The sequence below is a fragment of the Hordeum vulgare genome, chromosome 6H (assembly GCF_904849725.1).
Source record: "Hordeum vulgare subsp. vulgare chromosome 6H, MorexV3_pseudomolecules_assembly, whole genome shotgun sequence".
NCBI classification, from domain to species: Eukaryota; Viridiplantae; Streptophyta; class Magnoliopsida; order Poales; family Poaceae; genus Hordeum; species Hordeum vulgare.
This window is the reverse complement of record NC_058523.1, coordinates 401,481,796-401,553,884: the sequence shown is the minus strand read 5'-3', so window position 1 is coordinate 401,553,884 and position 72,089 is coordinate 401,481,796. Positions and strand designations below refer to the sequence as shown.

General features: G+C 45.2%; 1 protein-coding gene across 1 annotated transcript; it reads left to right on the top strand.

Annotated features, from left to right (window-relative positions):
* Window positions 1–44,144: 44,144 nt before the first annotated feature.
* On the top strand, window positions 44,145–50,112 carry LOC123406176 (embryogenesis-associated protein EMB8). The gene is made up of 9 exons (XM_045099652.1): window positions 44,145–44,652; window positions 45,885–46,013; window positions 47,161–47,292; window positions 47,584–47,726; window positions 47,817–47,914; window positions 47,999–48,093; window positions 49,178–49,231; window positions 49,324–49,654; window positions 49,782–50,112. The coding sequence occupies exons 1-8, from the start codon at window positions 44,227–44,229 to the stop codon at window positions 49,543–49,545; spliced, it is 1,299 nt and encodes a 432-aa protein (XP_044955587.1). The 5' UTR covers window positions 44,145–44,226; the 3' UTR covers window positions 49,546–49,654; window positions 49,782–50,112.
* The last annotated feature ends 21,977 nt before the right edge of the window (window positions 50,113–72,089 follow it).

The following is a 72,089-nucleotide window of genomic DNA, read 5'->3' as shown; positions in this document are numbered from 1 at the left end:
TAAATAATAGCAACGGTGCAACACAAAGCATGACATGGCAAGATGCAGGCTAGACATGAGATAACGCAGGAACATCCGTCATAGACGGGTCGGAAGAATATCTGACGATATTTTCCGGGTCTTGGGCTACTACCGGTCATACTGGAAACGATGGAAATGTTCCATGTTTGCTATGCTAGGGACGCGTGACAGACGAATGGACCGTGTATCCGGGTTCGTCTCGTTCTGCTGATCAACTTTCATGTTGAAAATATTTTGATCTGACTTACGGATTATTTTATATTAATTTTCAAACTTTTATTAATTATTTAAGAATTAAAAACAGATTTAATTATTTTAATAAAATCCTATTATGACATCATCGCGATGTCATGCTGACATCAGCAGTTGACTGGTCAACTGACCATCGGGTCCCGAACGTCATAGGCACAAGTTTTAATTAAGATTAAATATTAATTAATCAGATTAATTTAGTGGGGGACCCACGTGTCATACTCTAATTATTCTAATTAATTAATTTAACTATTATATCTATTTATTTATTTAATAAAAACATTATTTTATTTTTATATTTAAATTTTCACTTTTCTTTTAAAGAGGTTGTGGGGCCTCCCTGTCATAGACAGCGGGGTGCGTTGGCCCCACCGACAAGTGGCTTTAGGCCAAATACGCATTTTTACTCACACATACATAACCAAACATTTAACGTATACCGCCATATACCGAAATACATACATACATACGTCCATCTAATACATACAAAATACATATGCAATACATTAAATATTTTTATTTCTCTCAAAAACTTTCATCTCCCTCTCTGTGTTAACTTAACAAAGAGCCTTCTCCTCTGCTTCTCCTCTTCTCAACAGAGAAGAAAACTAACTTCAATCTCTCCTATGCGAACATCACGGCGTCGGAACGGGGCACCGTTTGTCGGAACGGAACCGGGACGGCGAGGGGAACGAGATGGTGAGAGGAGCCCGAGGAGGGGCTCACCGACGTTGATGAAACGACCCGGTGAAGCCGGAGTTCGCGGGAAGGCGGAGGTGACGACGAGGAGGAAGACGAGGCGGTGACGGTGGTGGCACGGCGGTGACGCGGTTCCGGTGAAGACGGTCGTGCCGGCGAGGAGGAGCCGGCCGGAGGTTCGTCGAGAGGGGCCCCGGTGAGGAGGGCCCCCGGGATGGAGCCGCCGACGGGGGCTCCGGCCGGCGCGGGGGTCGCGGTGGATCGGAGGAGAACCGGCGGGGAGGGGCCCGATGACGGGGCCGCCGTGGTCGGTGGGGACCCCGGCCGATGCGCCGGCGGGGAGGGGCGGCCACCGGAGAGGTGAGGGCCGCCGGAGATGCCCCCCCGGGGATGGGAAGGTCGGCCGACGGGGATGGTGTGGCTGCCGGAGTGGGGTGGCCAGGGGGGCTTCGGGTTGGAGAGGGGCCGGTGGGGGAGAGGCTGCAGGGGAGGGCCGGTGGAGGGAGAGGCTGGCGGTGGGGTGAGGAAGGAGCTCGCCGGCCGGGGTGGGGGCGAGGTGGATAGGAGGGCCTGGCGCAGGGGAGGCCCATGGGGGGAGAGGGAGATCGTGGGGAGGGAGAGAGCCGAGAGAGAGAGGGGGCTCTCGTGGGGAAGGTGGGGGCTGTCGGTGTGTGGGGGTTGGTGGGGTGTGGGCTGCGGTAGGTGGGAAGGAGAGCCGAAGGGGGGCTCTCGTGGGTGGGGTGGGGCTCGATGGGGAGGGTGGCGGCGGCCAGGGAACTGGGAGGCGACGGGGGGGACGCAGGGGAGTGCTAGGGTTCGGTGGTGGGGGAGCGGTTGGGGCCTGGCGAGTTGGGCCTCTTGGCGTAGCTCGGCCAGGGGTGGGGGTGTTTTGCTTTTTTTTTGTTTCTGTGTTGTTGTTTCTTTTTCTTTTATTATTTATCTTTTTTTCCTATTATTATTATTATTCTCTTACCATTTATTTTATTCTTTTAATACTTTCTTTTATTCTATTTTTTATTCTTTTATTATTTCTGCAATCGAAAACTTCCATCCATACACTTTAATTTAAACATGATAATTACTTTGATTTTTATTAAGTGACAATCTAGCTTAGTTAAATATGATGACATAGCATCATTAGGGTGCGGTTACTGTAGCTTAACTATCGGGGTGTCACAGTTTAACTGCTATTTAACTAATGCACCTATACACTTGGTAAATAACGGAAGGCCTAGCCTTTTGCCGGGTGATTTGTTCCGTTGTTTCCGCCTTAGTTTCGGCTACCGGTGTTTTATTCCATAACTGAGAGCTCCTAACACGTTCGGGGTTGTTATGGGGACCCCCTTGATAAATCGTGTAGTGTTAAGGCCTGTCTGGCAGGACCCAACTTTGGTTTTAATTGCTAATAACTTAATAATAAAAATACATAGGGAATAGCTACCCCGAGGATTTAATCAACCACCCGGGCGAGTGCTCCCCATGAGTGTTGGTCCAACCCAGAGCAGCTTATTAACGCTCCCCGGGGCAACTCGGTGTTTTGGCGTGGTAACCATCGATCATCCGTCGTGTCGTGAGAACGAGATACGCGGCTCCTATCGGGTTCGTCGACACGTCGGGAGGTCTTACCAGATTTCTCTCACCTTAGCGATATATCTTGCGCATTGGAATTCTGGTGAAACTTTGGGTCTCCTCAAAGTTGAGATCTTCCTCTTAGGAATCCGACGAGATCACGAGTTTTGTGATAGCGGATTACTATGCGGCTTGTGGTAATTTGTAATGGAATAGTTGGAGCACCCCTGCAGGGTTTAATCTTTCGGAAAGCCGTGCCCGCGGTTATGTGGCAAATATGGATATTTTGTTGACATCCGGTTCTAGACAACTTAAAGTAATTCTAATAAAACTGCCTACTATGTCCGTAACCGTGATTGTCTCGTCCGGAGATCCTTCTCTGATCGAGAACACGGTGAGTTTTGTCTGACGTAAGTAGGTGTTAAAGATCACTTAGTGATCAATCTAGTATTCGATCGACTTGCGTAGACCACCATATGTTTACTCTGATCATCGTAAGGTAACCACCATATATGCTTAGGTTGCTGTAAACCCATACACTTAACCTTCCTCACCCATTAACTCGGCTAGATTCGATACCAAGGTCATTCGATTGTTGAGTCCTCGTGGCTCACGGTTTAGTACAAACACCCACATGTACAGGTACGCCCGATGGAGGAGATCCTGATAACAGTCAGTTGAAGTGGGAGTTCGATGAGGACTGTGGCAGGTTGTACGTGACTTATCCGGAGGACTAGAGGCCGTGGTCGTGATCGTGGGGCCAGCATGCCGGATTTCATAGCTTTATTTGTTTTCATGTTGTCCGTAGCTGGACTAAACCATGCTTTGAATAATGTGTGCCTGTAAGCTATATGCTATATTCTTATCAAATGGAAATCGTATGCCCTACTTGTCACTCTTTCAGTTATGTAATGTTATGATTATCTCGCTTGCGAAACGTTTAGATGCGCCCCTTTCCCTTTTGAGGCCTCACCCCCAAATAAGGAAAGGGCCGCATCTTAGTCGTTACAGCTAGGTATGATGTTAATCATAGAATTGCATCTCCTTATCATCCTAAGTCTAGTGGGCAGGTAGAATTGAGCAACAAAGATATTAAATTGATCTTGCAAAAGACCGTTAATATATTTAGAAAGAATTGGTCTAAGAAACTTGATGATGCATTATGGGCTTATAGAACCGCTTACAAAAACCCTATGGGTATGTCTCCTTATAAAATGGTTTATGGTAAAGCATGTCACTTACCTCTAGAGCTATAACATAAAGCTTATTGGGCAATTAAAGAGCTTAACTATGATTTCAAACTTGTTGGTGAAAAGAGGTTATATGAGATTAGCTCACTTGATGAATGGAGAACCCAAGCCTATGAGCATGCTAAGTTGTTTGAAGAAAAGGTTAAGAGATGGCATGATAGAAGGATACAAAAGCGTGAATTCAATATACGTGAACATGTCTTGCTATACAACTCTCGTTTAAGATTTTTTGCAGGAAAGATTTTCTCCAAATGGGAAGGACCTTACATTATCGAGGAAGTATATCGTTATGGTGCCATCAAGATCAACAACACCGAAGGCAGAGATCCGAAAGTGGTGAATGGACAAACAATCAAACATTATATCTTAGGTACTCCCATAAATGTTGAAACTAATATTATCAATACCATAACTTCGGAAGAGTACATTAGGGAGACCTATCATAACGTTTGAGACTCCGAAAAGGAATATGTATGTGTTACGGTAAGCAAACCGACTCCAATACTTTCCCAATGGCATTTTTTATCGGTTTTGGAATATTTTAAAAATTAGGAAATTTTAAAGCAATCCGAAGAGTGCACGAGGAGGTGACGAGCCAGAAGGGCGCGTCCTACCCCCTGTGGGAAATATGCCCTAGAGGCAATTATAAAATAGTTATTATTACATTTCTTGTTTCAAGATGATCATTTATTATCCGTGCTACAACTCTATTGAATGGAAACATAAATACATGTGCGGATACATAGACAAAATACTGTCCCTAGTAAGCCTCCAGTTGACTAGTTCGTTGATCAAAGATGGTTAAGGTTTCCTAGCCACAGACAAGTGTTTTCGCTTGATAACGGGATCACATCATTAGGAGAATGATGTGACGGACAAGACCCAAACAATAAACATAGCATGTGATCGTGTTATTTTGTTGCTATTGTTTTCTGCATGTCAAGTATACATTCCTATGACCATGAGATCATGTAACTCACTGACACCGGAGGAGCACCTTGTGTGTATAAAACATAGAAATGTTATTGGGTGACTATAAAGGTTCTATACAGGTATCTCCGAGGGTGTCTGTTGAGTTGGCATGGACCAAGACTCGGATTTGTCACTCCGTGTGACGGAGAGGTATCTCAGGGCCCACCCAGTAGTACAACATCACAACAAGCTTCAAGCTTGCAAGCAATGTGACTAAAGCGTTAGTCAAGAGATCTTGTATTATGAAACAAGTAAAGAGACTTGCCGATAATGAGGTTGAACTAGGTATGCAGATACCGATGATCGAATCTCGGGCAAGTAACATACCGATGGACAAAGGGAACAATATAGGGGTTTATCTGAATCCTTGACATAGAGGTTCAACCGATGAAGATCTTCGTAGAGTATGTAGGAGCCAATATGGGAATCCAGGTCCCTCTATTGGTTATTGACCGGAGAATGTCTCGGCCATGTCTGCATAGTTCTCGAACCCGCAGGGTCTGCACACTTAAGGTTCGATGATGGTTAGGTATAGTTGAGTTATGTATGTTGGTGACGAAAGGTTGTTCGGAGTCCCCGGTGAGACCCTGTACGTCACGAGGAGTTCCGGAATGGTCCAAAAACGAAGATTGATATTTAGGAAAGAGGTAAACGGGTTCGAGAAAGGTTTTGGGCATTTTCAGTAAAGTACCGGGAGTGACGAATGGGTTCTGGGGGTTCACTGGGAGAGGCCACCCACCCCGGGGGGGCACATAGGCCTAAGAGGTGGCGTGCTACTGCAACAAAAGTCCTTCCAACGGCGCCAAAAATAGGAGTGCTGACGGGAGACTGTTCTTGTCTTGATACTCCTCAGCAACGGCACCAGGAATCCTTCTGCTAGGGCTACGCCTTAAGGGACTTCCTAGGAAAATATGCAAAGGATTTCCCCCGTGGCCTTGGAGCCTTGCGTTGGTGTTCCCTCAAAGCGGAAAGGGTGATGTAGCGCAGCGGTGGTAAGTATTTCCCTCAGTTTGAGAACCAAGGTATCGATCCAGTGAAGAAGTATCCCAAGTGCCTCCACAAACACAAAAAGCTTGCTCCCAACGCTATGAAGGGGTTGCCAATCCCTTATTGGTTGTTCGCCAAGTGAGAACTGAAAGCAACAAAGTAACAAAGCAAAGTAAAAGCGAAAGTGGAAACGATAGGTGTGAATAGACCCGGGGGCCATAGTGTTTACTAGTGGCTTCTCTCATGAAAGCAAGTAGACAGAGGGTGAACAAATTATGTTCGAGCAATTGATAGAACCGCACAAAGTCGTGACGTCATCTATGGAAATGATTATATCTATAGGCATCACGTCCAAAACAAGGAGACCGATACTTTCTGCATCTACTACTATTACTCCACACGTCGACCGCTATCCAGCATGCATCTAGTGTATTAAGTCCAAAAGAATAGAGTAACGCCTTAAGCAAGATGACATGATGTAGATGGACAATCTCATATCTACGACAAGCCCACCTTGTTACCTGACACGTCTCCATCGTATCTACTTTTCCAAACTCTTTTGCCCTTGTTTTGGACTCTAATTTGCATGATTTGAATGGAACTAACCTGGACTGACGCTGTTTTCAGCAGAATTGCCTTGGTGTTATTTTTGTGCAGAAATCAAAGTTCTCCAAACGTCCTGAAAATTTACGGGGAGCAGTTTTGTAAAATAAGAAAAATATCTGCGCCAAGTTCCACCTCAGGGGGTGGGCCGGTGGGCCACAAGCCCTCGCTCAGCCACCACCCCCTGGTGGCGGTGGGCAGGCTTATGGGGCCCACACGGCTCTGCCGCCCCCAACTACAGCTCTATAAGATCCCTTTTGTCCTAGAAAAAATAAAAAGAGAAGTTTTCGTCGCGTTTTCGATACGGAGGCGCCGCAACCACCTGTTCTTCATCTGGAGGGCAGATCTGGAGTCCGTCTTGGGTGGTTGAATCTGACAAATCCAGCTGCTAATACTCGAGAGTATTCTCTCACCTCCTGTCTGGTAAACCAACAAATTTGGGTTGAATACTCTACCCTCGAAAACTGCTGCGAACCCACGCGCTGGTGGGCCATCAACAACATTCTTCTAGTTTCATTGCCGGGGAGAGCTAGCAGCATTCTTCTGGTGCCGTTGCAGGGGAAGGATTGTTGTCATCTGCATTCGTCTAGCCATCGCCAGAGATTGCAATCAGCATTTTTCTGGCGCCGTTGCCGGGGAGGTATTGCTATATTCTCTGAGTCACTTGGGATTTATATCTGCTGATCACTATGAAGAATCTAAAGGATCCGAAGACCAAAGTCTTGCCCTCAACTACGAGGGGAGGTAAGGAATTGCCATCTAGCTCTGCACTTGATTCACCTTCAGTTATGAGTAAGTTTGCGACATCACCTCCTGCAAGAAATCTTGTTATGTCACATGTGCTTGATGATGCTTGTGATACTAATGCTAGAGATGCTATGATTGATACTATGCCTGATACTGCTATGCCTGATGCTATGCCTGATACTTCTAGAGATGCTATGTTTGATACTATGCGTGATGATGCTAGAGATACTATTTTGCATGATGATGCTATGCTTGATACTGCTTTGCCTGATGATGCTAGAGATGCTATTTTGCCTGATGATGCTATGCTTGATACTGCTAGAGATCCTATTTTTCCTGATGTTCCACTAGGAGTGTTCCTTGATGCTCATATTGCTAGAGTTACTGCCAATGCTCGTGATGCTTCTGAAACTGCCGATACTATTGAGACAGAACCTGCTTTTGCTCCTGCTAGATCTAGCTCTCCTAGATATGAATTGCCTGATATACCTGAGGGTTACGTTATAGAGGGAGAGATAGCTGAGGATTTTCTTGCGTGTAAGGATGCCTATGACGCTGAGAAATTACTTCTCAAGTGGAAAGAAAAATCTTGGGAAGCTAGGATGAAAAATGACCCGAAGTTTGCCACTTCGCCTATCTTTGTCACCGATAAGGATTATGAATTCTCTGTCGACCCTGAGATAATCTGTCTAGTCGAATCTGATCCTTTTCACGGTTATGAGTCTGAGACGGTCATAGCCCATCTTGCCAAACTATCCAAAATAGCCAACCTTTTCACTAATGAGGAGAAGATCCGCCACTACTATATCCTTAAGTTGTTTCCTTTCTCTCTAAAGGATGACGCTAAAGCCTGGTTCACCTCTCTTGCTCCTGGATGTGTGCGCAGTCCCCAGGAGATGGTCTATTACTTCTGTGAGAAATATTTCCCTACCCATAAGAAGCAAGTTGCCTTGCAGGAAATATACAACTTTGCTCAACTCCAAGAAGAGAGTCTTCCACAAGCTTGGGGGAGGCTCGTCCAGCTACAGAATGCTTTGCCTGATCACCCTCTTAAGAAGAACGAGATACTTGATATCCTCTATAACGGACTTACCGATGCCTCTAGAGACCACCTAGATAGTTGTGTCGATTGTGTTTTTAGGGAACGAACTGTAGAACAAGCTGAGACCCTACTGAATAACATCTTGATCAACGATAATGCTTGGGCTATTCCCGAAGCACCTCCTAAGCCAACTCCTAAGAAAATAGGTATTCTATTCCTCAGTCCTGAAGATATGCAAGAAGCCAAGAAATCTATGCAAGAGAAAGGCATTAGATCTGAAGATGTCAAAAATCTACCACCTATTGAAGAGATCCATGGTCTCGATAACCCGATACAGGTAGTAGAAGTGAATTCTCTGCGTAGGTTTGATGAGAGTGATATTCCTTTTGATAAACCTGCTAGCCTATGCTTTGATGAGTTTGACAACTTTGTTGCCAAACAACAGAGTTTCAATGATTATGTTAGCAGACATTTTGAACAAAGTACTCGTATGCTTAGCCATTTAAGTGATTGTGTCGACAGAAATGTCAATGATCTGAAGCTTGTGAGTAAACATGCCTCTATGATTACTACTCAGGTAGAACAAGTACTTAAAGCTCAGAATGACCTGCTCAATGAATTAAATGACAACTCTGTCAGAGTCATTACTAGAGGAGGCAAAATGACTCAGGAACCTTTGTATCCTGAAGGTCATCCTAAGAGAATTGATAAAGATTCTCAAGGAATCAATGATGATACACCCAGTCATCCTAAGGAGAAGAAGAAGGATGATAGAAACCTGCACGCCCAGTCATTGCACAACGAATTTAAATCATGCACAACCCCGGTATTGGCCAAGTAATTGTTTCACACCTTTACTTTTTCAAACCTTTTCAACTCTCGCGTAATACATGAGCGTGCGGCATGGTTTTAGCACTATAAGTGGTGTGGAGTATGGTGGAGGTTGCAAGACAAACAAGGAAAAGATGGTCACATTAACTAGGCATATCAATAGGCTGTGGAGATGCTCATCAATAGATATCAATGTGAATGAGTAGGGATTGCCATACAAATGATGCACTAGAGCTAAGAGTATGTGAAAGCTCTTAAAGAAAACTAGTGGGTGTGCATCCAACTTGCTTGCTCACGAAGACCTAAGGAAATTTTGAGGAAGCCTATCATTGGAATATACAAGCCAAGTTATATAATGAAGATTTCCCACTAGCTATATGGTGGTGACAAAACGAAAGAATCTCAATCATGAAGACCATGGTGCTTAATATGCACAAGTGTGGAAAAGTGGTAGCATTGTCCCTTCTCTCTTTTTCTCTCATTTTTTTTATTTTTTTTATTTTTTTGGTGGGCTCTTTGACCTCTTTTTTTATTTTTATTTTTTATTTTGGTGGGCATCTTTGGCCTCTTTTATTTCCTCACATGGGACAATGCTCCATCAATGATGATCATCGCACTTTCAACTCAAAACTTAGAGCAACGATGACTCTATATGGAATGCCTTCGGTAGTGTACCGTGACAATGATCTAGCATGGCATAGACATTTAACGGAAACATCATGCTAGCTATCTTACGATCATGCAATAGCAATGTAGACATGGTGGCACATGTCATGGTGGTAGTTGCATGGCAATATATCTCGGAATGACTTTGAAAAAGCCATAGTAGGTAGGTACGGTGGCTGTTTTGAGGGAGGCTAATGGTGGGTTTTGTGCACCGGCGAAAGTTGCACGGCACTAAGAAGATAGTGATGGTGGAAGGTGAAAGTGCATCTAAACCATGGACTCAACATTAGTCATGAATAACTCATATACTTGTTGCAAAAGTTTTATTAGTAATCGAAACAAAGCATTCAACGCATAGTCCTAGCGGAAGGGTTGGTAGGTATAAACCATCGCGCGATCCCGACCGCCACGCAAAGGATGACAATCAATAGACTAATCATGCTCAGATTTCATCACATAGCGGTTCACCATACGTGCATGCTACGGGAATCACTAACTTCAACACAAGTATTTCTAGATCCACAACACCTTACTAGCATGACTTCAATATTACCAAAACCACAACTCAAAACTAATTGAGATGAATCAAACTTCTCTAACTATTCAATGCACATGAAGGTGGAAGTTTTTGTTTACCTTTGGATAACTACCCCTTTTGAGACTACTTTCAAAGCATAGATCAACGACCAAGCCACGCACCTCTGTGCTCTAAAAGATATAAGTGAAGCACATAGAGCAAAAGTATCTAGCTCAAAAGATATAAGTGAAGCACATGTGAGCTGAATTGTCTACCAAAGGATATAAGTGAAGCTCGACAAAATCACGGTGAGTGCATGTCTCTCTCTCTAGGTGTGCAGCAAGGATGATTGTGACACAACAAAAATAAAAGACTTCTACGATACAATACGCTCCAAGCAAAAACACATAACATGTGGTGAATAAAAATATAGCCCCAAGTAACGTTACCGATGGATTGAAGACGAGAGAGGGGATGCCTTCCCGGAGCATCCCCAAGCTTAGGCTTTTACGGCATCCTTGAATCTCTTGGGGTGCCTTGGGAATCCCCAAGCTTGAGCTCTTGCCGCTCTTTATCTCTTTGTCCATAAGAACTTCACCCAAAACTTGAAAACTTCACAACACGAAACTTAAACAGAAACTCGTGATAACATTAGTATGAGAAAGCAAACCACCACTTCCTTAGGTACTGTAGCAAACTTAAATTTTACTTATGTTGATGTTGGGTTACTGTATTTTCAATCTTCCATGGCTAATACCCCCGATACTATCCATAGTTTCATCAAAATAAGCAACCAACACAACAAAAACAGAATCTGTTAACAGCAGACCTGTCTGTAGAAATCTGTCTATTTCGTATACTTATGGTACTTCACAAATTCTGAAAACTTACGACAGTCTGAAGAATTTGCGTAGGAATCAGCATAAAAAAGAATCAACTCAAAAGCTCTTACAGAAAAAAAAATGAAAATTCTTTTCGTGAGCAGAAAGTTTCTGTCTTTTCCAGCATGACCAAACGATCATCCCCAAGACTAATCATAACGGTTTTGCTTGGCACAAACCCAAAAATAAACACAAAAAACACAATCATAACAGAATTATGAAATTGTGGAAAACAAAAAACAGAAAGAAAAAAGGATAGATTCGTTGGGTTGCCTCCCAACAAGCGCTTTTGTTTAACGCCCTTAGCCAGGCATTCAATGATGCTCTCACAAAATACAAGAATTGAAGCACAATGAGAGCATCCTAAAGCATGTGAAAATCACATCTAAGTCTAACATACTTCCTATGCATAGGCATTTTATAGGAAAACAAATTGTCAAGACAACCAATAGTTGCCATATGCAAGGAAGAAGAAAGAGACAATAGCAATCTCCACATAACGAGAGGTAATTTGGTAACATGAAAGTTTCTACCACAATATTTTCCTCTCTCATAATAATTACACGTGGGATCATATTTGAATTCAACAATGTAACTATCACAAAGGATATTCTTTTCATGATCCACATGCATGCAAAGTTGACGTTCATCAAAAATAGTGGGATTGTCATCAACTAAAGTCATGACTTCTCCAATCCCACTTTCAATAATATTGCAAATATCATATTCATCATGAGGTTTGAACAAATTTTCAAGATCATAAGAAAGATCATCACCCCAATCGTGATTATTGCAACAAGTAGTGGACAAAGCAAAACTAGCATCCCCAAGCTTAGGGTTTTGCATAATTTTAGCATGATTATCACTAATAGAATTTATAGTGAAACCATTGCAATCATGCTTTTCATCCAAGGAGACCTCGGGAATCACTTCATAAATTTGTTCCTCACAATTGTGAGATTCACGCATCTCAAGCAAAACTCCATAAAGATAGTCAAGTGCCCTCAACTTACCGATGGACAAAGGGAATAACATACGGGATTATCTGAATCCTTGACATAGAGGTTCAACCAATGAAGATCTTCGTAGAGTATGTAGGAGCCAATATGGGCATCCAGGTCCCTCTATTGGTTATTGACCGAAGAGTGTCTCGGCCATGTCTGCATAGTTCTCGAACCCGCAGGGTCTGCACACTTAAGGTTCGATGATGGTTAGGTATAGTTGAGTTATGTATGTTGGTGACAGAAGGTTGTTCGTAGTCCCTGGTGAGACCCCGGACGTCATGAGGAATTCCGTAATGGTCCAAAAACGAAGATTGATATATAGGAAAGTGGTAAACGGGTTCGAGAAAGGTTTTGGGCATTTTCAGTAAAGTACCGGGAGTGACGAATGGGTCCTGGGGGTTCACTGGGAGAGGCCACCCACCCCGGGGGGCACATAGGCCTAAGAGGTGGCGTGCTACTGCAACAAAAGACCTTCCAACGGTGCCAGAAATAGGAGTGTTGACGGGAGACTGTTCTTGTCTTGATATTCCTCAGCAACGGCACCAGGAATCCTTCTGCTACAGCTATGCCTTAAGGGACTTCCTAGGAAAATATGCAAAGGATTTCCCCCGTGGCCTTGGAGCCTTGCATTGGTGTTCCCTCAAAGCGGAAAGGGTGATGTAGCGCAGCGGTGGTAAGTATTTCCCTCAGTTTGAGAACCAAGGTATCGATCAAGTGAAGGAGTATCTCAAGTGCCTGCACAAACACAAAAAGCTTGCTCCCAACGCTATGAAGGGGTTGTCAATCCCTTATAGATTGTTCGCCAAGTGAGAACTGAAAGCAACAAAGTAACAAAGCAAAGTAAAAGCGAAAGTGGAAACGATAGGTGTGAATAGACCCCGGGGTCGTAGTGTTTACTAGTGGCTTCTCACTTGAAAGCAAGTAGACGGTGGGTGAACAAATTACTCTCGAGCAATTGATAGAACCGCGCAAAGTCGTGGCGTCATCTATGGCAATGATTATATCTAAGGCATCACGTCCAAAACAAGTAGACCGATACTTTCTGCATCTACTACTATTACTCTACACGTCGACCCCTATCCAGCATGCATCTAGTGTATTAAGTCCAAAAGAACAGAGTAACGCCTTAAGCAAGATGACATGATGTAGATGGACAATCTCATATCTACGACAAAGCCCACCTTGTTATCCTTGATGGCAACTACACGATGTGTGGCTTGCTGCCCCTACTATCACTGGGAAAAGTCACCACACGGTAAGAACCCAAAACCAAGCACTTCTCCCATTGCAAGAATCATAGATCTAGTTGGCCAAACAAAACCCAAGACTCGGAGAAACTTACAAGGATATCAAATCATGCATATAAGAAATCAGCAAAGACTCAAATATATATCATAGATAATCTGATCACAAATCCACAATTCATCGGATCTCGACAAACACACCGCCAAACAGGATTACATCGATAGATCTCCATGAAGATCATGGAGAACTTTGTATTGAAGATCCAAGAAAGAGAAGAAACCATCTAGCTACTAACTACGGACCCGTAGGTCTGAAGTGAACTACTCACGAGTCATTGGAGGGGCGATGATGTTGATGTAGAAGCCCTCCAATTGCAAAGTCCCCTCCGGCACGGCATCGGGAAGGGTCTCCAGATGAGATCTCGCGGAGACGGAAGCTTGCGGCGGCGGAAAAGTATTTTTGTGGATCCCTTTTTTTCTGTATTTTAGGGAATATATAGGCGAAGGAGTTAGGTCAGGGGGGCGCCAGGGAGGCCACAAGCCTGCCATCCGCCACCCCCTGGTGGCGGATGGGGGGCTTGTGGGCCCCCTATAGCCCTCCTGGCTTGGACCTCAAGCCCCCTTATTTCGGGGATTTTATTCTGTTTGGACTTCGTTCCAAAATCAGATCTGAAAAAAGCCAAAAACACACAAAAAACAGGAACTGACACTTGGCACTGAATTAATAAGTTAGTCTGAAAAAAGATATAACAGGTACATAAAACATCCAAGGATGACAAGATAACAACATGAAACCATCAAAAATTATAGATACGTTTGAGACGTACCATGGTGCACCAGCCCCTGGTGGGCTGGGCGGCCAGCCCCTATGGGCCTATGCGCCCGAATTGAGGAGGTGGGGAGGAATGCCTTGTGTGTATCAAATGTCGCGACGTTACTGGGTGACTATAAAGGTGCTCTACAGGTATCTCCGAAGGTGTTCGTTCAGTTAGCATGGATCAAGACTCGGGTTTGTCACTCCGAGTGTTGGAGAGGTATCTCGGGGTCCACTCGGTAATACAACATCACAAACAAGCATTGCAAGCAATGTGACTAAAGATTTAGCCACGGGATCTTGTATTACGGAACGAGTAAAGAGACTTGCCGGTAACGAGATTGAAATAGGTATGGTGATACCGACGATCGAATCTCGGGAAAGTAACATACCAACGGACAAAGGGAATGATATACGAGATAGTGTGAGTCCTTGACATAGAGGTTCAACCGATAAGATCTTCATAGAATATGTAGGATCCAATATGAGCATCCAGGTCTCGCTATTTGATATTGAGCCGAGAGTGTCTCGGTCATGTCTACACAGTTCTCGAACCCGCAGGGTCTGCACACTTAAGGTTCGGTGACGTTTTCGGTATAGTTGAATTATTGATGTTGGTAATTGAATGTTGTTCGGAGTCTCGGATGAGATCTCGAACATCACGAGGGTTTTCGGAATGGTCTGGAGACGAAGATTGATATATAGGAAGTATTCATTTGGCTTCCGAAAGGTTTTCGGGCATTACCGATAAAGTACCGGGAATGACGAATGTGTTCTGGAGTTCTACCGGGAGGGGCCGCTCACCCAAGAGAAGACCAAAAGGGGCCCAAGGGTGGCACACCAGCCCCTAGTGGGCTGGTGGCCAGCCCAAGAAGGCCTAGGTCGGCCGAAGTGGAAGAAAAGGCGAGGAGAGGGGCCAATCCGAATTGGGGAACGAAGGACTCCTCCTTCCAAGTGGAATTGGAGGAGGACTCCTCCCTCCTCCCTCTTGCGCCGGCTGAAACCCTAGGGTTTCCCTAGGGCACCGCCCCCTCCCTCCCTCTTATATATAGTGGAGGGGAGAGAGGCTTTTGGCACTCAAGCCAAAGTGTAGCCCTCCTCCCCTCCACAACTTCGACACCCCGTAGCTAGATTCGTCCGGCACGGCGAAGCCCTGGCACAGTAAGCTCCACCACCATCACCGTCGCGCTGCCGAAGAATTTATCTGCCTCTTCGCCCCTCTTGCTGTATTAAGAAGGCGGAGATCTTCACCAAGTTGTATGTGTGTTGAACGCGGAGGTGTCGTCCGTTCAGTACTAGATCGGGATGGAGTTCATGGGATGGATCGTGATCGGATCGCAAAGACGTTCGACTACATCAACCTCGTTTCTTAACGCTTCCCGCTTAGTGATCTACAAGGGTATGTGGATCCAATCCCCCCTCTCGTAGATGATCATCACCATGATAGGTCTTTCGTGTGTGTAGGAAATTTTTTGTTTCCCATGCAACGTTCCTCAACACCACCCTGGGCGCGCCCTGTAGGCTTGTGGTCACCCCGTGCACCCTGCGGGCTCCGTTTTCTTGTGGAATGCTCCTTCGGGTCGACAAAAATTCATTATATAATCTCTCGAAGGTCTTGACCTTCGTATCTCGACAATATCTCATGTTTTCGTTTTGAGCTGTTTCTGCAGCATATTTAGACTAAGATGTCGTCCCAAGATTTCGATGGGGAGAGCTATGTATCACATTATCTTGCCAATCCTAAGATCTGCGGGGACTTAGATCCTTATGGATTGTTCTCGGAGGAGGAACTGGAGATATGCAAGTATGCGGAAGAAAGCTCAGACCAAGAGGAGATTCCCCTGCCTCGACCCGAAGATATGCATGTGCAGTTCAGGAAATCGAGTCTCCCAAATACAAGGATAAAACCCAAGGTTCTATTATCCTTTCTCGTTTTCTGTAGGAGAGCAAGGATGAATTATGTCAAAAGATATTGAGGCTCGAGCAGGAAGTAGACGATCTGAGGGAACAAAATTTCATGCTTAAGAGGAAACTTGATAAGCTCCCAACCTCACCAACAACTCCAACGTCACTACCTGCGAAGAAATATAACTAAACACATGGGTATAGTCACTCCCCTTGGCTTGTGCCACGCTCGGGGGATATCACTACTGGAAAACAGTTATTTGCCATCTGCTGCTTCTTTGTCGTCTGCTGGCTGATGGCAAAGACCCTCTTTGCCATCAGCTACCAGAAACCAGACGGCAAAGAGCAGGCTGATGCCAAAGGTACTATTTGCCATCAGCCAGCTCTTTGCCGTCTGCCAGCTCACGGCAAAGAGCATGCAGGCAGACGGCAAAGAGGGTGGGCGGCCCACCCCGCAGCCCCTCTCTCCCCCCTAACGGCCTCTTTCTTTGCCGTCCGCTTTTCTCCTCTATGTCGTCGGGAGGCGGACGGCAAAGAGGGTGCCCCCCTCATGGCCGTTAGCCCCACCCCCACGCGCCTCTCTCTCCCCCTAACGGCCACCCCGCAGCCCCTCTCTCTCACCCCCGACACCACCACCGACGCCGCGCCCTCCTCCGGCCTCCCTGCGCCGCCCTGCGCCCTCCTCCTCCCCAGCCGCCCTGCGCCCTCCTCCTCCTCGGCCGCCCTGCACCCTCCTCCACCGCCGCCCTGCGCCCCCTCCTCCACCCCGGCCGCCCTTCACCCTCCTCCACCGCTGCCCCGCGCCCCCTCCTCCTCCCCGGCCGCCCTGCACCCTCCTCCACCGCCGCCCTGTGCCCCCTCCTCCACCCCGACACCCCTCTCTCTCACCCCCGACACCACCACCGCCGCCGCGCCCTCCTCCAGCCTCCCTGCCCCACCGCCGCCGCCACCGACGCCACCCCCACCCCAGCGCCCCGCCCCACCGCCGCCGCCCTCCTCGCGCCCCTCACTGTGCCCCTCCTCCCCCTGCTTCCCTCCTCCCCCTGCGGCCTCTCCTCCCCCTGCGGCCCTCCTCCCCCTTTCGCTTAGTTTTTTTTCTTCTTTTTTTAATAGTTTTTGTTTAATTAGTTGTATGTTTTAGTGAGGTTTTGTCTTAGTTTTAGTTTAGTTTAGGTTCAGTTTTAGTTTAGGTTTAGTTAGATTAGTTTCCTGTTTAGTAAAGGAGAAAAGGAGAAGAAGAAGAAGGAGAAAGGAGAAGAAGAAGAAGGAGAAAGGAGAAGAAAAAATAAGAAGAAGAAGGAAAAGAAGAAGAAGGAAAAGGAAGGGAAGGAGAAGAAAGAAGAAGAAGAAGAAGAAGAAGAAGAAGAAGAAGAAGAAGAAGAAGAAGAAGAAGAAAAATAGGAGAGGAAGAGAAGAATAAGAGGAAAAAAGAAAATAAGAAGAAGAAGAAGAAGAAGAAGAAGAAGAAGAAGAGAAGAAGAAAACAAGAAGAAGGATAAGAAGAATAATAGGAAAAAAGAAAATAAGAAAATAAGAAGAAGAAGAAGAAGAATAAGAATAAGAAGAAGAAGAAGAAGAAGAAGAAGAAGAGAAGAAGAAAAGAAGAAGAGGGAGAAGAAGAATAAGAGGAAAAAAGAAAAAAGAAAATAAGAAGAAGAAGAAGAAGAAGAAGAGAAGAAAAGAAGAAGAAGGAGAAGAAGAATAAGAGGAAAAAAGAAAAAAGAAAATAAGAAGAAGAAGAAGAAGACGAATAAGAGGAAAAAAGAAAAAAGAAAATAAGAGTTAGGTCACATATTTTTTGATTATCTTATAAAACATCATATTTGTGTTGATCGGGTGAATTTCAATGTGTAGTTGTTCGACGACCTCCACGTGCGTTGGACGAGCTCCGCCCCTACGTTTGTTGGTGAGCACAAATGACTTCTCCTCGTACCCCCTTAATTTGCTCTGTCCCGGTCTTCGTGCCGATGAAACTTGCTAGCTATATATAGGTTTCTTCAATCATGAGTATGCGTGACCAGTATGCGCCTCCCGTTCGAAAGGGCGACATCTATAAATATGCATGTCTTTGCATAATTTATAACCGCCATCCTTTCGAATTGTCCAACATTATCCATGGACAGCCCGAGTATGTGTAGATTGGATTCGTTTTCCCGTATGCTGTGCTCTGGATCCGATGCGGAATTTCGTCAGTGCCTCCATGTTGTTCTCCGGATGCACATCCTCTCTGTTTATTGCGGAGACGTGTATCAGGAGAACATCGGGGAGGTGTTGCCGAAATTTTGCATTGGATCCAGAGCAGAGCATGGGAAAACGAACCCAATCTACACATACTCGGGTGGGATTAGGACCTATCTTTACCTATTAGCGTGTAGGTTGCCTGGACATAATAAAAATGGCGAACCTGATTAACCTATGAATATAAATGCTAAATTATATATAAATATATTTCTTCTGTCTTTAGTAGCTACGCAAGATGAGTGATCGTGCGTGGATGTATACCGGTCACCCTAGTCAGAAAGAGATGACGAAAGAATGGTTTGTAAAAACAAAGGAATTTGTGAAAGCCGCATTTGCAAATGGCCAGGAAAGAAACTATTGCCCCTGTCCTAGATGCGATAACTATAAAAGACGACAGAGGTTGTAATGATTAAACACCTACAGAGGAGGGGTTTTACGCCTAATTATACGGTGTGGACATTTCATGGTGAGTCTATACAACGCACAAGAGCTGAGGTGGTCCGTCGTCGCACGGACGAGCATGGTACCGGGATCGAAGACATGGTGCAAGACTTTGATGATGCTCGGGATTCGGAAGATGAGATGGAGGAATCTGCAAAGGCCTTTTATGAAATGTTGGAGTCTTCAAAACGTCCTCTCCATGAGCACACTGAGCTCTGTCAGCTGGATGCAATTTCACAAGCAATGGCTCTGAAGGCTCAGTTCAACTTGGGAAGAGAATGCTATGACGCGATGATGACACTATTTGGACGCTTCCTACTCAAAGGCCATGTCATGCCTACAAACCTGTACCAGTCAGACAAAATACTTCGTGTACTTAAGATGCCCTATGAGAAGATAGATGCATGTGAGAAAGGATGTGTCTTATTTAGAAAGGAGTATGCACACTTGAACTATTGTCCCAATTGCGAGTCTTGCAGGTATCTTGTGGTAGACAACGGTATGGGTGAGAAGAGGCAGACCAAAATCGTAGTTAGTGTTCTTCGGTATATGCCAATCGTACCAAGATTTCAACGTCTTTTCATGGTCGAAGAGATAGCTAGACAGATGACATGGCACAAATTGGGCAAAAGAACCGAACTAAGTGCGGATGGGAATAAGATGATGGTACACACATCGGATGGGGAAGCGTGGAAACATTTCGATGGATTGCATCAGGATAAAGCGGCAGATCCAAGGAATCCTCGAGTCTGCGCCGCCACGGATGGTTTTAATCACTTCGGCATGACGGCAACCCAATACAGTTGTTGGCCTGTATTTGTCCTTCCACTCAATCTTCCCCCCGGGCAGATTATGCAAAGAAAGAACATATTTCTGACGTTGATAATTCCAGGGCCCAATTATCCGGGGAAGAATATGAATGTGTACCTGCAACCGCGTAAGGATGAATTGAAAGAAGCTTGGGATAATGGGGTCAAGACATATGATGCCGCTAGAAAAGAAAACTTCAAAATACATGTGTGGTACATGTACTCTATGCATGACTTGCTAGCGTATGCGCTATTCTCTAGATGGTGTGTGCATGGAAGGTTCCCGTACCCCCAATGCAAGGCAGCTCTTCAGTTTCATTGGTTGTAGGAGGGTCGGAAGTATTCTTGCTTTGACTTGCATAGACAGTTCCTGGATCCTGACCATTAGTTCAGAAAAGACAAGAAGAACTTTACCAAAGGTAAAGTTGTCAAAAACTTGGCACCACCTGCGTTCACAGGCCAACAGATCCTAGATCAGTTAAACGCCCTCGAGCCTGATCCATAGCCTCCAGGGTATTTCAAGGGGTATAATTCAAAACACGCCTGGACTCACAACCCATGCTTCTGGGATCTGCCTTACTTCAAAGACCTCCTTCTTCCACACAATATCGACATGATGCACACTGAAAAGAATATCGGAGAGGATATTTTTGGTACATTGTTCAACATAGATGGGAAGACAAAAGATAATATTAAGGCTAGAGTTGATCAAGAGACACTATGTCATAGACCGTTACAAAACATGCGAGAAGGCAAAGGAAAGCAGAAGTGGTCGAAGCCAAAGGCCTGGTTCAATCTTGGAAGGCCAACTATGAGGGAAATTATCTCGTGGGTCAAAATGCACTTGATGTTCCCCGATGGGTATGCAGCAAATCTAAAGAGGGAGCGAGTCTTGAAAAATTAAAAATCTTTGGTCTCAAGAGTCATGATTGGCACATATGGCTAGAGCGGGTAATGCCGGTGATGTTACGTGGCTTTATTCCTGAGGATGAATGGATAGTACTGGTGGAGCTGAGCTATTTCTTCCATGTTCTTTGTGCGAAAGAATTGTCGCCTGGCGTGGTACAAGACATGGAGGAGTTTGCACCGGAGTTGTTGTGCAAGTTAGAGAAGATCTTTCCACCGGGCTTCTTTAATCCAATGCAGCATTTGATTTTACATCTACCGACCGAGGCAAGATTGGGTGGGCCCGTGCAAGATCGTTGGTGCTATGCAACTGAGAGGATGCAGAAGACCCTTCGAGCTAAATGTAAAAATAAGCGTAGAATTGAAGCATCGATGGCTGAGGCATTCATTACTGAGGAGGTGGCAAACTTTGTGACAGCACACTACGAAGCCAAAAATCATCATTTGCATAATACGAAGCCTCGGCACAATGATGCAGACCCTAAAAAAGGTGGGTCCAACCTCAGCCTATTCAAAGGGAAGCTCGCACCAGCCGGTGCTTCGAAACCGATAACGTTGGATGTCGTAGAATGGCGGAACATTTCGTTGTATATCTTCAACAACCTAACAGAAGTGCGGCCGTACATCGAGTGAGTTCTCGGCACATTTTCCCGTAACTTCTAATTCATTTGAACTGCTCTTATTCCCGAATATTTCAAACAGTCGTTACGTCGCCAAATTCTCGGATGGAGCGGTGATCGAAAATGATTCCGTCGAAGAGTATGAGCTTCTGTCAAAGACAAGAGGCGGCTATCCCGGTTTCATCTCTTGGTTCAAACAAACGGTAATTATCAATAATGGACCATTTCATTCTTGGTCTAACTTGCGGCTAATGCAACAATTGTTTCGTATTAAACTTGTAGGCTAATTCAGAGTCTATGGACGCCGAATTGAGACAAGTCGCTAATGGTTTTGACTATAAGGTCCGTTCATTTGAGAAATACAACATCAACGGGTATCTCTTTCGTACCTTTGGCAAAGAGCTATTTATGCCCGACCGGAAATCTACAAATTGTGGTGTCTCTGCTATCGGCGAAGGTGTTATCGAGTATTATGGAAGAGTTGAAGCAATTTACGAACTTCAATTCTATGGTGAAAACCCACCGAACATCGTAGTCTTAAAATGTTATTGGTTCCAGCCGAAGAAGACTAGAAGGACTCGTGAACATATAGGACTAGTCGAAATCAATCCAAACACCCATTTAGATGTTCCCGATGTCTATATTATGGCTCAACAGGCGACCCAAGTTTTCTATCTACCGTGGGCATGCCAAACGGATAAGAATTTGGAAGGTTGGTATGTTGTTTATGAAGTGCCGCCACATGTCAGACCACCTCTCCTAAATGAACAGGATTATGAACCTCACATTAACGCAGACACATATGATGGAGAATTCTTCCAAGAAACACGTCTTTCCATGAAACGTTTCAAGAACCGCCGTGCTTCACCCAAGAACATGGAAGTAGACAACGACGATGAATCCGACTCCAGCCCTGAGCCAGAACCAGAAGACCTGGAACTCGTAGAGGTTACTGATGCGGATGACCTGTCAATGCTTCAACGATTAAAGGAATGCCTTTCACAACTTCACGTCGTTGAACCCGACGAGCACATCATTCATGAAGACATGTGTGATAGTGACGATGATGATGCATTTGTTGATGATGATTATTAGTTTGTAAGATTCACAACTTAAATTATATATATTTTAGTCTTTATTATTCATTTACATATTATTATTCATGTCAGTTATTCAATTTTTTTATGTTGTACTAATTTCTTTTAATATTTATCATGGAAGGTCACCACGTGTGGAAAGATGGTGGGCGCTGGTCCAGATCGCTCGACGGGTTCTTCCCAGGCGCCCCGCACGAGGGGTGGTACTTCCCTTCCACCCCTATATCTCCGTAGAGCCTTGGCAGATAGTCTGTCGACACCACCCGTGGGTTCTTCTTCGTCGGCGGCATTGCCCACTGGGAGAGGTGTTGGTCGGGTAGGGAAGAAGGGGAAGGGTACACGGAGAGGTGGTGGACGCGGAAGATCTAGGAGGACTGTTGAGCCGTCCTCGCCACCACCACCAGCTCATTCACCCGAGCATAGGACTACTATGGTCGACCCGTTTGCGGAGGAGGCTACGGGGACTCCGTTCCAGGAGCCTTTTGTTGACGGGCATTCGTCCCATGAGACTCCAGTCCAGGAGCAGCCTCGGGTCGAGGTGCACTCGGCCCAGGAGCAGCCGGAGGAGACTACAGTTCCGGAGGCTTCACCCGACGTGGAGAGGCCCGGATGGGAGACCTGGCCGGATCGTACCGAGTTGCCGGATTGGACCGAGGGTCCGGGTAGCTGAGGGGGCGGGGATGGCGGGGATGAGCTTACGTATAGTGAGGGCGATGTGCAGGTGGACGGGGCCACCGTGTACAAGCGTGGTAGTACACGTCTCCTGGTCGCGCCGGCTACCCGCGAGCAGAGGCCGGTGATTAAACCTGAAGGAGATATGTAAGTACATTTACTCTTTTTTTAGCTTTTGCCTTCAAGTTTGTTCAAATATCTAATGCGTTGACCTTATCATACTGCAGGGGTTGGGTACATCCTCTTGGAGTCCGCAGGCCGAACTCCGTCCTTGGTGTGCTTTGCCGATTCAAATTTCCCGGGGTTTGTCACGTTGCCTGGTGAGGGTCAGGTTCCTACACTAGGATTTTCCTGGGAGCACTACCAGGCTGCGCAGGCCCCGCCGGAGGAGATTATAGATGGTGTCTTGTGCCACACGAGGGCCGAGATGGTGATCAAGAGCTTTTGGGTAAATTATCCTTTTACAGAATCTAAAATTAACAATATAGCTAATTATTGTACTAATCGGTGTTTTCACGTTTGATTGCAGACCTTCTATAAGTGTGAGGATGGATATGAGGAGGAGGCGGCCAGGGTTCTCGAGGCCGAGTGTAGGCGGTTACTACAGAACTTGCGCCACGAGGCTCGGCCGCAGGCTATTCGAGATTACTACGCCACGTGTGGTATTAAGAAACAGAAGAAGGATTGTCGCGGAAAGTTTCTGAAGAAGGAGAAATACATGAAGGTAATTACCTATTCTTAAGTCCTTCTACGTAGTTTTCTTGATTTCATTCATAGGCGTAGCGCTGAAAATTCTTTCTAATAACTTACATGTGCCCTCGAGATGGTGTGCGGATAAGATGGATTGTTGGGAGGTGTTGGTTGATGAGTGGTGCACAGGCAGCTGGCGAGCCGTCCACGAGAATGCGAAGGATCGGCGTAGCCAAATGGTTGGTGTGCCACACCATCAAGGCAGCGCCAACTTACTTCAGTTTGGACGAAACTGGGTATGTGATTTGCTTCATGATTCATGCAATTCATTCTTGATGCTAATATTTTGTTCCTCTCTTTTAGGTGCATCACAATAAGACGGAGATGCCACACTTGTATGACCTTTATGGCATGGCCCATACTGCCTCGTACAAGAAGGCAAAGGCATTCTCTGAGTCTGGCCTGGATGATCCCAATAACTTCACCAACATATCATCCCACCAGAAGCTCGTGGCATACAGGGACGCGGGGAAGGCTACGAAAGGGGATGAATTTAACCCTAGCCAGGAACCTTTGGATCCAGAGCTGGTGATGATATCTGGTGGCTGGAGGCCCCATGGCTCGATAGCCATTGGAGATGGGATAATACGTTGTCCACTCACTCTCCGAGAGATCAAGGTGCGCTAGTCGAGCAGCTGTCCTCAGATAATGCGTCGTCCACGGCCAGTCGAACTTGCCATCGAGGTTAGTTGTACGGACTAAGAACACTTTCATCCATTTCATTATGTGTGTCACCATAGATCATTACTGTGGTAACGAGGAATGGTGTTTCAGGCTGCTCTTCAGAAAGAGAGATTGGCAAACCAGGCTGCTCTTGAGAAAGAGAGATTGGCAAGCCAGGCTGCTCTTGAGGCTGCTCTTGAGAAAGAGAGATTGGCAAGTCAGGGCTGCTCTTGATGAGAGGGACCAGACCACGGCACGATTGATTGAGGAGGAGAGGTCCCAGAATGAGGCGGGTCAACAGGCCCTGTACGAGCTTTTTGTGGTAAGTTTTTTTTCACATTAGCCAAATCATGTGTGTAATGTCTGTTTCATTACTAACTAATACGACCCACTCTTCACGGTCTATGCAAGAAGAGCGGTCAAGTCCCTCCGCCGATGCCCGTCTTCTCTTCGATTGGCACGGTGGGTTTCATTAGAAACTAGTATTAATAATTGAGTGTCATCATGCTAACTGAGACATTGCAAAATATCTATTCTGCAGAATAACTCCCGAGCGGCATCGCACGACCCTTCTCCACGTGTTTCTCCTCCTTGATGACCACTACGGTAAGTTTATCTTCTCCTCTTTCATATTCTCCTTGCCTTAATTTCCCCAACAATGACATAGTTAGCCCATTTAGCTCCAAAAATACATAATTAGCCCATTTAGCTCCAAAATGCCATAATAACCTCAAAATGGCATAAGAACCTTAGTTTGCTCATTAATATTATATACTTAGCTTGTTTTCCTCTAAAATGAGATAATTAGCCCATTTAGCTCCAAAAAGACATAGTTAGCTAATTTAGCTCCAAGAAGAGGAGAAGAGGAGAAGAAATAGGAAAAATGAAAAGAAATAAGAAGAAGAAGAGAAGAAGGAGAAGGAGGAGGAGGAGGAGGAGGAGAAGGAGGAGAAGGCCAAGGACCTTCTAGTCCTTCTCCTCCTCCTCCTTCTCCTCCTTCTTCTTGATTTCTTCTTATTCTTCTCCTCCTACTCCTCTTTCTTCTCCTCTTTCATATTATCCTTGCTTTAATTTCCCCAACAATGACATAATTAGCCCATTTAGCTCCAAAATGCCATAATAAGCTCAAAATGGCATAAGAACCTTGGTTAGCTCATGAATATTATATACTTAGCTTGTTTTCCTCTAAAATGGGATAATTAGCCCATTTAGCTCCAAAAAGACATAATTAGGTAATTTAGCTCCAACAAGAGGAGAAGAAATAGGAAAAATGAAAAGAAAGAAGAAGAAGAAGAAGAAGAAGAAGAAGAAGAAGAAGAGAAGAAGGAGGAGGAGGAGGAGAAGGCCAAGGACCTTCTAGTCCTTCTCCTCCTCCTTCTCCTCCTTCTTCTTGATTTCTTCTCGTTCTCCTCCGCCTCCTCTTTATTCTCCTCTTTCATATTATCCTCGCTTTAATTTCCCCAACAATGACATAATTAGCCCATTTAGCTCCAAAATGCCATAATAAGCTCAAAATGGCATAAGAACCTTGGTTAGCTCATGAATATTATATACTTAGCTTGTTTTCCTCTAAAATGGTATAATTAGCCCATTTAGCTCCAAAAAGACATAATTAGGTAATTTAGCTCCAACAAGAGGAGAAGAGGAGAATAAATAGGAAAAATGAAAAGAAAGAAGAAGAAGAAGAAGAAGAAGAAGAAGAGAAGAAGGAGAAGGAGGAGGAGGAGGAGAAGGCCAAGGACCTTCTAGTCCTTCTCCTCCTCCTCCTTCTCCTCCGTCTCCTCCTTATTCTTGATTTCTTCTTCTTCTCCTCCTCCTCCTCTTTATTCTCCTATTTCATATTATCCTTGCTTTAATTTCCCCAACAATGACATAATTAGCCCATTTATCTCCAACATACCATAATAACCTCAAAATGGCATAAGAACCTTGGTTAGCTCATGAATATTATATACTTAGCTTGTTTTCCTCTAAAATGGGATAATTAGCCCATTTAGCTCCAAAAAGACATAATTAGGTAATTTATCTCCAACAAGAGGAGAACAGGAGAAGAAATAGGAAAAATGAAAAGAAAGAAGAAGAAGAAGAAGAAGAAGAAGAGAAGAAGGAGAAGGAGGAGGAGGAGGAGGAGAAGGCCAAGGACCTTCTAGTCCTTCTCCTCCTCCTCCTTCTCCTCCTTATTCTTGATTTCTTCTTCTTCTCCTCCCCCTCCTCTTTATTCTCCTCTTTCATATTATCCTTGCTTTAATTTCCCCAACAATGACATAATTAGCCCATTTAGCTCCAAAATACCATGATAAGCTCAAAATGGCATAAGAACCCTGGTTAGCTCATGAATATTATATACTTAGCTTGTTTTCCTCTAAAATGGGATAATTAGCCCATTTAGCTCCAAAAAGACATAATTAGGTAATTTAGCTCCAACAAGAGGAGAAGAGGAGAAGAAATAGGAAAAATGAAAAGAAAGAAGAAGAAGAAGAAGAAGAAGAAGAAGAAGAGAAGGAGAAGGAGGAGGAGGAGGAGGAGGAGAAGGAGAAGGCCAAGGACCTTCTAGTCCTTCTCCTCCTCCTTCTCCTCCTTTTTCTCGATTTCTTCTTCTTCTCCTCCTCCTCCTCTTTCTTCTCCTCTTTCATATTATCCTTGCTTTAATTTCCCCAACAATGACATAATTAGCCCATTTAGATCCAAAATACCATAATAACCTCAAAATGGCATAAGAACCTTGGTTAGCTCATGAATATTGTATACTTAGCTTGTTTTCCTCTAAAATGGGATAATTAACCCATTTAGCTCCAAAAAGACATAATTAGGTAATTTAGCTCCAACAAGAGGAGAAGAGGAGAAGAAATAGGTAAAATGAAAATAAAGAAGAAGAAGAAGAAGAAGAGAAGAAGGAGAAGGAGGAGGAGGAGGAGGAGAAGGCCAAGGACCTTCTAGTCCTTCTCCTCCTCCTCCTTCTCCTCCTTCTCCTCCTTCTTCTTGATTTCTTCTTGTTCTCTTCCTCCTCCTCTTTATTCTCCACTTTCATATTATCCTTGCTTTAGTTTCCCCAACAATGACATAATTAGCCCATTTAGCTCCAAAATGCCATAATAAGCTCAAAATGGCATAAGAACCTTGGTTAGCTCATGAATATTATATTCTTAGCTTGTTTTCCTCTAAAATGGGATAATTAGCCCATATAGCTCCAAAAAGACATAATTAGGTAATTTAGCTCCAACAAGAGGAGAAGAGGAGAAGAAATAGGAAAAATGAAAAGAAAGAAGAAGAAGAAGAAGAAGAAGAGAAGAAGGAGAAGGAGGAGGAGGAGAAGGCCAAGGACCTTCTAGTCCTTCTCCTCCTCCTCCTTCTCCTCCTTCTTCTTGATTTCTTCTTCTTCTCCTCCTCCTCCTCTTTCTTCTCCTCTTTCATATTATCCTTGCTTTAATTTCCCGAACAATGACATAATTAACCCATTTAGCTCCAAAATGCCATAATAAGCTAAAAATGGCATAAGAACCTTGGTTAGTTCATGAATATTATATTCTTAGCTTGTTTTCCACTAAAATGACATAGTTAGCTCAAAAACATCATATTTTGTTCTTCTTCTGACTTTCTTATTCACATTTTTGCAGATTGGATATACTACATGCATGGAAGCTGGCATTCATGGAGTTGAACAATGTCGATGGATGAACTTTATATGTATATCATCTAGTTTTCATTTGAGTTGATGAACAATGTCGAACTATATGTATATGTATATATGGATAAACAGTGCAATACTTTGTATGTTGGTTCTTTCGATATATGGGGATGTACATTGATTTATATGTATATCATATATGTGTGGTGAATTATATATATGTGTTGGCAAGTATATGTGTGGTGAACTGTATATCATATATGTGTGGTGAATTATATAAATGTGCTGTCAAATATATATATATATATATATATATATATATATATATATATATATATATATATATATATATATATATATGTCTGTGTGTGTGTGTGTGTGTGCTGTGAAATAATATAAAACAAAAAACAGGTACTATATGGGCTCTTTGCCGTCTGCCAGCTGATGGCAAAGACCTGTGCCATCAGCTGGCAGATGGCAAAGGTGCCACATGGCACCTAGCTGTGCATCGTGGGGTGTCTATATAGGCTCTTTGTCGTCTGCTTCCAGGGTGGGCAGACAACAAAGAAGAGGGCACAAAGGAGGGGGGAGGAGGAGGCAGACGGCAAAGAGTGGAGGGGGGAGGAGGAGGAGGCAGACGGCAAAGAGTGGAGGGGGGAGGAGGAGGAGGCAGACGGCAAAGTATAAGGGGGAGGGAGACGACAAAGAATAAAGGGGAGGCAGACGGCAAAGAATAAGGGGGAGGCAGACGACAAAGCCTCCGTTAACCCCTAACGAAGGCAACGCCTGTCGGCTTCCGTCTCGAGCACTTTGCCGACTGCTCCTATGGAAAGCTGACGGCAAAGAGCTTTGTCGTCCGCTTTGGGGGGACAGACGGCAAAGAAGGTACGATGCCGTCGTAGGCTGACGCAGAAATTTTGCCGGCCGTGAGATTCTTTGCCGTCTGTGGTATCCTCTTTGCCGTCCAGGATTTCCTCTTTGCCGTCTGCGATGGCAGACGGCAAAGAAGATGATTCCTGTAGTATCACCATCTCACCTTTTTTGCTTTCTTCGTTTTTTTCGTTCGATCTTTTTGGCTATGTATTGATCTAGTACAATGAAGTTTCAGTATGATCTAGTTTTCAGTTTTTCTTTATGTTCCTCCTATGTAAGCAAGTCCGAGAGTTATATAATAAAGAGTAGTTTTGAGTCGATGGCTTTGCTTGCTTGCTATGATCTTGAGAAAAAGAAATAGAAAGAAGTATAGAATAAAAGCAAAAGAGCATACATAATGATCTTATGGGGAGTGATGACTACACATATAAAAAGTATGCCAATTGAAATTTGTTGTGATTTGACAAACAAAGCTATTGGTCGTTGTTGCAATTATAAGGAAGTCATAAAGAAAGACAGGTTCACATATAAATATATTATCTTGCACATCTTTTACGATTGTGAGCACTCATTAGAATATTATATGCTAAGAAGTTGATGTTGGACAAGGAAGACAACATAATGAGTTATGTTTGCTTATTACTGAATATAAGTTATATGGTTGTAGATCCTTCAACATGTGTCGCTTGCTTCCACCTCATATTAGCCAGAAACTTCTGCACCAAGTAGAGATACTACTTGTGCATCCAAAAACCTTTAACCCAGTTTTTCCTTGAAAGTCCACCATACCTACCTATGTATTGAGTAAGATCCTTCTAGTAAGTTGTCATTGGTGCAAGCAATAAAAATTGCTCTTTGAATATGTGTAATTTATTAGTGCGAGGAAAATAAATTTTATACGAACTTGTGATATAGAAGAAATAAAAGCGACAAACTGCACAATAAATTTCTTTATCACAAGGGGCAATATAAAGTGACGTTCTTTTGCATTAAGGGATTGCGCATCCAACTACAAAAGCGCATGACAACCTGTGCTTCCTTCTGCAAAGGGCCTATCTGTTACCTCTACTTTCTAGTACTTACCTTTATGTAAGAGTCGTGGTGATCTTCACCATTTCCTTTATTTCGCCTTTATCTTATGGCAAGCGTCATGTGTTGGGGAATGATCTAGACAAATATATCCACTCGGATGTGGGTGATCATGAGTTATTATTGTTGACATTACCCTTGAGATAAAATAGTTGGGAGGCAAAATTATAAGCCCCTATCTTTCTCTGTGTCTGATTGAAGCTTTGACCTCATAGGTACCGCGTGAGTGTTAGCAATTATGAAAGACCATAAGACGATTGAGTATGTGGATTTGCTTTACAAGCTCTTATATTGACTCTTTCCTACGTTGCGATAAATTGGAATTTCTTCAATGACTGAAATCATAGTTTGTTAGTTCTCCATAGAGTTCTTGATTCATATTTTACCTTGTTAATGAATTGTTACTCTAGCATAAGATATTCTGTGTCAATATGTGTTGATGTTCTAAAGATAACCATGATGCCTTCATGTCCGTATTTTATTTTATCGACACCTCTATCTCTAAACATGTGGGCATATTTATCGATCTCGGCTTTCACTTGAGGACAAGCAAGGTCTAAGCTTGGGGGAGTTGATACGTCCATTTTGCATCATGCTTTTATATCAATATTTATTGCATTATGGACTGTTAATACACATTATGGTACAATACTTATGTCTTTTCTCTCTTATTTTACAAGGTTTATATAAAGAGCGAGAATGCCGACAGCTGGAATTCTGGACCGGAAAAGGAGCAAATCTGATAGACCTATTCTACACAGCTCCAAAAGTCATGAAAAGTTATGAATAATTGTTTTGGAATATATAAAAAATATTGGGCGAAAGAAATACCAGAGGGGACCCACCAGGAGGTCACATGCCATAAGGGCGCGACCTACCCCCTGGCCGCGCCCTACAGGCTTGTGGGCACCCTCGCGGGCCTCCGGTGCCCATCTTCTACTATATGAAGGCTTTTGACCTGGAAAAAATCATATCAGAGCTTTCGGCATGAAGCGCCGCCGTCTCGAGGCGGAACTTCGACATAACCAATCTAGAGCTCCGACGGAGCTATTCCGCGGGGAAACTTCCCTCTTGGAGGGGGAAATCAAAGCCATCGTCATCACCAACGATCCTCTCATCAAGAGGGGGTCAACATCCATCAACATCTTCATCAGCACCATCTCCTCTCCAAACCCTAGTTCATCTCTTGTATCTGATCTTTGTCTCAAAACCTCAGATTGGTACCCGTGGGTTGCTAGTAGTGTTGATTACTCCTTGTAGTTGATGCTAGTTGGTTTATCTGGTGGAAGATTATATGTTCAGATCCTTAACAATTATTAATACTCCTTTGATTATGAACATGAATATGGTTTGTGAGTAGTTACGTTTGTTCCTGAGGACATGGAATAAGTCTTGTTATAAGTAATCATGTGAATTTGGTATTCGTTCAATATTTTGATAAGATGTATGTTGTCTCTCCTCTAGTGGTGTCATATGAACGTCGACTACATGACACTTCACCATTATTTGGGCCTAGGGGGAGGCATTGGGAAGTAATAATTAGATGATGGGTTGCTAGAGTGACACAACCTTAAACCCTAGTTTATGTGTTGCTTCATAAGGGGCTGATTTGGATCCATATGTTTCATGCTATGGTTAGATTTATCATAATTCTTTTTTCGTAGTTACAGATGCTTGCGAGAGAGGTTAATCATAAGTGGGAGGTTTGTCCAAGTAAGGGAAACACCCAAGCACCGGTCCACCCACATACCAAATTATCAAAGTAACGAACGTGAATCATATGAGCATGATGAAAACTAGCTTGACATAAATTCCCATGTGTCCTCGGGAGCGCTTTTCTTTATATAAGAGTTTGTTCAGGCTTGTCCTTTGCTACAAAAAGGATTGGACCACTTTGCTGCACCATTGTTACGTTTGTTATTTGCTACCCGTTACGAATTTCCTTATCACAAAACTATCTGTTACCGATAATTTCAGTGCTTGCAGAGAATACCTTACTGAAAACCGCTTGTCATTTCCTTCTGCTTCTTGTTGGGTTTGACACTCTTACTTATCGAAAGGACTACGATAGATCCCCCACACTTGTGGGTCATCAACCTTATATTCGAGTACCTTGACAAGCTCTTCTTTGGTCTTAGCTTTGCTCTGACCGACCGCCCGCGCGACCTTCTCGTCAATGGTCAGATGAGTAAGCTGTCATCTCTTCTTTTTCTCCTCCAGCTTCTCATGGCAGCACTTCTTCCACGAGGCTCCATCTCCGATGTTGTGCACGTGTCCATACGACACATGTTTGTCCATCGAGACATTTTTTAGTATGTCCAGGGCCCGGTTGAACGGTTATCCCACTTGGGCCTCGTCGACGACTGAGACGACTCATCGCTTTCGGCTCGCTTTTGGTGCTGCTCTTTCTGCGAAAGGAATGTGGATGGTTTACAAATGTGACAAAACTTGTTGTCGAATTGATTGGAAGCTAATTAATATAAGGTGGTAATACAACAATTACAAGTATTCTCATGAACTCCCTCGTGTTCGGGTCCGTGTAAAAGACCTTATTGACGGGGTCCCATTTGTGTCGGGCCCTGATCCAGTCTTGCTCCCACGGGCCGGTGAACTCCGCCAAGGGGTCTGGGATTCCGTGACTTTCACATTCGGCGTCCTCCTTGGCCCATACATTCCTCTTCCTCTCGTAACCACGACTTCCGAGGCAGTGGACACGCGTGTTCCTGGCCTGGAGCTCCTTCATTTTCTCTGACTTTTTCTGGGCTTCTTCTGTAGCTGCGTCGAATACGTTTCACATTGAGCTTCTTCCCTTTCTTGTTTGTTGTCTTGATTCTTTTTTCCCGCACCATGGAGTACGATCTTTCTTAGGTAATGTAGTCTTGATTCTTCTTTTCACGTATGCTTCATCGTCAATGTCATCTTCCCTCATCGTATTGTCGTATTGGTCGTAGTCTTCCTCATTGGCGACTCCATCCATTACGACGATGTTCCTTTTGCCTCTCCTCACAACAACACGTCTGGGATTGTGCACCGTAGCACGCCTGGCCTGAGGTGTGCCCGTAACCGAGATAGTCGTGCACCACGTCATGCGCGCAACTCTCATATAGAAATAATTCTTGTGCTGGTGTCCCATGTCTTTACCGGCGATTTCCATAACATGTCTAGGTCCTCTTTCAGAAGCCCCATATACAGGTTAATATTATTTCCTGGTTGTTTTGGCCCTTGAATCAGCATGCTCATGTGTATGTACTTTGTCTTCATGCACTTCCATGGGGGAGGTTGTACATCCATACAAAGATGTGCCATGTACTATGGTTTGTGCGCTGGTTTCCAAACGGATTAATGCCATCGGTACTCACACCAAGCACGATGGTACTTGCATCTTCTCCAAAAAAATGATATTCGGTGTTGAATGCTCTCCACTGGCTAGCATCTGCGAGGTGTCTCAGGTTTGGATCATCTCCATCATCGGGCTTCTTCCTCTCCGCGTGCCAGCGCATGAGCTTTGTTTACTTAGGATCTACGAAATACTGCTGCAGACGGGAAGTGATCGGAAAGTACCATACAACTATCTGAGGAGCTTTCTTTCCTGCATTGTTGTATCGAGAAGCATTGCACACTAGGCACCTGGTTTTCTTCGCATGCCCCCCCGATAAATGATGCAATTGTTGATGCATGTGTGGTATCTAATGTGCGGCAGATCAAGAGGGCAAACGATTTTCTTGGCCTCATCGACACTAGTAGGACACAGGTTCCTCGCGAGAAGAACTTTATTATGTGGATACTTCAAATGCTCATCGAGGCTTTTGTTTGTCCATTTGTTTTGGACTTCGCCTTTAGAAGTTAGAGCGTGAAACTCAAGCGGGTAACCTCTGGATCGCGACTGTCATATAATGGACTCTTCGAGTCTACTTCAAGTTGCGCCAGCTTGGCCTCCTCTCTAGAAGCAACTCTGTCGCTAGTAGTACTCTTGGGAAGGAGGTCTCGAACATGAGGGTCCTGCACGACTGAAGTTAGTAGCGTCCAAGACTGCGGCGTGTCCGTCACCTCTTCTCCGCCATGTCCAGACTCCGCTTCTTCGTCATGTCCATAATCTTCTCTGCCTCCATGTCCGTACTCTTCCCCACTGCCGTGTGCGGACTGTTCTCCGTCGTCGTGTCCGGTGCCATCGCCTTCGTGTTGATCGGTCATCTCTTCCTCTAGTCCCATGTCGGTATCCCCTGCCCTTTGGACGTCCTCATCATCATCTTCACTTATCCATCGAGTATAGCCATCCATGAAACCATTGATCAGCAAGTGGGCCTTCAAACTGCCACCATCAAAAGGGTCCAAAAGTACTCCTTCTTTGCATCTTGTACACGAACATCTAATCCCAGTCCGTTTATTTGCATACATGTCCATCACCGCGGATTGCAAGTATCGCTCCACCTTCCTTCCACTCACCTTCATGACTGCATGGTATAACAAGCAAAAGGGTTATAAACAAAATGCATGCATGCATCAAAGTCATATAAAAATTTGGAATGACCTTGCCTAAAAATAGGACATATCGAGTTTGCTCGAAATTCGCCGAAACGAAAATAAATTGATATTTAGGCAAAACATAAGCAACTCACGGGGCATGTCACTCACACAAATCCCTTCATATCGCAAACACACATATTCCCATTATTGAAATGCACAAATTTTTACTCACCTATATCCCGAGAGAGATTGTGCACGGCTAAATAAATAGCTAGATCTAGTTGTTGTGAGGAGAGATGACTCTAGCTAACTAGTGGAGAGGGAGAGAGATGACCTAGCTAGCTAGATCTATATGTATGGAAGGAGGGAGAGCCAAATAAATGTGGAAGAGGTGGAGTTAGAAGAGGCAATTTATGGAGGAGAATTAGGGTGGAGGGGGCATTAATGGGGAGAGAAGAGAGGTAGAAGGAAGATAGAAGAAGGGCAATAATGATGGAGAAGTAACTTAGAGAGAGAAGAGAAGAAAGGAGGGGAGAGGGGAAAGGGGAGGAAGGGGGAGAGAAGGGGTGTGTGGGTGAAAAGTGTTGGAAATATGCCCTAGAGGCAATAATAAAATGGTTATTATCATATTTCCTTGTTCGTGATAATCGTCTATTGTTCATGCTATAATTGTATTAACAGGAAACAATAATACATGTGTGAATAAATAGATCACAATGTGTCCCTAGCAAGCCTCTAGTTGGCTAGCTCGTTGATCAATAGATGATCATGGTTTCCTGATCATGGGCATTAGATGTCATTGATAACGGGATCATATCATTGGGAGAATAATGTGATGGACAAGACCCAATCCTAAGCATAGCACTAGATCGTATTATTCGTATGCTAAAGCTTTTCTAATGTCAAGTGTCTTTTCCTTCGACCGTGAGATTGTGCAACTCCCGGATACCGTAGGAGTGCTTTGGGTCTATCAAACGTCACAACGTAATTGGGTGACTATAAAGGTGCACTACGGGTACCTCTGAAAGTGTCTGTTGGGTTGGTACGAATCGAGATCGGGATTTGTCACTCCGCGTGGCGGTGAGGTATCTCTCGGCCCACTCGGTAGAACATCATCATGAGCTCAATGTGACTAAGGAGTTAGTCACACGATGACGTGCTACGGAACGAGTAAAGAGACTTACCGGTAACGAGATTGAACAAGGTATAGGTATACCGACGATCGAATCTCGGGCAAGTTCTATACCGACAGACAAAGGGAATTGTATACGGGATTGATTGAATCCTTGACATCGTGGTTCATCCGATGAGATCATCATGGAGCAAGTGGGAGCCACCATGGGTATCCAGACCCCGTTGATGGTTATTGGTCGGAGAGGTGTCTCGGTCATGTCTGCATGTCTCCCGAACCCGTAGGGTCTACACACTTAAGGTTCGATGACGCTAGGGTTATAGGGAATTGTTATACGAGGCTATCGAAAGTTGTTCGAAGTCTCGGATGAGATACCGGATGTCACGAGGAGCTCCGGAATGGCCCGGAGGTAAAAATTGATATATAGGACGGATGGTTTTGGACACCGGAAGTGTTTCGGGCGTTACCAGTAACGTACCGAGACGACCGAAAGTGGCCCGTGGGTCCACCGGAAGGGGGACATCACCCTGGGAGGCTAGATGGGCCAAGTGCGGGAGGGAACCAGCCCCTAGGTGGGCTGGTGCGCCCCCCCACACTCAGCCCATGGCGCAAGAAGAGGGGAGAGGGGGGAAACCCTAGTGCAGATGGGCCTAAGGCCCACCAGAAGGGTGTGCCACCCCTCCTCCCCTCCTGGCCGCCGCACCTCCTCCCATCTAGGGCTACCACCCCTCCCATGAGAGGGAAACCCTCGGGAGGGCGCAACCCCTCCCTTCCCCTATATATAGTGGGCACTTTGGGCTGTTGGAGACACCAATCTTCCTCTCCCTCGGCGCAACCCTGCTCTTCCTTCTCCTCCTCTCTGTCGGTGCTTGGCGTAGCCTTGCCGGGAGACCTCGTCTCTCCATCGACACCATGTCGTCCGGCTGCCGGAGATCTTCCCCAACCTCTCCCTCCTCCTTGCTGGATCAAGGTGCGGGAGACGTCACCGGGCTGCACGTGTGTTGAATGCGGAGGTGCCGTGGTTCGACACTAGATCGGAATCACACCGCGATCTGAATCGCCGTGAGTACGACTCCATCAACAGCGTTCTAGCAACGCTTCCGCTTAGCGATCTTCAAAGGTATGAAGATGCACTCACCCCTCTCTCGTTGCTGGTCTCTCCATAGGAAGATCTGAATATGCGTAGGATTTTTTTTGAATTTATGCTACGTTACCCAACAAAAAGCTGCCACCACCCACGCGTAGAAGTAGCGCTGCTTTCCCCAAGAGCGCTACTGCTAAGTGGGGTCCAATAGCAGTAGCGCTGATTCCCCAAGAGCGCTAGTGCTATTCTACTTAGCAGTAGCACTTTTTACAAGCGCGCGTTTCTACTACTGCTAGCGTCGGTGGGCTCGTTGGGCCCCTTTAGCAGTAGCGCTTTTTACATATCTAGCACTACTGCTAAGTAGTAGTAGCGCGTGCTATATTCGAGCGCTACTAATAGGGTCCTACCTATAAGGTTTTTCCTAGTAGTGTTTGGATGAGTACTCACCGTTGCTTTGCTCCCCCTTTTCCTCTTGATACAATTGTCGCGACTAGATGATGGAGCCTAGGAGATGGCTGATCTCACCGCTGACTACTACCCCAGCGGAGCCTACTACTACGTGGAGGCCAATGACGACCAGGAGTAGTTAGGACGCTCCAAGACAGGAGGCCTCGCCTCTTCGATACATGTTATGTTTGTGTTAGCCTTCTTAAGGCAAAACTTGTTGACTTATGTTAGTACTCAGATATTATTTGCTTCCGCTGACTTATGTGTTTCTGAGCTTATGTATTCGAGCCCTCGAGACCCTTCGCTTGTAATGTGAAGCTTGCATGACTTTAATTGGTGTCTAAAATCGTGTCGTTATATCTCTCCGTAACTCCCTAATCTTGATCGTACGTATCTGCGTGTATGATTATCGGATGATTAAGTTGGGAGCGTCACACCTCACTACACCTGACCTAAATCATACTAGGAGGAAAAAATGCAGCAAGGAAAATTCACTAATTATTTTGATCTAGGGTTAATGTTAGCCAACAATATGAACTCGCATCCTTTCAATTATGAACTCAACAACCATATGCATATATGATTGCTTCATACAAAATTCAGTACATTTCATTAAAAAAAAGGAAACGTAGATTATATTCAAGAGTCATAATAGTAAAATTTTCAGTACAACATTCTATGTACAACAGTCGGTCCGACGGACGTGCGGCCAGCTAATAGTTCAGCAAAGATTGTGTATAAATAAGGGAAAACCTGGCCAATTTGCATCAAGACTTGGCTAGCTCAATTGGTTATGGTGGTTAGGGTATTTATGTGTGGTTGTGAGTTTAAATCCCACTTACGCCAAACATTCTTTTTGCTAATTATTAACGTGAGCGATCATGAGAATGTGACTTCTAGGCCGAGTCAAGTGTAGATGACGCGGTCCAAAACACAATTTATTAACAAGTGCACGTTGATTATAAAAAACACAAAGACTTTTTTATAAATATCAACGATGGACTAAGAATACCTAATTATTTTATTAATTGATATATATATATATAGAGAGAGAGAGAGATTTAGTTGCAAAATAAGCAAAAGACCAAACCAAATCACCTCACATCTTGGCTGAAATAGGGGCATGCGAGCGTCATCTTAGACTACATGTGTATTGTGTTTCTAGTCAATTTAAGGATCATGATACAATGGCCACTAGCATTTTCTCTGCGGAAGTATGCTCCCCGTCTAGAAGAATCATGTCGCCCAAGGTCTTACCTGATCTGTAGGGCCCATTTGCTATGGGAGCGGCATCGGTCGACAGGCTCGAGAACTCAGCCATTGCCCGAATGTGCATATGACACTACCAGTTCGCTTCGGCATCATCAAGACAACACAAACTGAAATTGAAATCAACTTCATAAAGGCCCACATGCACGCAGAACAGCCGCATGAATGCTATGCGACCATGGCAGCGCTAGTGACGGCCTCATCGATGGTGCCGCCCTTCTATTTTTTTTTGTCTCAAACCAAATTTTCTCCCGGGCCAGTTAATTCTATCTTAAGAAATCATCCCTGTTCCAAGCATGTAAACAATTTATTTAGCTTTGTTAGAACAACATGATGTGGGCGCTTTTGGAATCGTAGCCGGCGAGATGACTCTTTCCGTTCACCTTGTAAATCAGGGGTCGCCTAACCATGCCAGCTCAGAAGATGCAGACATACTCGACGCTTATTTTCTTCAGTTTTTATGTCATCGCCGGAGAGATAGACCGGTAGCTTGCGGAGAAGATGTCGGATGGGGTGCAGGGGTCGCACATGCAGTGAGGGGGCTCGAGCAAATAATTGTGTTAGAGCATATTTCTCCATGTATGGTTTTGGTAATTGATGATAATCCCTATGGACTAACGATTGTCTTGAATTATATTCGAAGGATTTGTTCATAGACACTTCTTGAAGTCCATGTGTTGGTTAAAGGAGTTTATGTGGTGACCAAGGTGGTATTCAAGGTTTTATTGAAAGATTGGTCATGTGAGAGTTGAGCTTATTGCAAGCATGTCTTGAAGAAGAAGATTGTGTTAGCATTCATGTTTACCTTCAAGACATCATATTTATGAAGAGAGAAGATAAGATACAAGGTTGATCAAGACTAAGTCAAAGAGTGAATCAAGTTGATCAACACACAAAGCGTATAATATGTACCAAGAGGGATCAAATGATCCCATGTCGTGGTAAGCATTGTCCATTACATTTTGTGTACTAACCCACGGTCTACGTGAGAGTTCTATGTGGGTTAGGTATGTTTTCTTGGGTTTACGTCAAGAGGAGGATCTCATACAACCCATGGAGGATGACATCAAGTGGTGATCGATCTCATACAACACATGAAGGATGACATCAAGTGGTGATCATCATCAAGATTGCGGTGTGCAAGTTCAAGTGAAGCATCACGAAGAGATCATGCTTGAAGCTTGTCGTCCATTGTGGTGACAATGGACGTGTGAAGATGTACCGAAGAGTGGCTCACCCATAGTGGAGTATGGGGGAGCAATCTACTAGTCTTCATCAAGCCAGCGCAATCAAGAAAGGTGGTCCATCTTGAGGAGAACAACATCATCGTCATCTATCTCAAGTGGACTATGCACAAGGGAAAGGTTTGCCCTTGATATGTTTTCTAGTTTACCGGTCACATGGTGTTAGTTGGGAGACCGGGTTATAGGATCGATTGGCGTACTATCAAGGGGGCTCTCAAGTGAATAGCTTGATCGTATCGTTCGTTGAGAGCTCACACCATTGCATTCTTGGCATCATCATCTTTCTTGGTTCTTGGTTGACTTTTCTCTATGTGGGTTCTTGATCTTATGGTCATCTTCATGACAAGCTCGAGTTGATCGAAACCAGAGTTCATGTGCATCTTCTATGGTGTTTTCAATGTTGGAGTTTTTCCCGGTTCCTCATTCATAGAGGTTTCACATCTCTATATCATTGGCATTTTCATACCGCCTCTTCTTAAGATAACCATAAGCTGCTGGATAGCTCTTGTCGTCCTGAACAAGATTGAATTTGCTTAATTCGGAGCTCGTATGCGAATGTTATGTCCATTTCATTTCTTAGGACATTTTTGAGTGCTCAGGCGGTAGTACCGTTTGGTACCATGGTAGTACCGCTTACGCGGTACTTCAACCTACACGATACCTTCGCTATGTACTAGCGCTCCTACTACCGCTAATTTTGTGGTTCTTTTGGTCTGCTCTTCACTCACGGCAGTAGCACGATAGTAGGGCTGTAGTACCGCCCCTGCGGTACTACCGCTCTCCAGTACCGCTGCTACTACCGTTTTATTTTGTGGCTCTGGTATCTTGTTCGTCTTAGCCGTAGTAGGGCGAGAGGAGGGAACGGTACTACCGTCCTGCTCCCACTCTACTAGTGTTGTTACCTTGGTACTGCATCCCCAAGGTAGTACCACTGGGTCGATCGGTAGTACCGCTCCGGAGGCACTACTGCCTCGAGGTTTCTGTCGTTTGCATGCTTTTTCATGGAACTACCGCACTAAGCGGTAGTACCGCTCAACCGAACGATAGTACCGCTTGTGCACGATCTGTGCACGTAACGGTTGAATTTGGGGAGGCACATAACCGCATATTGAGGTCTTAGCATGATTACTTCCCAACAGTCTACAATAAGATTTGTCAAGCTCCACTAAGGAAGAGACAATGACGGCAACAACGGTGTAGCATTTCTTCGACTCGTTCTAGTGTTTGTAGTCATTACTAGGTTGGAAATTGCTTTTGGAGCTCGGCCCCATGGAGGCCTCCAAATTTAAAATCCAAAATTTATCAGAAATCATATTTTTTTACAATTCAAAAAATTCTAAAAAATACAAACATACATCAATGCATAATGCACATGTGTGTAAATTTTCAAATCAAAATACGTTGAAATGATACCTATGGAAAAAACTGAAGCTTTTTAATACTACTAGTAACAGTGCCCATGCGTTGCAACGGGCGAACACCAAAAACTCATAAAAGTTATAATGTCCAATAGAAAACAATTCAAGTTCATCAAATTGCACCAAACTGATGTAAATGCTACAAATAATTTGGTTGATGCAAAAGTGGAGGATTAAGGTCTGGTTGATGCAGTGTTATATTTAACAATTGGACATAACAAGAAGGGCCACAAAATCTCTTGAACAGAAAAAAATACTGACATAAACTTCTTTGTTCCTCCAGTATGCTTGACATTAGCTAAGTGTATCTCCACATCTTAGTTCCTATGCCAACCATGTACCAGATTGGTAAAATTTAAGCTAGCCAAGGAATGAAAAGACAAATATGATCATTGTAGTCTACGACAATTTATTGTGTTTCAACAAAAGCCATGGAAAATATTGTAAATGAAAACGAGCAATGCCCACCCAACTGGAAATTGCTGCCAATTAAAGAAAAGATTGTTTGTTAGCACTGAAGTATCGAGTGAAAGGGAAACTGAGAATAGTTCAAGTCTAACAGAATAGCGAGATATTCGAACAAAATTTAGGAATAGTACAACTACTATTTTAAAAACTGAACTAAGTTTTCTCTCTACGCATAAATCATCAATCATATGTTCACTTATTAGTTGCCAATTAAAGGTTGAACTTAGAATTATAGACCTTACAATTACTCCCTAACAAGAAAATGGAAAGCTAAAAACGAATCCAACCAGGATCTTTGTATATTGGCATGACATGCGCGGAGCACAATGTTACTTTATTTTTGCCACATACCAAATCTTATGCCAATAACTTAGTAACAGCAAGATCATTCTGACAACCAGGTACAGAGCATACTGCATTTACCAGGTAAGAGTTATCAACTGGCAGCTGAACACCTGAAGTATTTTGAGCAGACAAGTTCTGTGAAGAGCGCTCTGTGGAATAATCAGTTGACGTACTTTCAGTATGATTTAGCTTCAATTCATCTCCAGAATTAGATATTGTTTCAAATCCAATAGGATATGATTCTACTATTTCTTCTCTTGGTGATACTTCAGACATGGTATCCAGAACCTCCATACCATCTTTCAAGAAGCTGCCCACCTTCCTGGAACATGCAGATTGGGATTCTATACCATCTTTCAAGAAGCTGCCCACCTTCCTGGAACATGCAGATTGGGATTCTGGGTCAGACTTAAGCAGAGAGCGCTTCTGCAGAGACGAAAAATACACATTGTAAAAAATACATATCAATTTGACAACTACTACTGTAAATATTAACAGTGTACCGTTGCATATATTGAAGAAATTGTGAAGCTCTATTTCATCAATAGAGATCTTTCTCATGCTGACTACGTGATATCAATTGTGCCATAACATTATTTAGTAACTAATCAAAAAGTATCAAAAGCTAGCTACCAAAGCATCAGTAAACCATTTCAGCCACATAGAATTATTCCAGTCGAGAAAGGAGTTTGTGGACACAAAGATGCACATATTAACTAATTCAGGATGAACGTGATTGAGATCTTTGCACGAAAGTTCTAACACTACCTCCAGTATCTACTTTTTTCACTAATCAATACGCTCAAACTGAGACCACAATGTCCACTAAATTAAGTTACCCATTATCTGAATCAGCGCTGCATATTACCATTTGCATAACGCTCGCTGATGAAGAGGGGGAAATCAAGCTACTTCTTCGGCCACGTCGAGGCGACGGGTTCCCCTTTGTCCGGCTCCTCCTCCCCGAACGGCAGCAGCGACGACGCGATCTGGGAGATTCACCTCACCCTACCCCCGATCTCAGCCAGATCGCTTCGGATCCCCGCGATCCCCATAGAGTCAAACTTGGTTTTGTCCGGAACAAATTAAGGCAAAACAAAAGACATAGCATTGTCGGTTATTGAAATCACTATCCCAAAAGACAGAGCTAGATTTGTCGGCACCTTATGAGCTTTGTTTTGATGCCAGTTTAGAATCGCTGAGATTGATGGTGTGGCTCGAGAGAAGCTGGATGATGGTGAAAGGACGGGCACCGACATGGACAAACCGCTTGTCCTCCTTGACGAAATCGATGGCATCAAACACCCTCTCGTCTTTCCCATCACTGATGCTGTGCTTCCAGATAGAAGCAAATTTACCAAAATCTAGAGTGTGGTAGACGCAGTCTGCCTGAACGGATGGGAACTTGGCGGCATCAACAACCAGGCACTTTTGATGACCGATGAAGATGGCATACCTGCCCATGGTCTCCACAGGCGCAAGGACTTGTTTCTCTGTTGGTTCGATGCCGAGAACCAGAACGCGTCGTTCTCCACCAAAGTTCAGTAGGAAACACCGGACGTCGCCGTGATCTGCAAGAGGGTCGACACAGAAAAACTTGACGGAATGCTCGCATCCGAGCTGCTCCTACGCACCAGAGGGCCCGCCGTTGTCGGATCTGTGCGGGGGCTTCGCCCGGAGCGGACGTCGCCGCGATCTGCAAGAGGGTCGACAGAGAAAAACTTGATGAAATGGTCGCATCTGAGCTGCTCCTACGCACCAAAGGGCCCGCCGTTGTCGGATCTGTGCGGGGGCTTCGCCCGGAGGACGCACACGGACGGCGACGAGGGAGGATGAGAAGGGGAGCATCCGCTGCGCAGGCGAGATGCGCCGGAGTGGTAGAGCTTGGTCATGGGAGGGGAGCGACTCTGCCCAGGGGCTTTTTTACAAAAACAACGAAACGTTTTTTCCACTTACTATAGGACCGCGGGTTGATTTCGAAGGAACAGAAGGACTTTTCTGTAAAAACGCCAGCGACGGACGGCAGAAGCGCTCCACGCTTTATTATTAGGGGAGATATACATGATACTGTTCATCAACCGAGGTCTTAAATTTGTCTTTTTCGTACACGTTGTAATTCATGGTATTTCATTGTAAATTTTTACACACACGTACTCCCTCTGTTCCTAAATATTTGTTGTTAGGGAAAACTAGACTAGTTCTCTCCAACAACAAATATTGTGGTACGGAGGGAGTACATTACATTCTTATGTACATGCATAGTTTTTTCAGGATTTTTTTAAACAGTAAAGTTTTAATTTTGAATTTTTTAAAAAATTCGGCATCCATGAAGGTCGGATCCAAAAGGCCTTACTCTTGCTACTAGGTGATCTTTGATGTTATTTTTGTGTTCTTTCTGCTGCCATGACTATTTTTTTGATTAAAAAAAAGGTAACTCCTCGATCCTCCTTTTCCCCACGTGTCAACGAGCCAACCACAATTCTTACTGGTTCCTGGGTTCCTAGCTGTCCAGACAAGCGAGAAGGCGTATTCCAAACCCGAGTGCACACTGCAGGCGCGAATCTGATGGCCGCGATACAAGCGCCATCCCCATTCGCCGGCACCGCCCGCCGCTACGCCCCTCGCCTCCGCTACCTACTCCTACCAACCACCATGTCGCTCTCCTCCTCCGTCGTCTCCTCCCGAAGCCGCGACCGGGACTGCGCCGACGGGGAGCAGCCTCTCCTCCCGCACTCGAGCCTCGAGATCGCCGGCGCGCGGCGCGGCCTCCTCGCGGGCTTCGAAAGCCTCCGCCGCCCGTACCGCGCCTTCCCCGTCTTCGCATCCAACCGCCACGTCGAGACCATCTTCGCGGCCTTCACGCGCTCGCTCCCCGCCGTGGCATTCCGGCGCGAGTGCCTGCGCACCCCGGACGACGGAGCCGTCGCCCTCGACTGGGTCTCCGGCGACGACCGCACGTTGCCCGGAGATGCACCTGTGCTAATCCTTCTGGTATGGCGTCGCTTTCCTTCTCCTAGTGTTGCAAAGAGGACACAAACAAAGCGTGACATTTTGTTTAGCGTCATGGATGCCACTGCCGGTGACATTTTGACTTTCGCCTTGTGGTCGAAAACCGTGTGTAATTTGCCTGTGTAGAAATGGGAGGATGTGATGCCAGTTTTGATTAGTTCGGGGATGATCTCTCATTTCTGTGTAGGAGGATTAATTGTGCGTTGAGTAGTGCACTCCTGAGATTTTACATCCGGAAGTTCAATTCGTAAATAGATTCATGTAGTCGGGTGAAGAGATCTTAGGTGAAATAGGGGTGTCTACCGGAGCACATGCAGAATGAAATATAGTTTGATTCCAACTGCATATGATATTCCAAGTAGTACCATGGCTAAACATTTATGCAGTGGGCATATATATACTTACAGAGATGACAGGTCAGGCAACAAATACCTGATGAACCATGCAACACATATGAATATCATGATTGCAAATGTTTGACCTTTGTTCCTCACAATGATCTAATCAGGGAAAAAACTCTTCACCTTGGAAATCTCTGCTGGATTTTTCATTTTTACTTCCTGCGTGCGAAGTTTCCCTGTATGTGTTGTGCCAGTTCTATTTCTTAATCTGCTAGTGACATTATTCATCATGGCCATATTAGTATGACATCATTAACTATTCAGGTGTTGGGCGGATTACAACAACAACAACAACAACAACAACAACAAAGCCTTTAGTCCCAAACAAGTTGGAGTAGGCTAGAGCTGAAACCCATAAGTGTTGGGCAGATTAAATGAGGAAAAATATTCCTGCATAACTTTCAACTGAAGAAAAGCAAAAGGATGCCATGGACATTATACGTTTGCAATTTTATTAAGCACTCGACCGAGTGCTCAGCGAAAGATCTGAAGAGCCAAGGATTTTGCTACTAATCCGTTAAAAAGAGAACTAATTGCTGCCAACAAAGTATAGGCAGTTTTAATACAATTTTGAACATAACGCGTAACAGAACACTTTCTTGTGCTAAATTCATGTTTTGCATCTATCATGTCAAAGTCAACTTTGCTTCCAGCATAAATGACTATTGACATGTCTTTCTGTACAAGTGTACATCTTATATAGTTATCTGCAGTACTATGTGTACTGTTCTACTTGTATTTTCATGCACATTCAGTTTTTGACTAGCTATGGGCTATGGCTAATGCTTGATGCTGGGGGTTTGTTATTGGCAGCCCGGTCTGACAGGGGGGAGTCAGGATACATATGTACGGCATATGCTTTTGAGAGCTAGAAGCAAAGGATGGCGTGTTGTGGTATTCAATAGCCGTGGATGTGCAAACAGTCCTGTGACCACAGCAAAGGTACTTGAATCACATTCCTGATGTGCGGCAAAGTTAATTATAGCTTCTTATTTACGTATAGTAGGGAGAGGATCCCCGTGATCTCTCCGTTAGGAAGTTTATCATTTGAATTAGGATTATACTCCCAACGTTAAAACCATGACAAGTATTTTGGAACGAAGGGAGTATCTTTTAGCTTGAACCTAATAGGACCCTGTATGTGGAATAAAGCAAACAAGAATTAGAAGAATAGTCCTTCTATCTTGCCCACAGGGGTGAGAGCCTTTCCCTAGCCCTAGTACACAACATAACTCCTAATCAATTAACTAACATTTGCAAGCAAAAGATAAATTGTACTACCAGTTATTTTGCATCAATATATCAAGCCTCTCGACTATCGTCCAAACAATTCACATAAGCCAAGGAAGTAGAATAAACATGTAAATGTGCCGCTCAAAAGAAAACAACACACCAGTCCTACTATTCCTTTTACTCGTAGCTGCCATTCTCTCACTGCCTGCAGCGCGCCTTTGTTTTCTCCATTTTCTTTCCTGCAACAAACACCAGAAATAGAGATAGTGGCAAGTCGTACGGAAAGAAATCTTATGTTAATTTGCATCCAGTGTGATAATGCAGCTTGCACTTCCGTACTTGCTAGTTTGTTTGAGCTTTTCTTAGCAGTGTGATATGGGCGATTGTGGTACTATATGACCCACAAAACCTGCTGATTGGCATGAATCTCATGACAAATATTGTCCAGTTCTTGAGGCTATACTTGGTAGTCAGACAATGGCTTAAGTTAAATAGACTATTAGGTTTGCATGCATCTGTTTTTCATCTTTTTACCCATAGAAATAGTATATCTTGTATCCTTAAACTTATTAGCATCTCTTAGGATAGCTGACCTAATCTTTAGTACAGGCATATTGAAATATTGTCTGTTGAGTGTGGACACCATTTTTTCTGATCATTAGCATAGGTCTTGGTACTCAGTGATCCGTGTATGAATCTTGTGGCGGAGATCTAGGAAGCAATAGTGTCCTTAACATAACCAAGCAGAGAAATATAAAGATTGAAGAAGATAGCTGCTCCAAAAACAAATTAGCAGAAACTATACAATAACATCTTACTTTCTAATCTATTGATTCTTATCTTCTTTCATGCACAGTTCTATTCTGCTTCATTTACTGGAGATCTCCGTCAAGTAGTTGATCATGTTTTATCCCGTTACCCTCAATCTAATATCTATGCTGCTGGCTGGTCTCTTGGAGCAAATATTCTTGTGCGCTACCTTGGCGAGGTGAGCTCTGTATTCAGTTATTAAGAAGTTTACAGTTTTACACAATGTCAGAACATTTTTTACCTCCCACATTGTCATATTCATTAAAGTATATGCTTTACTTAAAAGTCCTTTTGTATCAAGTGATGCTTAATTAATCCACCTATGACAATTTTTGTCACTTTTCTTTGTGACCATCAATGTTAATCAAAGTGCTTAGCTTTGTACCGGCTCCTTTTTATCCCTATATAAAATTGCTTTCAGAGGTCTGTTTCCTTTAACTGTCCATCACTTAACTCATTTTTTTTCCAGGAGACTGATAAATGCTCTCTTTCTGGAGCAGTGTCCATGTGCAATCCGTTTAATTTGGTAATAGCAGATGAAGATTTCCACAAAGGGTTCAACAACGTCTATGATAGAGCACTTGCTAATTCTCTGAGGGCTATATTTAAGAAGTAAACCTTTTGTTCACCTCTCCTGCAATCTAAGTAATATTCACACTCCTTTTCTAACAGCTGCTTTTTAGGAACTTCATCAAATTTTAGGCATGCACTTCTTTTTGAAGGATTGGATGGTGAATATGACATACCAAAGGCAGCCAATGCAAAAACTGTTAGAGATTTTGATGAAGGCCTAACCCGAGGTTTGAATTGAACTCAAGCTGAATTTATTTTTTTAGCCTATTTCCATTTGACCCTACACTTAAAGATACTTCGATTGTCTGCAGTTTCATTTGGTTTCAGGTCAGTAGATGATTACTACAGCAACTCAAGCAGCTCAGATTCCATCAAGAATGTTTCCATACCCTTATTGTGCATACAGGTGAAGCTACCAGTTCTCTATGCTGCGTTAGCGGATTTGGAAACAACAGCTATCTGATTACTTAGTTTAAGATTACACCATTATGTCATACTTAGAAGTTAGAACTATGATTTACTTGAAGTTTTTAAAATGGTGAAATAGGAATACTACAATGCACGATAATTCATGGCGGGTCTTAAAATCGAAATAAAAGCCGGAGACATTTGAATGCTTGCCATTCTCTTGAAATGGAAGCTTAAATTGATCAGAGTTCATACGTAAGTTGTGTGGGAGCTGCAACGATAATTCTAGATGGCTCAAGTTGCATATGTCGCTTCTAGTCGATACTTGTAAATGCATATTCGTCATGCACTAAGCAAACACGGAAAACAGGAAAACTTAGTTCACATTCATGGACTGCACAGTAATTTTTAATTGCTACCATCTGTTTTGTACGTTTTTCCCGAGTAATTGGCAGGAGTGCTGCCGATTCATTAAGACGAAAAAACTCAATCAACAGGCACTAGCCGCCTGTAGCATTTTTATTTAGAAGAAACAACTGAGCACCACAGGGGGAGGCCAGGCTGAGATTCATGAACTGCACAGTAAATTTGAATTACTACCATCTGCTGTGCACTCCCTTTTCTTCTGAATAATCGGCAGGAGTGTTTACAATTCATGAAGATGAAAAAGAACTCATCAGCAGGCATTAGTAGCCATGGAATTTTTATTTAGAGGAAACAACCGAGCACCATAGGGGAAGGCCAGGCCTCAAACGGTTGAACCTGGGTGGGCTGTGCGAGTGCACAGACCACTAGCCAACTGACTGACGCTCAGTCCTCTGTTAAGACAAAACTAAAGGCAGTGTTTTATAATGAGGGGCACATGTTTACCCGAGTTTCCACATGAGAAAAACTGAAACGATCTCCCAAAAGGACATCTGTTTTGTACTTTAATGAACATGCCGATTTCAATAGCTTGTCTTAAAGTGCCACCACCTATTCATGTTAAGTCAGCAAGAAAATAATGTCAGACATGGATATGTTGGTATGGTACGGTTTGCTCTTTTCTATTATAACTCTAATGCTAGCTTAATTATGTGCAGGCGGATAACGATCCAATTGCACCATCCAGGGGAATTCCTAGAGAAGATATCAAGGTATTTCCTTATTTCAGCACACACCTCTAACTCATGAATCTATGGTTTGGTTCTTCTACACTTCATTTGGTCTTGTTCTTTTACCATCTCAGGCAAATCCGAACTGCCTACTGATAGTAACACCAGAGGGTGGTCATCTTGGATGGGTAGCAGGCAATGAAGCTCCTTTTGGATGTCCTTGGACTGACCCTATTGTCATGGAGTTTCTAGAACATGTTCATAATGAAACGGGCTCAACCACCAAGAATACTGTGTTCAGTGAGCCGCAGGGTGTTCCACAGACATCAGTACCGCACTTGTCCGAGCATGTGTAGAGATAGTAACATTGCGTTTCCATTCGATGCACGCGTTTTATACACATAGTTAGGCTTCAATTGTTGTTCTGCAGCGGAAATGTGCTACATTTGCTCCATCAACACAAAGGTATACCCTCTGCTTGGTTCCTTAGTATAGTACACACTTTCGCTTTTTTTACTTGGTAAACATTTTTTATTCGTTCACTAGTAGTATTATCTAATTTTCTTACTCCTGCATACTTTACTCGGTGCAGGTTCTCAACATCTTGAAAATTTATTGGCGTCCGTAATTCATTGCTGGCTCCACATTTGACTGAAACTTTGACTCGAAGCATTTATTTGCCATTTGGAGGCAGGCTGTATCAAACTATACCGTGTTCGTGTTGTATAGAGTATTTCAACCGCATTCATCCAGCACTCCGTCTTGTATGTGTTCTCAACTTCTCATACCAATCCCTTGGAAATGTAGAGGCAGTCGCTTCATCCAATCCATCACGCCCACAAAAGTGTTGAACACTTGAACTGTAGAATTCTGGAATGTGCCAAAACCAGAGCACGAGTTTGGAGTCGTGGTTTTCAGCGATAGCTTCAGTCATCTCAATTCGTAAAGGAACTTTAGCTGATCCATCGTCATAACATCACAGTCAGTAGGCCGGACCTGTCGTTATTGTTTGGTTGTACAGGAGTTTTTTTTAGGGAAAGCATAGCTTTATAAATCAACTACGTACAGGCATCTCACCTGACACGTGATTCGCCACATCGGGCGGTACAACTGAGTCCCATTCGACACAATTCTCAACGGCACAGGTGCTACCAATTTGTGCTAGTGCATGAGCTACCATGTTTGAGCTACGATTACATGTTATGACACTCCAATGGGTGAACCATAGCTTTAGCTGGTACTTGAGGTCCTCGATGAGCTACGATTACATGTTATGACACTCCAATGGGTGAACCATAGCTTTAGCTGGTACTTGAGGTCCTCGATGATTGCTGTGTAGGGTGATGTGTCGGTGCGGGAAGTGCCCATAGCCTCCGCGAGCAGCTGTGAATCTGTCTCAAACACCACTCTGGTCGCGCCCATCTTAGGTGCAGTCGCAACAGCTGCCGACAGTGCATGTAGCTCAGCACCAAAGGTGCAGGAAACATGCTCTTGTCTCCCAGCCCGTGCGAGAAGGAGCCGGCTGGAGCAGTCGCGAGCCGCGATTCCCCATCCACTGAACAGGTTGCCCGGCGTGAAGGCTTCATCTAAATTGAATTTGATGAACTCCTCCTGGGGTGGCTCCCATCGGTTTGGTACACGGTTACGCATCCCAGTGACAAGGATCTGCTCATACTCGAGGGCATCACTCCGGGTTCGCCTCGCGATCTCGTCCGCCTGCACGGAAGATTCCCCCTCCCGGTGATTCCACCAGTGCCACCAAAAGGTGATGATCAGAACCCGTTTCTTCTCTTCTAGCCCCCATAGAGAGTCTAACATTGCATGCACGCCCTCGATCGGTTCGAGCCTACAGCGTTCCTGCTCCAGCCCGAGCAATCTCCAGACTTTCTTGGCTGCCTTGCATTTGATGAATAGATGGCCGCCGTCCTCAACTCCTTTGCCACAAACGAAGCAAGTCATAGCCTCCAGCGCCATGCCTCGTCGCGCCAGGTTAGTACATAGGGCTAGGGACTCATGTCGAAGGCGCCACACAAACATCTGAAGCTTAGCGGGGCATGGTATTTTCCAAATTCGCTTCCACGATTGGTCTGGGCATGCATCGAGACGACCAGCTCCCGTTGCGCTTGAACCTGGCGATCCACCACGCTGATTATTGTTTAGTTGAGCCAGTAATTTGTATGCGCTCTTGACAGAGTGTACCCCTTTTGAATCAAAGTGCCACGCAATAAAATCTTCCACTCCCTCCCGTAGTGGTATTTGCAGTATGTAACGGGCATCATCCGCATAGAACGTCTCCCGTACCAGTTGCTCGTCCCAGCCTCCTGTGATAGGGCACATCAGTTCCTGCACCTGCGTTAGGAGGCTCGCGCCCCTCGGCGTTATAATGCGCCTCGACCATGGTCGGGGAATCCAAGGGTCGCGCCAGATGTTTATGCTTGTGCCATCCCCAACCCGCCATATGTAGCCTTGTTTCACCACGTCGAGTCCTCGGAGAATGCTGCGCCAGGAGTATGATATGCCGTCGTGAGCCACTGCCTCTAGTGCTGAGCAGTAAGGGAAATACCGGGCTTTTAGTATTCTAGCACAAAGGTTGTCCGGGTTTTGAATGATTCTCCACCCCTGCCGGGATAGCATCGCCAAGTTGAAGGTATGCATATCTTTGAATCCAAGACCCCCCATAGCTTTGGGGAGAGTGAGTTTCTCCCAACTCAGCCAATGCAGCGAGTTGTTCTTGTCCTGTTGACTCCACCAGAATTTCCCAAGCAAGGCATTCAACTCCGCACAGAATGATTTAGTCAGGTCAAAACATGACATTGCGTATGTGGGAATAGCCTGTCCAACCGCTTTCACCAGGATTTCCTTGCTTTCCTTGGCAAGTAGTTTCTCCTGCCACCCGTAGACTCGTCCACACATGTTCCATTTAAGATATCTGAATGCTTGCTTCCGTGATCGCCCAACGTGGACAGGCAGGCCCAGGTATTTGTCATTCCAGTCCTCGCTTCGTATCGCCAGCGCATCCTTCATAGCGATTCTGTCCTGGTCTTGAGTATTGGGGCTAAACATAATCGCCGACTTCTCTGTGTTGATGCACTGCCCCGAACATGCTTCATATAGCTGCAGGATGTTGTGGAGGGCTGTTGCTTCCTGCTGTTGTGCTCGGATTAGGAGCATGGAGTCGTCGGCGAACAACAGGTGTGAGACGCAAGGAGCCCTAGGACAGATTTTCATGCCGTGGAGAACACCTCTTTCCTCCGCATGGTGGAGTAATGCCGATAGCCCTTCCGCACAGATGACGGAGAGGTAGGGGGAAAGGGGGTCCCCCTGTCTAAGTCTGCGCGATGGGCAAAATTGCTGTGTGAAAGTGCCATTAACCTTAATCTGATAGCTCACAGTGGTGACACATTTCATGACAAGTGCGATCCAAGCGTTGCTGAAACCCAGCTTGGCAAGCATGGCCTCCAAAAAGCTCCACTCCACTCGGTCATACGCCTTGCTCATATCTGCTTTCACGGCCGCCACCCCACTTGTCCCGTTCCTCTTGTTCATCAGATAGTGGGAAACCTCATAGGCTATCTGCACATTGTCAGTGATCAGCCTCCCAGGGACGATTGCACTTTGGTTCTCGGAGATCACCTGTGGGAGTACAAGCTTAAGTCTATTAGCAATGACCTTGGATACCAGTTTATATACAACATTGCAGAGGCTGATTGGTCGGAGATCCTTAATCCTCCTCGGGTTCTTGACTTTAGGGATTAGCACAATGGTGGTACTATTCCAGCCCTCCGGGAAGGTATCTCCATTCAGGACCTTAAGAACTTCCTTCACCACATGATCACCCATGAAATGCCAGTGTCGTTTGAACATAATCGCCGGCATACCATCCGGGCCCGGTGATTTTAGGTCACCGATATGGTCCAATGCGGCTTTCACCTCCTCCCTGGTGTACTCAGCCGTAAGCACATCATTCATAGCAGGAGAGACTCGCGGATTCACCCTCTGTAGCAGCTCGTTGAGACGATGTGGGTTGGCTGTAGTGAATAGTCCCTGGAAAAAAGAGCAAACATAGTTAGTTAAGGCTGGTCCCTCCTCCACCACCGAGCCATCCTCCCGACAAATCTCCTTCAGTTTGTTTGCTCTCTTCCTCGCAGATGCTACTGATTGCAAGTATTTTATGTTCTTGTTCCCTCCTCTCAACCACCACATGTGGGCACGCTGTTTCAGTTTGATGTACTTCTTCTCCTTAAGGGACGCCAGAGCAATACGCAGGCGGGTTTCCTCCTGCACCTTCGCTTCAGTTGTAGTAGATTTCATGCATCTGTCTAATCTGGCCCGGGTCTCCTTGATTCTCCCCTTCAACTCCCCTACAACTTCTCTACTCCAAGTGGTCATGTCTCCCGCCACACTCATAAGGGCCCCGGCAACACCCCGTTTCTCCTCATGGAATCCCCTATCCCAGGCTTTCCGGATAACATCCTCACATCCATCCTCCTGCAGCCACCGTGCTTCGAAGCGGAAATTATGGTCGCTCTTCCTCCATTCACGATCCGCCCCCTCCAGGGAGACTATGATGGGGCGGTGATCCGAATGTCCTGGGTCCCCATGCCGCACCAAAACATGTGGAAACGCCTCACACCAGTCGTTGTTTGCAGTGGCGCGGTCGAGTCGCTCACAGATGTATGAAGAGGCTTGCCGACTATGGTTCCTCCAGGTATACATGTCCCCCTCAAAGCCAATGTCCCGCAACTCGCAGAAATCTAAAGCATCCCGGAAATCGTTCATGTGGCGTTGTGGGCGTTCTGCTCCACCCCTTTTTTCGTTGCTTGCTAGGATCTCGTTGAAATCGCCAAAACATAGCCAGGGGCGCCCACTCTGGTGCTGTTGTTCTAGTATCCGCAGCAGTTTCCACGTTTCCTTCTTCCTCTCCGTAGCCGACTCTCCATATATCCCGGTAAGTCTCCACGCTAACCCCTCCTCACTAACCACATCCACATCGACATGCCGCCGCCCATAGGACCGAAGGGAGACGTCTAAGTCCTTCCGCCAGAATAGAGCCACCCCTCTCCCACTGCTTTCATCCTTCCACGCTACCATGTTAGCAAGTCCCAACCACCATCGAAATCTACCCAACTGCTTCTCCTTCATCCTTGTTTCGCATAGGAATAGGATGTCGGGGTCTTCCATCCTCCTCAGCTCGAGGAGAGATTGAACTGCCGGGCCATTCCCCAAACCCCGGCAGTTCCAACATATGAGTTTCATTGTGCTCGGCGGGGTTGCTCTTGCAACCCGGCCGATATGGACAGCGAATGTTCACTCCCCGAAGTAATGCCCCCTGCCACTTTGGTATGCTCTGATCCCTGCTCCACAGCCCCCGTCCCACGGCACTTTTTTATGACAGTTGTGTCCTCCACCTCCATATCTGCTCCCCCGCGCTTCCCTAAGAATATCTCCATCCTTTCCTGGTTCCCCTGTCCTTCTGCCCTCTCCCTTCGTTTGAACCTCTTTCCAGGTCCTCCCTGAGACTTTGATACTGCTACTTCCCCGCCTCCACCTAGCAGGTCTCCCTGTTCTTGTGCATTGTCCGCAGCTCCCCCTTCCCCGATCAACTGACTACCGTAGGACCTCCTCAATCCCTTTCCTTCCATGGAGGCATCAATGACATCCATATCTTCCCGCTCAGAGCGTATTTGGTCATCGGGAGTGCTCTTAAACGGAAGACGCTTGGTCATCCTGCTAGCAGTCTCATCCTCCCTCCGTTCCGGACTGATCTTCAGAGGGCTAGTCACCTCGGTCTCCTCCTGCTCCTTAGCCTTATCGCTGCTGGTGTTGGTTGTGTCCTCCTTCTTCCATGATGCCGCATTACTGCCTGACCCTCTGGACCCTTTCCCCCACCCGATTGTCCTTCTCCTCTCCTGGCTTCCATCACTTCCACTTATGCTCCTACTGTTATGTTCTCGTCCGTACACGCCCCCATCCGTCCTCCTGTGGTAAACCTTCACCCGCAACCATGGACCAAACTGGGGTGCATCCCCTTTCAACGGCCTAGTGAGGCAGTCCTTCTCTCCATGTCCTATCACACCACAGGTATAGCAGAAATCCGGCATATGTTCATACTCAAACCTGCACCACAGCGGCCCCTTCTTCTTCTTCTGTCCTGTCTCCTCCTCCTCAATATCCTCCACCCCTGACTGTTTCTCCTTCTTCTGTTCACGCTGTAGGACAAAACCTCGCATGAGCGGTATCGTAATGTTCATCTTAACTTTGACGCGTAGGTATTTCCCCACAACCATGCCATCAGGTCCCACCTCAACTTCCACTAGCTCGGGAAAATCAGCTCCAATGCGTTCACCAGTGTCTCTATTCATCTGGCCGAGGGGGAGGCCAAAGACTCGAATCCACATCGGGATTAGTTTGAATTCATATTCATCTACAATTTTCTCCGGGTCGAATTCCTCCATCACCAGCAATTCCTTATCAAACCACCACGGCCCCTCCTCCAGGGCTCTCCGCCAACCAGCCGCTTGTCGGAACGTGAACAGGAACACGTTCGTCTCCAACTCCTTGCACTCCAGCCCCTTGATCGGGCACCAAATCCTCCCCAGGGTTTGGCCAATGATCGCTGCATGGATCGGCTTCTCCGAGAAAAGTTTTCCCACCGCTTGTGGAGCAACCATGCCATCTTGCTCCGATCTACCTGTCACTGCGCCTCCGACTTTGATCCCGCGTCGCTCCACCGCCGAGAGCTTCAGGCCGCGCATCAGGCCCTCCACATCGTCCATCTTCTTCCTCCTTACCCCCGAACTCCGAAAAACCGAACCCTAGGGCCAGATTGTGGTGTACGACCGCGATCCCTAGCTCGCGGAAGGCTTATGGTGGACTGGGACGGTGATTTACGACGGCTGGGGGGGTGGAGATGGGTGCCCTCCGGGGGAGGGATCGATCAACCTTGACTGCCGACTCGAGAAAACCCTAGCCGGCGCAGGATCGCCTCGAAATCGCCCCTCCGACAATTACGCTAACCGCCACCGTAAAGGGCGGACCTAATCAGCGGGATCGGTTGTACAGGAGTTGCATGACACTGACAACTGAAAATCTCAACAGACTAGTCTACTATGCCATGCCAACCTAGAATCAAGCGCCGGGCTCGTTGTCATATCAGCATTGAGGGCCTCTTTGATTCACATCAATTTGAGAATGCAAGAATACGAAAAATACATAATTGCACTGGCATGTTCATTTAAATCCTATAGGAATTTGAACAACAAAAACAAATGAACTGTAAAAAGAGATTGAAGCGGCTGCTAAGTCCTCTATAACACTATGCTGCTTGGTTTTAAAGAGCCCATATTTGATTGAGGTCTTCAATTGAAATTGAGTCACCTGATTTTGATCGAATAAATAATTTCTTAAAGCTCTCTCATACATTTTTTATACACTATACACTATGCTTCCTAACTTTTAATACCACAACATTAATTGAGGTCTTTCATTTATAACTCAATCACTCGATTTTAACCAGGTCAATAATTTCTCAAGAACGTATCCTGTTTAATTATTTTAATTAACTATATCCCCTAATTTTAAACCTGTTTCATTCAATTAAGGTATTCATTCTGGATTTGGTTTACAGTTTTGACCATGCCAACAATTTCCCAAATCAATCAACAACAATCAGCGCATAAAAACATATAAATCCCCTGCACCCTCCCATCAACTAGAAAAAAGAAGTGTCACAATATGATACTATAGTATCAATATAGTATATGCAGCAACCGATGCAGAAATAATTCCATATAAATATAAATTGGTTAGCGGATTATACAAAATCACATCACGAAGGCCTACCAAATCACCATAGTATAAACAAAAAATAAAAGCACACTCCAGCATCTCTCCTACCCCGCAAACTAAATATTCTATCAGTTCTAAAATAGAATGGGTATTAGTTTTTTTGGGAAGTTGAATTTCTTAAAATTTTGACATCCACAATATTAAACAAAAATTATGGAAATTAATTTCATGATGAATCTAACCATGCCGATTAATATAATGGATTTTGATATGTTTACCTATAAATTTAATCAAAGTTAAAAGGTTTGACTTTTCAAAAAAATATTACACCTTATATTGTGAAACAAAGCGAGTATTTTTTTAAAGAAATCTAACAACAACAAGGACGCAGCATAACACAACCAGCCCTTCTAGTTTCATGTGAAATATGGTACAGGTAATCCTTTATGTTTTTCTTATAGGATCCAATCCTACTACAAATCAGAATCCTATAAAATCTTTTGAAGCAAAGAAGTGCCAATTTTCTTCTCCATGCAGTCTTTGCTTTTTCTTACAAGAAAGTAGTGTCAGATTGAGCAAAATGGGTACTCCCGTCTTTCTAAGAGCATCTTCAACAGCCGCGCGATATTAGCGTCGTGCTGGATAAATTGTATTTTTTGCGCGCACGCAGCCGCTTATTTCATGCGCCCGCTTCCGCGCGCTGTACGCTCGAGCGCCTGTGCCGTGACTTTCACCTACTGCCATATCTAGGCGCTCGCGACCCGACGACGCTTCCCCGGCTATCCCCGCGCCGCCGCTGCTTCCTCCACCTCCCTCTAGTCGCAGTTGCTGCTCCGCCGTGGTGGTCGTGCCCTTGGGGAAGTTGAGCACACGAGGAACAACCGGTTGGTGAACTCCAGGCCGAGGAGTAGCTCTATCGCTCCCGAAGGAGCCGAACACGATGGCGTTGTCTGGGAAGGAGGATAGCCACTTGGCCACCGCTCCTTGAGTTCGCCCTGCGGCGGCTCCGGCACGACCGGGCCCATGACGAGCACCGGCTTGCCGTGCTGGGTGGTGAGGTAGTCGATGCCAAGCAGCGTCGCGAGCCCGGTGACCCACAGGGTGACGAAGTCGAACAACAGGGAGTCGGGGCGGAGCTCCGCGAGCAGGGTCGCCACCTGCGGCCTGGTCCCATCGACGGCGACCTTGAGCAGCTCGGCGCCATCCGCCGAGACCTCAGTCGTGCTCTCGGCGCCCTCGGGAAGACCCGACACGCGCTGGAGGTGCAGCGGGGCCACCGCCACCACGTCGGTCGTCGGCCCCAGCATGGCCTCGACGCGGGGCACGTTGGGTGCAGCCGACAGCAGCGTGACCCTTACCCCACCGACAGCGACGAGCTCCAGTGTCAAATGTCGCGTGCATCGTTTTTTCTACAACGCCTGCTGGAGCGGCTCGTGCCCGCTATATTTTGGTGCGACCGCTCGAGCTAATGCTATGCTGCCGTAAAAGTTATTTTAGCGCGTCGCGATGTTGTACTACTGTTGGAGACGCTTTAAAGGGCAAAGGCTCCTGTACACCCAGGTGTACCCACATCCTGACGAACAATAAATTTGCCAAAAGAATTCGCAAAAGGTGGCAAAGAATTCTAAAAAATCCAAACTTCTTTGTCAACGTATATGCCCAAATGATTCCAGGTGCTCATACACAAGACAAAACAAAATGATGATCAAAACTATGGGTAGTGATTTTTTGTGTGTAAACCTCCTCAAATGTTATTTCTGACGGAATTTTGGAAACACCTAAAACGTTTGAGCATATATGATGTCACAAAATTCCATATTTTTCAGTTTTTTAATTTACTATTCACAAGGGGTGTTTTTTATGACTTAAAACTTTATTTCTCATATGATAGCCAAGTCATTTACAATAAGGTGAGAAACAAAATCTGAGATAGAACTTTCCCAAAAATTTGAAGATCTATTTTCAAAAGAGAATTTCGCTATGCTATCTGCTACTCCACTGGCCTCTCGGAAGCAGTGGATACATTCGACAGTTGTAAAATCTGATGTTAATTGTTTGCATTCCAGTACTATGGCAGCATCAGGTCCAAAGAAATCATGGGCTTGGTTGAAAACCTGAACTGCATTTGTACTTCCCTGCAAATGAAAAAGAACTGCATTTGCACTATCTGACTCACTAACCACTGAGCTGGTGTGGTTACTTAGAAAAACTCTAGCAAACCCTTTATATCTTCGATCTGTAAAATAACCGTCAGTATACGGTTCCACGCTGAAAAAGTGATCGAAACAGACCCCGTAAATGTGTCCAATCCTTAAACTTTTTTAAGGAACGTGGTAAATTTGCCCCTCCGACTCACAAATACACATTTTTTTTCTCCGCCCTGTCGGCGCCCTATATCTCGCGAAAGCGGTTGGCGGGAGGGATATTCCAGCCTGCGCTTGTTCCCCTCCCCATCTCGCAGCCACCGGGCATCGTCGACGCCTGCCCCGCTGCCTTTGATTTCGGCAATATCTGCCACGAGAATTATCGCGCCACCTCGCGCGCCCCTCGGATCCGCCGTGCCGCGCCGCCCTCGGGTGCCCGTCGACCTGGATCGACCGTCACAGATCTACCGCCGCCCCGGATTGTCCACGTCGATGCCGTCCCCGGCCTGCGCCTACCCCAGATTCGCCGAGTCGCCGCCGCCCCCAGCCCGCTGCCGGTTAGTCCTTTTGTTTCCTTTTCTAGCTTGATGTCGCGATCGATTTGGAGAATAAAATTCGTTCATGCGAGTTCGGGTGCCATTTTGTAGATGGATTTGAGCCCTTGCGAGGAGATTCTGCTTGAGAACTCGCCTTTGTCAGATGACTCAGACATAGAGTCATTGCTCGAGAAACATCAACAACAAATGGTGGTGGTGGTTCTCGCCGTGAAGGAGCACGAGGACTGGAACCGGAAGAGACAACGAGGATCGACCGTCGGTCGTCTTTGCATTCCTCGCAACCGCCATTGTGGAAACGAGATGCTCATGCAAGACTATGATGACCCACAAGTATAGGGGATCAATCGTAGTCCTTTCGATAAGTAAGAGTGTCAAACCCAACGAGGAGCAAAAGGATCTGACAAGTGGTTGTCAGCAAGGAAATATCTGCAAGCACTTAAATTATTGGTGACAAGTGATTGTGTGGTGAGATGATTCGTAGCAAGCAACAAGTAACAAAAGTAGCAACAATGCAGCAAAGTGGCCCAATCCCTTTTGTAGCAAGGGACAAGCCTGGACAAAGTCTTATAGGAGGAAAAACGCTCCCGAGGACACACGGGAATTTCTGTCATGCTAGTTTCATCATGTTCATATGATTCGCGTTCGTTACTTTGATAGTTTGATATGTGGGTGGACCGGCGCTTGGGTACTGCCCTTACTTGGACAAGCATTCCATTTATGATTAACCCCTCTCGCAAGCATCCGCAACTACGAAAGAAGAATTAAGACAAAGTCTAACCATATCATTAAACTAGTGGATCCAAATCAGCCCCTTACGAAGCAATGCATAAACTAGGGTTTAAGCTTCTGTCACTCTAGCAACCCATCATCTACTTACTACTTCCCAATGCCTTCCTCTAGGCCCAAATAATGGTGAAGTATTATGTAGTCGATGTTCACATAACACCACTAGAGGAAAAACAACATACAAGACATCAAAATACCGAACGAATATCAAATTCACAGGACTATTATTAGCATGACTTATCCCATGTCCTCAGGAACAAGAGTAACTACTCACAAAGCATAATCATAATCATGATCAGAGAGGTAATGAGTAGCATAAAGGATCTGAACATAATCTCTTCCACCAAATAATCCAACTAGCATCAACTACAAAGAGTAATCAACACTACTAGCAAACCTTACAAGTACCAATCGGAGTCGCGAGACGGAGATTGGTTACAAGTGATGAACTAGGGTTTGGAGATGAGATGGTGCTGATGAAGATGTTGATGGTGACGAGTCCCCTCCAATGAGAGGAGTGTTGGTGATGACGATGGCGATGATTTCCCCCTCCGAGAGGGAAGTTTCCCCGGCAGGATCGTCCTGCCGGAGCTCGAGATTGGTTCTGCTCAAGTTCCGCCTCGTGGCGGCGGCGAAACCACAAAAAAGCTCCTCTGTGATTTTTTTCTGGACGAAACCCTCTATATAGCAAAAGAGGGGGCCAGTGGGCTGCCCACAAGCCCCCATGGCGCTGCCTGGGGGGGGGGGGGTGGCCGCGCCGTGCAGGCTTGTGGGAACCCCCTCGTGCCCCTCTCGCACTTCTTCGGCCGAGTATTTTTCATAAATTGGGAAAAAATCCCCGTTGATTTTCACTGCGTTTGGAGTTGCGCAAAATAGGTATCTCAACTTTGCTCCACTTTCAGGCCAGAATTCCAGTTGCCGGTATTCTCCCTCTTCATGTAAACCTTGCAAAATAAGAGAGAAAAGGCATAAGAATAGTACCGTGAAGTGAAATAACAGCCAAAGAAGCGATAAATATCAACATGAAAACATGATGCAAAATGGACGTATCAACTCCCCCAAGCTTAGACCTCGCTTGTCCTCAAGCGAAATCCTAGCTCAACAAATATGTCCACATGTTTAGGGAGCAAGGTGTCGACAAAACAAGATACGGACATGCATGCATCATGATCAAGATCAGAACAGCAATACCAACATATAATCTCTCATGCTAAAGTGACTATTCCTTCACAAAGTAAAGCATGGATCAAGAACCTCACCGAGGAGTAACAACCGATAGCCTTTAGTCATTAAAGCAATTGCAATTTATCACAACATTAGAAAGAGTCAAATAAGAGCTTGTAAAGCAAATCCACATACTCAATCATTCTTTCGTTCTCTACAATTGCTACAACTCACGTGGTACTCATGAGATCAAAGTTTCAGCTGGACACAGAGAAAGATAGGGGCTTACAGTTTTGCCTCCCAACTGCTTACCTCAAGGGTAATGTCAACAATAATAATTCATGAATGCCTACCTCCAAGTTGACATATGAATACAGATCTTTCCCAAGCATATGACGGTAGCCAAGACAAAGGCAAAATAAGGAATTGGTGAAGATCACCATGACTCTTTCAAGGGCAAAAAGTAAAAGTACAAGATAGGCCCTTCGCAGAGGGAAGCAGAGGTTGTCATGCGCTTTTGAGGTTTGGATGCGTGTCCTCTTAGTGCGAAGGAACGTCACTTTGTATTGCCCCCTGTGATAAAGAACTTTATTATGCAGTCTGTCGCTTTTATGTCTTCCTCATCACAGGTTTGTACAAAGTTTATTTTCCACACACTAATAGACCATACATATTAGAGAGCAATTTTATTGCTTGCACCGATGACAACTTACTTGAGGGATCTTATTCAATCCATAGGTAGGTATGATGGACACTCATGGCAAAACTGGGTTGATGGTTTATGGATGCACAAGTAGTATCTCTACTTGGTGCGGGAGGTTTTGGCTAATATGAGGTGGAAGAAATCGTCACATGCAAAGGGATCTCTAATCATATAACATTGTTTGGAACCAAGCAAACACAACTCATTATGTTGTCTTCCTTGTCCAACATCTACTTCTAGGCATGCAATAGTTTAGTGAGTGTTCACAATCATAGATGGTATCAAAGATGATATATTTATATGTGAACCTCTCCTTCTTTATCACTTCATATTAATTGCAACCATGACCAAGGTCTACGCTTGTCTACCCTCAACAAGTTTCAATCATCATCCCTTTTATATGTGAACCCATCACTCCCCATAAGATCATTACATGATCTTTCATGCTTTTGTTCTATTCTCACTCTTTGATCATGGAAAGAGGCAAAGCCCTTCAACTAAGTCACTCTTTATTATATGGCTCACGAGCAAGAATACATCGGGGGTGACACAAAACAAAACTCAAGACTAAAACACTAATACTTTTAATCTACTAGAGAAAGAGAAAACTAAAAAGGAAAACTAAAACAAAAGGTAAAGGCAAAAGATGTGATGGTGATACGATACCGGGGCAACTCCCCCAAGCTTGGCAAAAGCCAAGGGGATTGCCCATACCAATGCTCAGTTGTCTTCCTTTCGTGGTGATGGTGCTGGAGTTGTTGAAGAGGTCTTGAGCTTGTTTAATTTCCACCTGAGCATAAAATTTTGCTCCCTCAGATCATCATTTTCCTCTTCCAGATTCAACACCCTTTGGCATAATTCCTTCTTACTCTCCTGCAAGAATCGAGAAGGGATAAACAAGGTCTTAGGCTTCTTCCTTGAGTCAGGGAGGCTCGACTTCTTGAACTCCACATGCGTGCGTCCAGGTTGAGGTAGAGGAGCCTCCTCTTCATCGGAACTTGTTTGTTCCTTCCCCTTGGGATCATAATCTTCTTCCTCATCAGTGGTCCAACCATAAGGATCAAAGTCCCCATAGACCTTGGGGTTAGCAAGGTAATCAGCCACATAGCTCTCCCCCTCTGAATCCTGAGAAGACATTGATACGTCCATTTTGCATCATGCTTTCATGTTGATATTTATCGCTTTATGGACTGTTATTATACTTTGTGGTACCATACTTATGCCTTTTCTCTCTTATTTTGCAAGATTTATTTGAAGTGGGAGAATACCGGCAGCTGGAATTCTGGACTGGAAAAGCAGCAAGTCCGAGTCCTCTATTCTGCGCAACTCCAAATGCCCTGAAAATCAACGTGGAATTTTTTGGGATTATATAAAAAATATTGGGCGAAAGAAGTGCCAGAGGGGAGCTGCCAGGGGCCCACAAGCCTGGTGGCTGCGGCCTGCCCCCCTGGCCGCGACAACAGGGCTTGTGGGCTCCTTGGTGTCCCAGTGGCCCCCCTCTTCTGCTATATGAAGGGTTTCGTCCGGAAAAAAATCAGGGCAAAGCTTTTTCGTGGGTTCTCCGCCGCCACGAGGCGGAACTTGAGCAGAACCAATCTAGAGCCCCGGCAGGACGATCCTACCGGGGAAACTTCCCTCCCGGAGGGGGAAATCATCGCCATCGTCATCACCAACACTCCTCTCATCGGAGGGGACTCGTCACAATCAACATCTTCATCAGCACCATCTCATCTCCAAACCCTAGTTCATCACTTGTAACCAATCTCCGTCTCGTGACTCCGATTGGTACTTGTAAGGTTGCTAGTAGTGTTGATTACTCTTTGTAGTTGATGCTAGTTGGATTACTTGGTGGAAGAGTTTATGTTCAGATCCTTGATGCTACTCATTACACCTCTGATCATGGTTATGCTTATGCTTTGTGAGTAGTTACTTTTGTTCCTGAGGACATGAGATAAGTCATGCTAATAGTAGTCATGTGAATTTGGTATTCGTTCGGTATTTTGATATGTTGTATGTTGTTTTTCCTCTAGTGGTGTTATGTGAACGTCGACTACATAACACTTCACCATATTTGGGCCTAGAGGAAGGCATTGGGGAGTAGTAAGTAGATGATGGGTTGCTAGAGTGACAGAAGCTTAAACCCGAGTCTATGCGTTGCTTCGTAAGGTGTGATTTGGATCCACTAGTTTAATGCTATGGTTAGACGTTGTCTTAATTCTTCTTTCGTAGTTTCAGATGCTTGCGAGAGAGGTTAATCATAAGTGGGATGCTTGTCCAAGTAAGGGCGGTACCCAAGCGCCGGTCCACTCACATATCAAACTATCAAAGTAACGAACGCGAATCATATGAACATGACGAAACTAGCATGACAGAAATTCCCGTGTGTCCTCGGGAGCGTTTTTCCTCCTATAAGACTTTGTTCAGGCTTGTCCCTTGCTACAAAAGGGATTGGGACACTTTGTTGCACCGTTGCTATTACTTGTTACTTGCTAGTTTTCACCAGCTACGTTTCACCTCACTACACCATCACTTGTTACCGCTACTTTCAGTGCTTGCAGTTATTACCTTGCTGAAAACCGTTTATCAGAGCCTTGTGCTCCTTGTTGGGTTCGACACTCTTACTTATCGAAAGGACTACGATTGATGCCCTATACTTGTGGGTCATCACAAATCTTGACCTAGATCTGCGGCAGAAAACAGGCTCGAAACGAAAAACAGAAGAAATCTGCGTGATGAAGAGGTCAGACCAAACAGAAGTATATATAATGATTTTTTCCAGACCAGAAGGAGTCCCCTGCATGAAAACGGAGTCCGGGAGGCGCACGAGGTGGCCACAAGCCCTCACGACATGACCAGGGGGTGGGCCCGCACCGTGCAGGCTTGTCGCCTCCTCGCGCACTTTCCGGACTACTTCCAATTTTTGTATTTTCTCAAATATTCCAAAACGGAGAAAATTTCCTATTGGAAAAGTTTTGGACTCTGTTTTCTTACCGAATCACATACCTCTTCGTTTTCGGAGTCTGAAACAGACTGATAAATATCCCTTAGGTATTCTTCCGGAGTTATGGTATTGATGATATTGCTTTCAACATTTATGTGAGTACCTGAGATATAATGCTTGATTCTCTGCCCATTTACCACTCTCGGACAATTACCCTCCGTGTTGTTGATCTTGATAGCACCGGAATGATATACTTCCTCAACAACATAGGGACCTTCCCATTTAGAGAGAAGCTTGCCTGCAAGGAATCTTAAACGAGAGTTATATAGCAAGACATAATCATCTACATTGAACTCACGCTTTTGTATCCTCTTATCATGCCACCTCTTAACCTTTTCGTTGAATAGCTTGGCATTCTCATATGCGTGAGTTCTCCACTCATCAAGCGAGCTAATGTCAAATAACCTCTTCTCACCGAAAAGTTTGAAATCAAAGTTGAGCTCTTTGATTGCCCAATAAGCCTTATGCTCTAGCTCAAGAGGTAAGTGACATGCTTTCCCATACACCATTTTGTACGGACACATGCCCATGGGATTCTTATAGGCAGTTCTATAAGCCCACAGTGCATCATCGAGCTTCTTAGACCAATTCTTTCTAGACCTGTTGACAGTCTTTTGTAGAATTAGTTTAATCTCTCTGTTGCTCAGCTCTACTTGACCACTGGACTGACGGTGATAGGGAGACACAATTCTATGGTTGACATCGTACTTAGCAAGTGTTTTACGCAAAGCACCATGAATGAAGTGTGAACCACCGTTGGTCATTAGATATCTGTTGGAAATATGCCCTAGAGGCAATAATAAAATGGTTATTATCATATTTCCTTGTTCATGATAATCGTCTATTGTTCATGCTATAATTGTATTAACAGGAAACAGTAATACATGTGTGGATAAATAGATCACAATGTGTCCCTAGCAAGCCTCTAGTTGGCTAGCTCGTTAGTCAATAGATGATCATGGTTTCCTGATCATGGACATTGGATGTCATTGATAACGGGATCACATCATTGGGAGAGTGATCTGATGGACAAGACCCAATCCTAAGCCTAGCACTAGATCGTATTGTTCGTATGCTAAAGCTTTTCTAATGTCAAGTATCTTTTCCTTCGACCGTGAGATTGTGCAACTCCCGGATACTGTAGGAGTGCTTTGGGTGTATCAAACGTCACAACGTAACTGGGTGACTATAAAGGTGCACTACGGGTACCTCCGAAAGTGTCTGTTGGGTTGGTACGAATCGAGATCGGGATTTGTCACTCCGTGTGACGGAGAGGTATCTCTGGGCCCACTCGGTAGAACATCATCATGAGCTCAATGTGACTAAGGGGTTAGTCACACGATGACGTGCTACGGAACGAGTAAAGAGACTTACCGGTAACGAGATTGAACAAGGTATAGGTATACCGACGATCAAATCTCGGGCAAGTTCTATACCGACAGACAAAGGGAATCGTGTACGGGATTGATTGAATCCTTGACATCGTGGTTCATCCGATGAGATCATCGTGGAGCAAGTGGGAGCCACAATGGGTATCCAGACCCCGCTGATGGTTATTGGCCAGAGAGGTGTCTCGGTCATGTCTGCGTGTCTCCCGACCCCGTAGGGTCTACACACTTAAGGTTCGATGACGCTAGGGTTATAGGGAATTGTTATACGAGGTTACCGAAAGTTTTTCGGAGTCCCGGATGAGATCCCGGACGTCACGAGGAGCTTCGGAATGGTCCGGCGGTAAATATAGGTATATAGGACGGATGGTTTCGGATACCGGAAGTGTTTCGGGCATCACGGTAACGTACCGGGACCACCGGAGGTGGCCCCGGGGGACCACCGAAGGGGGGCAACGACCCCGGGAGATAATGTGGGCCAAGTGGGGGTGGGAACCAGCCCCTAGATGGGCTGGTGCGCCTCCCCACTCAGCACAATGCGCAGGGGAGAGAAAAGGGGGGCAAACCCTAAGCCAGGTGGGCCTAAGGCCCACCAGTTGGTGCGCTACCCCCCTCCTCCCCCTCTGGCCGCCGCACCTCCCATCTGGGGGGGTTGCCGCACCCCCTAGGGTGGTAACCGTAGGGGTGGCACCCCCTCTCCCCTTCCCCTATATATATCGGGCACTTTTGGCCATTGAGACGCACGGTTTTTCCTCTCTCTCGGCGCAGCCCTCCTCCTCTCCCTCCTCCTCTCTGCCGGTGCTTGGCGAAGCCCTGCCGGGAGACCTCATCTCTCCATCGACACCACGCCGTCGTATTGCTGGAGTTCTTCCCCAACCTCTCCCTCCTCCTTGTTGGATCAAGGTGCGGGAGACGTCACCGGGCTGCACGTGTGTTGAACGCGGAGGTGCCGTAGTTCGGCACTAGATCGGAATCGCTGCGAGTACGACTCCATCAACCGCGTTCTAGCAACGCTTCCGCTTAGCGATCTTCAAAGGTATGAAGATGCTCTTACCCCTCTCTCGTTGCTGGTCTGTCCATAGGAAGATCTGATTATGCGTAGGAAAATTTTGAATTTATGCTACGTTACCCTACAATATCTAGGGACTCCAGATCTAGGGAAGATAACTTCTTTGAGCATCTTGATAGAGGTGTTGTGATCAGCACTACTAGTGGGGATAGCTTCTACCCACTTAGTAACGTAATCAACAACAACTAAGATATGCGTATACACGTTGGATTTTGGAAAAGGTCCCATATAATCAAAGCCCCAAACATCAAATGGTTCAATGACAAGTTAATAGTTCATAGGCATTTCCTGACGTTTACTGATATTACCTATTCTTTCACATTCGTCACAAGACAAGACAAACTTACGCGCATCCTTGAAGATAGCGGGCCAATAGAAACCTGATTGCAATACCTTGTGTGCAGTTCTATCTCCCGCATGGTGTCCTCTGTAGGCCTCGGAGTGACACTTCTGTAGGATCTGTCCCTGTTCATGTTCAGGTACACAACGTCTAATAACACCATCTACTCCTTCCTTATAAAGGTGAGGATCATCCCAAAAGTAGTGTCTCAAGTCAGAGAAGAATTTCTTCTTTTGCTGGTACGTGAAACTAGGTGGTATATATTTGGCAACGATATAGTTCGCATAATCAGCATACCATGGTGCACTACGTGAAGCATTGATGACATTCAGTTGCTCATCGGGAAAGCTATCATCAATAGGTTGTGGGTCATCAAGAACGTTCTCCAACCTAGACAAGTTATCTGCTACGGGGTTATCAGCACCCTTTCTGTCAACAACGTGCAGATCAAATTCTTGTAGCAAGAGAACCCATCTGATAAGTCTAGGTTTAGCGTCCTTCTTCTCCATGAGGTACTTCATAGCAGCATGGTCAGTGTGAATAGTGACTTTGGAATCAACTATGTAAGACCTGAACTTTTCACATGCAAACACGACTGCTAAAAATTCCTTCTCCGTAGTAGCATAGTTTCTCTGGGTACTGTCTAGAGTTTTACTAGCGTAGTGAATAACATTCAACTTCTTATCAACCCTTTGCCCTAGAACAACACCAACAGCATAGTCACTAGCGTCACACATGATCTCAAAAGGTAAGTTCCAATCAGGTGGTTGAACAATAGGTGCAGTTATCAAAGCCCTCTTAAGTATTTCGAAGGCTTCCGCACAATCATCGTCAAAGACAAAAGGAATATCCTTTTGCAAGAGATAGGTAAGAGGCCTAGAAATCTTAGAGAAGTCTTTAATGAACCTTCTATAGAAACCAGCATGACCAAGGAAACTTCCTATACCTTTGATATCTGTGGGGTATGGCATTTTCTCGATTGCATCAACCTTAGCCTTATCGACTTCAATACCTCTTTCATAAATTGTATGTCCTAAGACGATGCCTTCATTAACCATAAAGTGACACTTCTCCCAATTCAAGACAAGATTGGTGTCTTTACATCTCTGTAACACTCGATCAAGGTTGCTGAGACAATCATCAAAGGAAGACCCATAAACGGAGAAGTCATCCATGAAAACCTCAACAATATTTTCATAAAAGTCAGAGAATATAGCCATCATACATCTTTGAAAGGTGGCAGGTGCATTACATAAGCCAAAAGGCATACGTCTATAGGCAAAGGTACCGAAGGGGCAGGTGAAAGTGGTTTTCTCTTGATCAAATTGTGCAACTGGTATTTGGGAGAAACCAGAATAACCATCTAGAAAGCAGAAGTGTGTGTGTTTGGACAACCTTTCTAGCATTTGGTCGATAAAAGGCAGGGGGTAATGATCTTTCCTAGTGGCCTTATTCAACTTCCTAAAATCTATCACCATCCTATTGTTGGGTAACGTAGCATAAATTCAAAATTTTCCTACGCATATTCAGATCTTCCTATGGAGAGACCAGCAACGAGAGAGGGGTAAGAGCATCTTCTTACCTTTGAAGATCGCTAAGCGGAAGCGTTGCTAGAACGCGGTTGATGGAGTCGTACTCGCAGCGATTCCGATCTAGTGCCGAACAACGGCACCTCCGCGTTCAACACACGTGCAGCCCGGTGACGTCTCCCGCACCTTGATCCAGCAAGGAGGAGGGAGAGGTTGGGGAAGAACTCCAGCAACACGACGGCATGGTGTCGATGGAGAGACGAGGTCTCCCGGCAGGGCTTCGCCAAGCACCAGCAGAGAGGAGGAGGGAGAGGAGTGGGGCTGCGCCGAGAGAGAGGAAAAACCGTGTGTCTCAATGGCCAAAAGTGCCCGATATATATAGGGGGAGGGGAGAGGGGGTGCCACCCCTAGGGTTCCCACCCTAGGGGGTGCGACAGCCCCCCCATATGGGAGGTGCGGCGGCCAGAAGGGGGAGGAGGGGGTGGCGCACCATCTGGTGGGCCTTAGGCCCACCTGGCCTAGGGTTTGCCCCCCTTTTTCTCTCCCTTACGCTATGGGCTGAGTGGGGAGGCGCACCAGACCAACTAGGGGCTGGTTCCCACCCCCACTTGGCCCACATTATCTCCCGGGGTCGTTGCCCCCCTTCGGTGGTCCCCCGGGGCCACCTCCGGTGGTCCCGGTACGTTACCGGTGACGCCCGAAACACTTCCGGTGTCCGAAACCATCCGTCCTATATATCAATCTTTACCTCCGGTCCATTCCGGAGCTCCTCGTGACGTCCAGGATCTCATCCGGGACTCCGAACAACTTTCGGTAACCTCGTATAACAATTCCCTATAACCCTAGCGTCATCGAACCTTAAGTGTGTAGAACCTACGGGTTCGGGAGACAGGCAGACATGACCGAGACACCTCTCTGGCCAATAACCAACATCGGGGTCTGGATACCCATGGTGGCTCCCACTAGCTCCACGATGATCTCATCGGATGAACCACGATGTCAAGGATTCAATCAATCCCGTATACGATTCCCTTTGTCTGTCGGTATAGAACTTGCCCGAGATTCGATCGTCGGTATACCTATACCTTGTTCAATCTCGTTACCGGTAAGTCTCTTTACTCGTTCCGTAGCACGTCATCGTGTGACTAACTCCTTAGTCACATTGAGCTCATGATGATGTTCTACCGAGTGGGCCCAGAAATACCTCTCCGTCACACGGAGCGACAAATCCCGATCTCGATTCGTACCAACCCAACAGACACTTTCGGAGGTACCCGTAGTGCACCTTTATAGTAACCAGTTACGTTGTGACGTTTGATACACCCAAAGCACTCCTACGGTATCCGGGAGTTGCACAATCTCACGGTCGAAGGAAAAGATACTTGACATTAGAAAAGCATTAGCATACGAACAATACGATCTAGTGCTAGGCTTAGGATTGGGTCTTGTCCATCACATCATTCTCCCAATGATGTGATCCCGTTATCAATGACATCTAATGCTCATGATCAGGAAACCATGATCATCTATTGACCAACGAGCTAGCCAACTAGAGGCTTGCTAGGGACACATTATGATCTATTTATTCACACATGTATTACTGTTTCCTGTTAATACAATTATAGCATGAACAATAGACGATTATCATGAACAAGGAAATATGATAACAACCATTTTATTATTGCCTCTAGGGCATATTTCCAACATTCTCCCACTTGCACTAGAGTCAATAATCTAGTTACATTGTGATGTATCGAACACCCATAACATTATGGTGTTGATCATATTTTTCTCATGGAAGAGGTTTAGTCAATGGGTCTGCAATATTCAGATCTGTGTGTACTTTTCAAATATCTATCACTCCACTCTGGACATGGTCCTGGATGGAGTTGTAGCGGCGCTTGATGTGCTTCGTCTTCCGGTGAAACCTGGGCTCCTTGGCTATGGCAATGGCTCCAGTGTTATCATAGAAGAGTATCATAGGACTCGACGCGCTTGGAACCACTCCAAGGTCGGTGATGAGCTCCTTCATCCAAATTCCTTCATGAGCCGCTTCTGAAGCAGCTATGTACTCCGCTTCACATGTAGATGCTGCCACGACTTCTTGCTTGCTGCTGAACCAGCTCACTGCCCCACCATTCAACACATATACGTATCCGGTCTGTGACTTAGAGTCATCCGGATCTGTGTCGAAGCTAGCATCGACGTAACCCTTTACGACGAGCTCTTCGTCACCTCCATAAACGAGAAACATTTCCTTAGTCCTTTTCAGATACTTAAGGATATTCTTGACCGCTGTCCAGTGTTCTGTACCGGGATTACTTTGGTACCTCCCTACCAAACTTATGGCAAGGTTTATATCAGGTCTGGTACACAGCATGGCATACATTAGAGAGCCCACGGCTGAAGCGTAGGGGACATAACTCATCTT

Excerpts from the sequence above, each read along its gene's own strand:
- LOC123406176 (XM_045099652.1), top strand. The coding sequence starts at position 44,227 with ATGGCCGCGATACAAGCGCCATCCCCATTCGCCGGCACCGCCCGCCGC. Across the intron at positions 47,293-47,583 it reads TTGTGCGCTACCTTGGCGAG|GAGACTGATAAATGCTCTCT; the intron begins GTGAGCTCTGTA and ends TTTTTTTTCCAG. Across the intron at positions 48,094-49,177 it reads TACCCTTATTGTGCATACAG|GCGGATAACGATCCAATTGC; the intron begins GTGAAGCTACCA and ends AATTATGTGCAG.